This window comes from Hydractinia symbiolongicarpus, chromosome 4, assembly GCF_029227915.1.
Source record: "Hydractinia symbiolongicarpus strain clone_291-10 chromosome 4, HSymV2.1, whole genome shotgun sequence".
NCBI lineage: Eukaryota > Metazoa > Cnidaria > Hydrozoa > Anthoathecata > Hydractiniidae > Hydractinia > Hydractinia symbiolongicarpus.
The window spans coordinates 16,167,036-16,239,124 of NC_079878.1; positions in this window are offsets into that span (position 1 = coordinate 16,167,036).

The window sequence follows — 72,089 nt, forward strand, 5'->3', positions numbered from 1 at the left end:
GCTGCAAAAGGCCGTATTCCAGCCTTTAGAAGACTGTGCACGTAGTTGACGGTGTTCTGTTGCCATGGCGGAAAGGAAAACGTCTTGAGGCGTTGTAATCTATTCACAGTGAAAGGACTAGACCGTTCTCAATCGGTCTAGGCTCGTAGAAGCACGTGATTTACGTGTAAGGCCTTTATTAGGCTGTAAAAGGCCGTATTACAATCTTTAGAAGACTGTGCACTTAGTTGACGGTGCTCTATGGCCATGGTGGAAAGTAAAATGACTTGAGACGTCGTAGTCCATTGTGAGTGGAAAAGCTAGACCGATTTCCAGCTGTGTAACCTCGTCGAAGCACGTGATTTACGTGTAAGGCCCTTATTAGGCTGCAAAAGGCCGTATTCCAACCTTTAGGAAACTGTGCACGGAGTTGACGCTGTTTTATTGCCATGGCGGAAAGGAAAACGACTTGAGGCGTTACAATCTATTGATAGTGAACGAACTAGACCGATCAGCACTTGTCTAAGCTGGTAGAAGCACGTAGTTCACGTGTAAGGCCTTTATTAGACCGCAAAAAGCCGTACTACAAGCTTCAAAAGACTGTGCACGTAGTTGAAAGTGTTCTATTGCCATTCCGGTAAGGAAAACGACTGGAGACGTCGTAGTCCATTGAGAGTGGAAGGACTAAACGGACCACCACCTGTCTAGGCTCGTGCAAACACGTGATTTACATTTAAGGCCTTTATTAGGCCGTAAAAGGCCCTATTACAATCTTTAAAAGTATATGCACCTAGTTGACGGTGTTCTAATGACATGGCGGATTTGAAAACGATTTAAGGCGTTGTAGTCCATTGAGAATAGAAGGACTAGACCGTTCCCAATCGGTCTAGGCTCGTGAAAGCACGTGATTTACATGTAAGGCCCTTATTAGGCTGTAAAAGGCCGTAATACAATCCTTAGAAGACTGTGCACGCAGTTGACGGTGTTCTATGGCCATGGTGGAAAGTAATGTGACTTGAGACGTCGTAGTTTATTGAGAGTGGAAAGGCTAGACCGATTCCCACCTGTCTAACCTCGTCAAAGCACGTGATTTACATGTAAGGCCGTAATACAATCCTTAGAAGACTGTGCACGCAGTTGACGGTGTTCTATGGCCATGGTGGAAAGTAAAGTGACTTGAGACGTCGTAGTCTATTGAGAGTGGAAAGGCCAGACCGATTCCCACCTATTTAGGGTCGCAGAAGCACGTGATTTTCGTGTAAGGCTCTTATTAGGCTCTGAGGGAACGTATTACAACCTTTAGAAGAATCTGCACGTACTTGACAGTGTTCTATGGCTAATGCGGAATGCTAAACAACTTGAGATGTTGTAGTCCATGTAATGTGGAATGACTAGACCGTTCACCACCTATCTAGGCTAGTGGGAACACGTAATTCACGTGTAAGGCCCTTACTAGGTTGCAAAAGAACGTATTAAAACCTTTAAAAGCCTGTGCACGTAGTTGACGGTGTTTTATTGCCACGGCGGAAAGGAAAACGCTTTTAGGCGTTATAATCTATTGAGAGTGAAAGGACTAGACCGATCAACATCTATCTAGGCTCGTGGAAACACGTGATTTTTGTGTAAGGTCCTTATTAGGCCTGCAAAGGGCGTATTACAATCTTTAAAAGACTGTGCAAGTAGTTGACGCTGTTCTATTGCCACGGCGAAAAGGAAAAGGACTTGAGACGTCGTAGTTCATTAAGAGTGGGAGGACTAGACCGTTCCCCACCTATTTAGGGTCGCAGAAGCACGTGATTTTCGTGTAAGGCTCTTATTAGGCTCTGAAGGAACGTATTACAACCTTTAGGAGAATCTGCACGTACTTGATAGTGTTCTATGGCTAATGCAGAATGCAAAACAACTTGAGATGTCGTAGTCCATGTAATGTGGAATGACTAGACCGTTCACCACCTATCTAGGCTCGTGGGAACATGTGATTCACGTGTAAGGCCCTTACTAGGTTGCAAAAGAACGTATTACAACCTTTAAAAGCCTGTGCACGTAGTTGACGGTGTTGTGTGGCCATTCCGGATTTAAAAACGACTTGAGGCGCCGTAGTCTGTTGAGAGTGGAAGGACTAGACCGTTCTCAATCGGTCTAGCCTCGTAGAAGCCCGTGATTTACGTGTAAGGCCCTTATTAGGCTGCAAAAAGCCGTGCTACAATTTTTGGAAGACTGTGCACGTAGTTAACGGTGTTCTATTGCCATGGCGGAAAGGAAGTCAACTTGAGGCGTTGTAATCTATTCACAGTGAAAGGACTAGACCGTTCTCAATCGGTCTAGGCTTGTGCAAGCACGTGATTTACATGTAAGGCCCTTATTAGGCTGTAAAAGGCCGTATTCCAACCTTTAGAAGACTGTGCACGTAGTTGACGGTGTTCTGTTGCCATGGCGGAAAGGAAAACGTCTTGAGGCGTTGTAATCTATTCACAGTGAAAGGACTAGACCGTTCTCAATCGGTCTAGGCTCGTAGAAGCACGTGATTTACGTGTAAGGCCTTTATTAGGCTGTAAAAGGCCGTATTACAATCTTTAGAAGACTGTGCACTTAGTTGACGGTGCTGTATGGCCATGGTGGAAAGTAAAATGACTGGAGACGTCGTAGTCCATTGAGAGTGGAAGGACTAAACGGACCACCACCTGTCTAGGCTCGTGCAAACACGTGATTTACATTTAAGGCCTTTATTAGGCCGTAAAAGGCCCTATTACAATCTTTAAAAGTATATGCACCTAGTTGACGGTGTTCTAATGACATGGCGGATTTGAAAACGATTTAAGGCGTTGTAGTCCATTGAGAATAGAAGGACTAGACCGTTCTCAATCGGTCTAGGCTCGTGGAAGCACGTGACTTACATGTAAGGCCGTAATACAATCTTTAGAAGACTGTGCACGCAGTTGACGGTGTTCTATGGCCATGGTGGAAAGTAGTGACTTGAGACGTCGTAGTCTATTGAGAGTGGAAAGGCTAGACCGATTCCCACCTATTTAGGGTCGCAGAAGTACGTGATTTTCGTGTAAGGCTCTGAAGGAACGTATTACAACCTTTAGAAGAATCTGCACGTACTTGACAGTGTTCTATGGCTAATGCGGAATGCTAAACAACTTGAGATGTCGTAGTCCATGTAATGTGGAATGACTAGACCGTTCACCACCTATCTAGGCTCGTGGGAACACGTGATTCACGTGTAAGGCCCTTACTAGGTTGCAAAAGAACGTATTACAACCTTTAAAAGCCTGTGCACGTAGTTGACGGTGTTTTATTGCCATGGCGGAAAGGAAAACGCTTTGAGGCGTTATAATCTATTGACAGTGAAAGGACTAGACCGATCAACATCTATCTAGGCTCGTGGAAACACGTGATTTTTGTGTAAGGTCCTTATTAGGCTGCACAATGTCGTATTAGAATCTTTAGTAGTTGAACTTGTTGTATTGCTATGGCGGAAAGTAAAATGACTTGACACGTCGTAGTCCATTGTGAGTGGAAAAGCTAGACCGATTTCCAGCTGTGTAACCTCGTCGAAGCACGTGATTTACGTGTAAGGCCCTTACTAGGCTCCTAAAGGCCGTATTCCAACCTTTAGAAGACTGTGCACGTAGTTGACGGTGTTCTGTTGCCATGGCGGAAAGGAAAACGTCTTGAGGCGTTGTAATCTATTCACAGTGAAAGGATTAGACCGTTCTCAATAGGTCTAGGCTAATAGAAGCACGTAGTTCACGTGTAAAACCTTTATCAGGCTGCAAAAAGCCGTACTACAAGCTTTAAAAGACTGTGCACGTAGTTGACGGTGTTCTATTGCCATGGCGGAAAGGAAAACGACTTGAGGCGTTACAATCTATTGAGAGTGAACGAACTAGACCGATCAGCACTTGTCTAAGCTGGTAGAAGCACGTAGTTCACGTGTAAGATCTTTATTAGGCCGCAAAAAGCCGTACTACAAGCTTTAAAAGACTGTGCACGTAGTTGAAAGTGTTCTATTGCCATGCCGGAAAGGAAAACAACTGAAGACGTCGTAGTCCATTAAGAGTGGAAGGACTAAACGGACCACCACCTGTCTAGGCTCGTGCAAACACGTGATTTACATTTAAGGCCTTTATTAGGCCGTAAAAGGCCCTATTACAATCTTTAAAAGTATATGCACCTAGTTGACGATGTTCTAATGACATGGCGGATTTGAAAACGATTTAAGGCGTTGTAGTCCATTGAGAATAGAAGGACTAGACCGTTCTCAATCGGTCTAGGCTCGTGGAAGCACGTGATTTACATGTAAGGCCCTTATTAGGCTGTAAAAGGCCGTAATACAATCCTTAGAAGACTGTGCACGTAGTTGACGGTGTTCTATGGCCATGGTGGAAAGGAAAACGCTTTGAGGCGTTATAATCTATTGAGAGTGAAAGGACTAGACCGATCAACATCTATCTAGGCTCGTGGAAACACGTGATTTTTGTGTAAGGTCCTTATTAGGCCTGCAAAGGGCGTATTACAACATCTAAAAAACTGTGCACGTAGTTGACGGTGTTCTATGGCTATTGCGGAATGGAAAACGACTTGAGGCGCCGTAGTCCATGTAATGTGGAATGACTAGACCGTTCACCACCTATCTAGGCTCGTGGGAACACGTAATTCACGTGTAAGGCCCTTACTAGGTTGCAAAAGAACGTATTAAAACCTTTAAAAGCCTGTGCACGTAGTTGACGGTGTTTTATTGCCACGGCGGAAAGGAAAACGCTTTTAGGCGTTATAATCTATTGAGAGTGAAAGGACTAGACCGATCAACATCTATCTAGGCTCGTGGAAACACGTGATTTTTGTGTAAGGTCCTTATTAGGCCTGCAAAGGGCGTATTACAATCTTTAAAAGACTGTGCAAGTAGTTGACGCTGTTCTATTGCCACGGCGAAAAGGAAAAGGACTTGAGACGTCGTAGTTCATTAAGAGTGGGAGGACTAGACCGTTCCCCACCTATTTAGGGTCGCAGAAGCACGTGATTTTCGTGTAAGGCTCTTATTAGGCTCTGAAGGAACGTATTACAACCTTTAGGAGAATCTGCACGTACTTGATAGTGTTCTATGGCTAATGCAGAATGCAAAACAACTTGAGATGTCGTAGTCCATGTAATGTTCAATGACTAGACCGTTCACCACCTATCTAGGCTCGTGGGAACATGTGATTCACGTGTAAGGCCCTTACTAGGTTGCAAAAGAACGTATTACAACCTTTAAAAGCCTGTGCACGTAGTTGACGGTGTTGTGTGGCCATTCCGGATTTAAAAACGACTTGAGGCGCCGTAGTCTGTTGAGAGTGGAAGGACTAGACCGTTCTCAATCGGTCTAGCCTCGTAGAAGCCCGTGATTTACGTGTAAGGCCCTTATTAGGCTGCAAAAAGCCGTGCTACAATTTTTGGAAGACTGTGCACGTAGTTAACGGTGTTCTATTGCCATGGCGGAAAGGAAGTCAACTTGAGGCGTTGTAATCTATTCACAGTGAAAGGACTAGACCGTTCTCAATCGGTCTAGGCTCGTGCAAGCACGTGATTTACATGTAAGGCCCTTATTAGGCTGTAAAAGGCCGTATTCCAACGTTTAGAAGACTGTGCACGTAGTTGACGGTGTTCTGTTGCCATGGCGGAAAGGAAAACGTCTTGAGGCGTTGTAATCTATTCACAGTGAAAGGACTAGACCGTTCTCAATCGGTCTAGGCTCGTAGAAGCACGTGATTTACGTGTAAGGCCTTTATTAGGCTGTAAAAGGCCGTATTACAATCTTTAGAAGACTGTGCACTTAGTTGACGGTGCTCTATGGCCATGGTGGAAAGTAAAATGACTGGAGACGTCGTAGTCCATTGAGAGTGGAAGGACTAAACGGACCACCACCTGTCTAGGCTCGTGCAAACACGTGATTTACATTTAAGGCCTTTATTAGGCCGTAAAAGGCCCTATTACAATCTTTAAAAGTATATGCACCTAGTTGACGGTGTTCTAATGACATGGCGGATTTGAAAACGATTTAAGGCGTTGTAGTCCATTGAGAATAGAAGGACTAGACCGTTCTCAATCGGTCTAGGCTCGTGGAAGCACGTGACTTACATGTAAGGCCGTAATACAATCTTTAGAAGACTGTGCACGCAGTTGACGGTGTTCTATGGCCATGGTGGAAAGTAGTGACTTGAGACGTCGTAGTCTATTGAGAGTGGAAAGGCTAGACCGATTCCCACCTATTTAGGGTCGCAGAAGTACGTGATTTTCGTGTAAGGCTCTGAAGGAACGTATTACAACCTTTAGAAGAATCTGCACGTACTTGACAGTGTTCTATGGCTAATGCGGAATGCTAAACAACTTGAGATGTCGTAGTCCATGTAATGTGGAATGACTAGACCGTTCACCACCTATCTAGGCTCGTGGGAACACGTGATTCACGTGTAAGGCCCTTACTAGGTTGCAAAAGAACGTATTACAACCTTTAAAAGCCTGTGCACGTAGTTGACGGTGTTTTATTGCCATGGCGGAAAGGAAAACGCTTTGAGGCGTTATAATCTATTGACAGTGAAAGGACTAGACCGATCAACATCTATCTAGGCTCGTGGAAACACGTGATTTTTGTGTAAGGTCCTTATTAGGCTGCACAATGTCGTATTAGAATCTTTAGAAGACTGTGCCTGTAGTTGAACTTGTTGTATTGCTATGGCGGAAAGTAAAATGACTTGACACGTCGTAGTCCATTGTGAGTGGAAAAGCTAGACCGATTTCCAGCTGTGTAACCTCGTCGAAGCACGTGATTTACGTGTAAGGCCCTTACTAGGCTCCTAAAGGCCGTATTCCAACCTTTAGAAGACTGTGCACGTAGTTGACGGTGTTCTGTTGCCATGGCGGAAAGGAAAACGTCTTGAGGCGTTGTAATCTATTCACAGTGAAAGGATTAGACCGTTCTCAATCGGTCTAGGCTAATAGAAGCACGTAGTTCACGTGTAAAACCTTTATCAGGCTGCAAAAAGCCGTACTACAAGCTTTAAAAGACTGTGCACGTAGTTGACGGTGTTCTATTGCCATGGCGGAAAGGAAAACGACTTGAGGCGTTACAATCTATTGAGAGTGAACGAACTAGACCGATCAGCACTTGTCTAAGCTGGTAGAAGCACGTAGTTCACGTGTAAGATCTTTATTAGGCCGCAAAAAGCCGTACTACAAGCTTTAAAAGACTGTGCACGTAGTTGAAAGTGTTCTATTGCCATGCCGGAAAGAAAACAACTGAAGACGTCGTAGTCCATTGAGAGTGGAAGGACTAAACGGACCACCACCTGTCTAGGCTCGTGCAAACACGTGATTTACATTTAAGGCCTTTATTAGGCCGTAAAAGGCCCTATTACAATCTTTAAAAGTATATGCACCTAGTTGACGATGTTCTAATGACATGGCGGATTTGAAAACGATTTAAGGCGTTGTAGTCCATTGAGAATAGAAGGACTAGACCGTTCTCAATCGGTCTAGGCTCGTGGAAGCACGTGATTTACATGTAAGGCCCTTATTAGGCTGTAAAAGGCCGTAATACAATCCTCAGAAGACTGTGCACGTAGTTGACGGTGTTCTATTGCCATGGCGGAAAGGAAAACGACTTGAGGCGTTACAATCTATTGAGAGTGAACGAACTAGACCGATCAGCACTTGTCTAAGCTGGTAGAAGCACGTAGTTCACGTGTAAGATCTTTATTAGGCCGCAAAAAGCCGTACTACAAGCTTTAAAAGACTGTGCACGTAGTTGAAAGTGTTCTATTGCCATGCCGGAAAGGAAAACAACTGAAGACGTCGTAGTCCATTGAGAGTGGAAGGACTAAACGGACCACCACCTGTCTAGGCTCGTGCAAACACGTGATTTACATTTAAGGCCTTTATTAGGCCGTAAAAGGCCCTATTACAATCTTTAAAAGTATATGCACCTAGTTGACGATGTTCTAATGACATGGCGGATTTGAAAACGATTTAAGGCGTTGTAGTCCATTGAGAATAGAAGGACTAGACCGTTCACCACCTATCTAGGCTCGTGGGAACATGTGATTCACGTGTAAGGCCCTTACTAGGTTGCAAAAGAACGTATTACAACCTTTAAAAGCCTGTGCACGTAGTTGACGGTGTTGTGTGGCCATTCCGGATTTAAAAACGACTTGAGGCGCCGTAGTCCGTTGAGAGTGGAAGGACGAGACCGTTCTCAATCGGTCTAGCCTCGTAGAAGCACGTGATTTACGTGTAAGGTCCTTATTAGGCTGCAAAAAGCCGTGCTACAATTTTTGGAAGACTGTGCACGTAGTTGACGGTGTTCTATTGCCATGGCGGAAAGGAAGTCAACTTGAGGCGTTGCAATCCATTGAGAATGAAAGGACTAGACCGTTCTCAATCGGTCTAGGCTCGTGGAAGCACGTGATTTACATGTAAGGCCCTTATTAGGCTGTAAAAGGCCGTAATACAATCCTTAGAAGACTGTGCACGCAGTTGACGGTGTTCTATGGCCATGGTGGAAAGTAAAGTGACTTGAGACGTCGTAGTGTATTGAGAGTGGAAAGGCTAGACCGATTCCCACCTGTCTAACCTCGTCAAAGCACGTGATTTACGTGTAAGGCCCTTATTGGGCTGCAAAAGGCCGTATTACAATCTTTAAAAGACTGTGCACGTAGTTGACGCTGTTCTATTGCCACGGCGGAAAGGAAAAGGACTTGAGACGTCGTAGTTCATTAAGAGTGGGAGGACTAGACCGTTCCCCACCTATTTAGGGTCGCAGAAGCATGTGATTTTCGTGTAAAGCTCTTATTAGGCTCTGAAGGAACGTATTACAACCTTTAGAAGAATCTGCACGTACTTGATAGTGTTCTATGGCTAATGCGGAATGCAAAACAACTTGAGATGTCGTAGTCCATGTAATGTGGAATGACTTTACCGTTCACCACCTATCTAGGCTCGTGGGAACATGTGATTCACGTGTAAGGCCCTTACTAGGTTGCAAAAAAACGTATTACAACCTTTAAAAGCCTGTGCACGTAGTTGACGGTGTTGTGTGGCCATTACGGATTTAAAAACGACTTGAGGCGCCGTAGTCCGTTGAGAGTGGAAGGACTAGACCGTTCTCAATCGGTCTAGCCTCGTAGAAGCACGTGATTTACATATAAGGCCCTTATTAGGCTGTAAAAGGCCGTAATACAATCCTTAGAAGACTGTGCACGTAGTTGACGGTGTTTTATTGCCATGGCGGAGAGGAAAACGCTTTGAGGCGTCGTAGTCCATTGAGAGTGGAAGGACTAGACCGATCAACATCTATCTAGGCTCGTGGAAACACGTGATTTTTGTGTAAGGTCCTTATTAGGCCTGCAAAGGGCGTATTACAACCTCTAAAAAACTGTGCACGAAGTTGACGGTGTTCTATTGCCATGGCGGAAAGGAAGTCAACTTGAAGCGTTGCAAGCCATTAAGAATGGAAGGACTAGACCGTTCTCAATCGGTCTAGGCTCGTGCAAGCACGTGATTTACATGCAAGGCCCTTATTAGGCTGTAAAAGGCCGTAATACAATCCTTAGAAGACTGTGGACGCAGTTGACGGTGCTCTATGGCCATGGTGGAAAGTAAAACGACTTGAGACGTCGTAGTCCATTGAGAGTGGAAAAGCTAGACCGATTCCCACCTGTCTAACCTCGTCGAAGCACGTGATTTACGTGTAAGGCCCTTATTAGGCTGCAAAAGGCCGTATTTCAACTTTTAGAAGACTGTGCACGTAGTTGACGGTGTTCTGTTGCCATGACGGAAAGGAAAACGTCTTGAGGCGTTGTAATCTATTCACAGTGAAAGGACTAGACCGATCACTACCTATCTAGGCTCGTAGAAGCACGTGATTTTCGTGTAAGGCACTTATTAGGCTCTGAAGGAAGGTATTACAACCTTTAGAAGAATCTGCACGTACTTGACAGTGTTCTATGGCTATTGCGGAATGCTAAACGACTTCAGATGTCGTAGTCCATGTAATGTGGACTGACTAGACCGTTCCCCACCTATCTAGGCTCGTGGAAACACGTGATTTTCGTGCAAGGCCCTTATTAGGCCGCAAAAGGCAGTATTACAATCTTTAAAAGACTGTGCACGTAGTTGACGGTGTTCTATTCCCATGACAAAAGAAGAACGACTTGAGGTGTTGTAATCTATTGAGAGTGAAAGGACTAGAGCGATCGTCAGCTGTCTAGGCTCGTGGAAGGACGTACTTTACGTTATTAGGCTGCACAATGTCGTATTACAATCTTTAGAATCCTGTGCAAGTAGTTGACGGTGTTCTATTGCCTTGCCGGAAAGGAAAGTGAATTGAAATGTCGAAGTCCATTACGAGTGGAAGGACTAGACCGTTCCCAACTTATCTAGGCTCGCGGAAGCACGTGATTTTCGTGTAAGGTTTTTATTAGGCTGTAAAAGGCCGTAATACAATCCTTAGAAGCCTGTGCACGCAGTTGACGGTGTTCTATGGCCATGGTGGAAAGTAAAGTGACTTGAGACGTCGTAGTCCATTGAGAGTGGAAAAGCTAGACCGATTCCCACCTGTCTAACCTCGTCGAAGCACGTGAACTACGTGTAAGGTCCTTTTTGGGCTGCAAAAGACCGTATTACAATCTTTAAAAGCCTGTGCACGTAGTTGAAAGTGTTCTATTGCCATGCCGGAAAGGAAAACGACTGGAGACTTCGTAGTCCATTGAAAGTGGAAGGACTAAACGGACCACCACCTGTCTAGGCTCGTGCAAACACGTGATTTACATATAAGGCCCTTATTAGGCTGTAAAAGGCCGTATTACAATCTTTAAAAGCCTGTGCACGTATTTGATGGTGTTTTATTGCCACGGCGGAAAGGAAAACGACTTGAAGTGTTGTAATCTATTGAGAGTGAACGGACTAGACAGATCCCGCCTCTCTAGGCTCGTAGAAGCACGTAGTTTACGTGTAAGGCCCTTATTAGGCTGCACAATGTCGTATTAGAATCTTTAGAAGACTGTGCCTGTAGTTGAAGTTGTTCTATTGCTATGGCGGAAAGTAAAATGACTTGACACGTCGTATTCCATTGTGAGTGGAAAAGCTAGACTGATTTCCAGCTGTGTAACCTCGTCGAAGCACGTGATTTACGTGTATGGCCCTTATTAGGCTGCAAAAGGCCGTATTCCAACCTTTAGAAGACTGTGCACGTAGTTGACGGTGTTCTGTTGCCATAGCGGAAAGGAAAACGTCTTGAGGCGTTGTAATCTATTCACAGTGAAAGGACTAGACCGTTCTCAATCTCTCTAGGTCGTAGAAGCACGTGATTTACGTGTAAAGCCCTTATTAGGCTGCAAAAGGCCGTATTCCAACCTTTAGAAGACTGTGCACGTAGTTGACGGTGTTCTGTTGCCATGGCGGAAAGGAAAACGTCTTGAGGCGTTGTAATCTATTCACATTGAAAGGACTAGACCGTTCTCAATCGGTCTAGGCTCGTAGAAGCACGTGATTTACGTGTAAGGCCTTTATTAGGCTGTAAAAGGCCGTATTACAATCTTTAGAAGACTGTGCACTTAGTTGACGGTGCTCTATGGCCATGGTGGAAAGGAAGTCAACTTGAGGCGTTGCAATCCATTGAGAATGAAAGGACTAGACCGTTCTCAATCGGTCTAGGCTCGTGGAAGCACGTGATTTACATAAAACGCCCTTATTAGGCTGTAAAAGGCCGAAATACAATCCTTAGAAGACTGTGCACGCAGTTGACGGTGTTCTATGGCCATGGTGGAAAGTAAAGTGACTTGAGACGTCGTAGTCTATTAAGAGTGGAAAGGCTAGACCGATTCCCACCTGTCTAACCTCGTCAAAGCACGTGATTTACGTGTAAGGCCCTTATTGGGCTGCAAAAGGCCGTATTACAATCTTTAAAAGACTGTGCACGTAGTTGACGCTGTTCTATTGCCACGGCGGAAAGGAAAAGGACTTGAGACGTCGTAGTTCATTAAGAATGGGAGGACTAGACTGTTCCCCACCTATTTAGGGTCGCAGAAGCACGTGATTTTCGTGTAAGGCTCTTATTAGGCTCTGAAGGAACGTATTACAACTTTTAGAAGAATCTGCACGTACTTGATAGTGTTCTATGGCTAATGCGGAATGCAAAACAACTTGGGATGTCGTAGTCCATGTAATGTGGAATGACTAGACCGTTCACCACCTATCTAGGCTCGTGGGAACATGTGATTCACGTGTAAGGCCCTTACTAGGTTGCAAAAAAACGTATTACAACCTTTAAAAGCCTGTGCACGTAGTTGACGGTGTTGTGTGGCCATTACGGATTTAAAAACGACTTGAGGCGCCGTAGTCCGTTGAGAGTGGAAGGACTAGACCGTTCTCAATCGGTCTAGCCTCGTAGAAGCACGTGATTTACGTGTAAGGCCCTTATTAGGCTGCAAAAAGCCGTGCTACAATTTTTGGAAGACTGTGCACGTAGTTGATGGTGTTCTATTGCCATGGCGGAAAGGAAGTCAACTTGAGGCGTTGCAATCCATTGAGAATGAAAGGACTAGATCGTTCTCAATCGGTCTAGGCTCGTGGAAGCACGTGATTTACATATAAGGCCCTTATTAGGCTGTAAAAGGCCGTAATACAATCCTTAGAAGACTGTGCACGCAGTTGACGGTGTTCTATGGCCATGGTGGAAAGCAAAGTGACTTGAGACGTCGTAGTCTATTAAGAGTGGAAAGGCTAGACCGATTCCCACCTGTCTAACCTCGTCAAAGCACGTGATTTACGTGTAAGGCCCTTATTGGGCTGCAAAAGGCCGTATTACAATCTTTAAAAGACTGTGCACGTAGTTGACGCTGTTCTATTGCCACGGCGGAAGGGAAAAGGACTTGAGACGTCGTAGTTCATTAAGAATGGGAGGACTAGACCGTTCCCCACCTATTTAGGGTCGCAGAAGCACGTGATTTTCGTGTAAGGTCCTTATTAGGCCTGCAAAGGGCGTATTACAATCTTTAAAAGACTGTGCACGTAGTTGACGGTGTTTTATTGCCATGGCGGAGAGGAAAACGCTTTGAGGCGTCGTAGTCCATTGAGAGTGGAAGGACTAGACCGATCAACATCTATCTAGGCTCGTGGAAACACGTGATTTTTGTGTAAGGTCCTTATTAGGCCTGCAAAGGGCGTATTACAACCTCTAAAAAACTGTGCACGAAGTTGACGGTGTTCTATTGCCATGGCGGAAAGGAAGTCAACTTGAGGCGTTGCAATCCATTGAGAATGGAAGGACTAGACCGTTCTCAATCGGTCTAGGCTCGTGCAAGCACGTGATTTACATGCAAGGCCCTTATTAGGCTGTAAAAGGCCGTAATACAATCCTTAGAAGACTGTGGACGCAGTTGACGGTGCTCTATGGCCATGGTGGAAAGTAAAACGACTTGAGACGTCGTAGTCCATTGAGAGTGGAAAAGCTAGACCGATTCCCACCTGTCTAACCTCGTCGAAGCACGTGATTTACGTGTAAGGCCCTTATTAGGCTGCAAAAGGCCGTATTTCGACTTTTAGAAGACTGTGCACGTAGTTGAAAGTGTTCTATTGCCATGCCGGAAAGGAAAACGACTGGAGACTTCGTAGTCCATTGAAAGTGGAAGGACTAAACGGACCACCACCTGTCTAGGCTCGTGCAAACACGTGATTTACATATAAGGCCCTTATTGGGCTGTAAAAGGCCGTATTACAATCTTTAGGAAACTGTGCACGGAGTTGACGCTGTTTTATTGCCATGGCGGAAAGGAAAACGACTTGAGGCGTTACAATCTATTGAGAGTGAACGAACTAGACCGATCAGCACTTGTCTAAGCTGGTACTAGCACGTAGTTCACGTGTAAAGCCTTTATTATGCCGCAAAAAGCCGTACTACAAGCTTCAAAAGACTGTGCACGTAGTTGAAAGTGTTCTATTGCCATGCCGGAAAGGAAAACGACTGGAGACGTCGTAGTCCATTGAGAGTGGAAGGACTAAACGGACCACCACCTGTCTAGGCTCGTCCAAACACGTGATTTACATTTAAGGCCTTTATTAGGCCGTAAAAGGCCCTATTACAATCTTTAAAAGCCTGTGCACGTATTTGATGGTGTTTTATTGCCACGGCGGAAAGGAAAACGACTTGAAGTGTTGTAATCTATTGAGAGTGAACGGACTAGACAGATCCCGCCTCTCTAGGCTCGTAGAAGCACGTAGTTTACGTGTAAGGCCCTTATTCGGCTGCACAATGTCGTATTAGAATCTTTAGAAGACTGTGCCTGTAGTTGAAGTTGTTCTATTGCTATGGCGGAAAGTAAAATGACTTGACACGTCGTATTCCATTGTGAGTGGAAAAGCTAGACCGATTTCCAGCTGTGTAACCTCGTCGAAGCACGTGATTTACGTGTATGGCCCTTATTAGGCTGCAAAAGGCCGTATTCCAACCTTTAGAAGACTGTGCACGTAGTTGACGGTGTTCTGTTGCCATGGGGGAAAGGAAAACGTCTTGAGGCGTTGTAATCTATTCACAGTGAAAGGACTAGACCGTTCTCAATCGGTCTAGGTCGTAGAAGCACGTGATTTACGTGTAAGGCCCTTATTAGGCTGCAACAGGCCGTATTCCAACCTTTAGAAGACTGTGCACGTAGTTGACGGTGTTCTGTTGCCATGGCGGAAAGGAAAACGTCTTGAGGCGTTGTAATCTATTCACATTGAAAGGACTAGACCGTTCTCAATCGGTTTAGGCTCGTAGAAGCACGTGATTTACGTGTAGGCCTTTATTAGGCTGTAAAAGGCCATATTACAATCTTTAGAAGACTGTGCACTTAGTTGACGGTGCTCTATGGCCATGGTGGAAAGGAAGTCAACTTGAGGCGTTGCAATCCATTGAGAATGAAAGGACTAGACCGTTCTCAATCGGTCTAGGCTCGTGGAAGCACGTGATTTACATAAAAGGCCCTTATTAGGCTGTAAAAGGCCGTAATACAATCCTTAGAAGACTGTGCACGCAGTTGACGGTGTTCTATGGCCATGGTGGAAAGTAAAGTGACTTGAGACGTCGTAGTCTATTAAGAGTGGAAAGGCTAGATCGATTCCCACCTGTCTAACCTCGTCAAAGCACGTGATTTACGTGTAAGGCCCTTATTGGGCTGCAAAAGGCCGTATTACAATCTTTAAAAGACTGTGCACGTAGTTGACGCTGTTCTATTGCCACGGCGGAAAGGAAAAGGACTTGAGACGTCGTAGTTCATTAAGAGTGGGAGGACTAGACCGTTCCCCACCTATTTAGGGTCGCAGAAGCACGTGATTTTCGTGTAAGGCTCTTATTAGGCTCTGAAGGAACGTATTACAACCTTTAGAAGAATCTGCACGTAGTTGATAGTGTTCTATGGCTAATGCGGAATGCAAAACAACTTGAGATGTCGTAGTCCATGTAATGTGGAATGACTAGATCGTTCACCACCTATCTAGGCTCGTGGGAACATGTGATTCACGTGTAAGGCCCTTACTAGGTTGCAAAAGAACGTATTACAACCTTTAAAAGCCTGTGCACGTAGTTGACGGTGTTGTGTGGCCATTCCGGATATAAAAACGACTTGAGGCGCCGTAGTCCGTTGAGAGTTGAAGGACGAGACCGTTCTCAATCGGTCTAGCCTCGTAGAAGCACGTGATTTACGTGTAAGGTCCTTATTAGGCTTCAAAAAGCCGTGCTACAATTTTTGGAAGACTGTGCACGTAGTTGACGGTGTTCTATTGCCATGGCGGAAAGGAAGTCAACTTGAGGCGTTGCAATCCATTGAGAATGAAAGGACTAGACCGTTCTCAATCGGTCTAGGCTCGTGGAAGCCCGTGATTTACATGTAAGGCCCTTATTAGGCTGTAAAAGGCCGTAATACAATCCTTAGAAGACTGTGCACGCAGTTGACGGTGTTCTATGGCCATGGTGGAAAGTAAAGTGACTTGAGACGTCGTAGTGTATTGAGAGTGGAAAGGCTAGACCGATTCCCACCTGTCTAACCTCGTCAAAGCACGTGATTTACGTGTAAGGCCCTTATTGGGCTGCAAAAGGCCGTATTACAATCTTTAAAAGACTGTGCACGTATTTGACGCTGTTCTATTGCCACGGCGGAAAGGAAAAGGACTTGAGACGTCGTAGTTCATTAAGAGTGGAAGGACTAGACCGTTCCCCACCTATTTAGGGTCGCAGAAGCATGTGATTTTCGTGTAAGGCTCTTATAAGGCTCTGAAGGAACGTATTACAACCTTTTGAAGAATCTGCACGTACTTGATAGTGTTCTATGGCTAATGCGGAATGCAAAACAACTTGAGATGTCGTAGTCCATGTAATGTGGAATGACTAGACCGTTCACCACCTATCTAGGCTCGTAGGAACATGTGATTCACGTGTAAGGCCCTTACTAGGCTGCAAAAAAACGTATTACAACCTTTAAAAGCCTGTGCACATAGTTGACGGTGTTGTGTGGCCATTACGGATTTAAAAACGACTTGAGGCGCCGTAGTCCGTTGAGAGTGGAAGGACTAGACCGTTCTCAATCGGTCTAGCCTCGTAGAAGCACGTGATTTACGTGTAAGGCCCTTATTAGGCTGCAAAAAGCCGTGCTACAATTTTTGGAAGACTGTGCACGTAGTTGACGGTGTTCTATTGCCATGGCGGAAAGGAAGTCAACTTGAGGCGTTGCAATCCATTGAGAATGAAAGGACTAGACCGTTCTCAATCGGTCTAGGCTCGTGGAAGCACGTGATTTACATATAAGGCCCTTATTAGGCTGTAAAAGGCCGTAATACAATCCTTAGAAGACTGTGCACGCATTTGACGGTGTTCTATGGCCATGGTGGAAAGTAAAGTGACTTGAGACGTCGTAGTCTATTAAGAGTGGAAAGGCTAGACCGATTCCCACCTGTCTAACCTCGTCAAAGCACGTGATTTACGTGTAAGGCCCTTATTGGGCTGCAAAAGGCCGTATTACTATCTTTAAAAGACTGTGCACGTAGTTGACGCTGTTCTATTGCCACGGCGGAAAGGAAAAGGACTTGAGACGTCGTAGTTCATTAAGAATGGGAGGACTAGACCGTTCCCCACCTATTTAGGGTCGCAGAAGCACGTGATTTACGTGTAAGGTCCTTATTAGGCCTGCAAAGGGCGTATTACAATCTTTAAAAGACTGTGCACGTAGTTGACGGTGTTTTATTGCCATGGCGGAGAGGAAAACGCTTTGAGGCGTCGTAGTCCATTGAGAGTGGAAGGACTAGACCGATCAACATCTATCTAGGCTCGTGGAAACACGTGATTTTTGTGTAAGGTCCTTATTAGGCCTGCAAAGGGCGCATTACAACCTCTAAAAAACTGTGCACGAAGTTGACGGTGTTCTATTGCCATGGCGGAAAGGAAGTCAACTTGAGGCGTTGCAATCCATTGAGAATGGAAGGACTAGACCGTTCTCAATCGGTCTAGGCTCGTGCAAGCACGTGATTTACATGCAAGGCCCTTATTAGGCTGTAAAAGGCCGTAATACAATCCTTAGAAGACTGTGCACGCAGTTGACGGTGTTCTATTGCCATGGTGGAAAGTAAAGTGACTTGAGACGTCGTAGTCTATTGAGAGTGGAAAGGCTAGACCGATTCCCACCTATTTAGGGTCGCAGAAGCACGTGATTTTCGTGTAAGGCTCTTATTAGGCTCTGAAGGAACGTATTACAGCCTTTAGAAGAATCTGCACGTACTTGACAGTGTTCTATGGCTAATGCGGAATGCTAAACAACTTGAGATGTCGTAGTCCATGTAATGTGGTATGGCTAGACCGTTCACCACCTATCTAGGCTCGTGGGAACACGTGATTCACGTGTAAGGCCCTTACTAGGTTGCAAAAGAACGTATTACAACCTTTAAAAGCCTGTGCACGTAGTTGACGGTGTTTTATTGCCATGGCGGAAAGGAAAACGCTTTGAGGCGTCGTAGTCCATTGAGAGTGGAAGGACTAGACCGATCAACATCTATCTAGGCTCGTGGAAACACGTGATTTTTGTGTAAGGTCCTTATTAGGCCTGCAAAGGGCGTATTACAATCTCTAAAAAACTGTGCACGAAGTTGACGGTGTTCTATTGCCATGGCGGAAAGGAAGTCAACTTGAGGCGTTGCAATCCATTGAGAATGGAAGGACTAGACCGTTCTCAATCGGTCTAGGCTCGTGCAAGCACGTGATTTACATGCAAGGCCCTTATTAGGCTGTAAAAGGCCGTAATACAATCCTTAGAAGACTGTGCACGCAGTTGACGGTGTTCTATGGCCATGGTGGAAAGTAAAGTGACTTGAGACGTCGTAGTCCATTGAGAGTGGAAAAGCTAGACCGATTCCTACCTGTCTAACCTCGTCGAAGCACGTGAACTACGTGTAAGGTCCTTTTTAGGCTGCAAAAGACCGTATTACAATCTTTAAAAGCCTGTGCACGTATTTGATGGTGTTTTATTGCCATGGCGGAAAGGAAAACGACTTGAAGTGTTGTAATCTATTGAGAGTGAACGGACTAGACAGATCCCGCCTCTCTAGGCTCGTAGAAGCACGTAGTTTACGTGTAAGGCCCTTATTAGGCTGCACAATGTCGTATTAAAATCTTTAGAAGACTGTGCCTGTAGTTGAAGTTGTTCTATTGCTATGGCGGAAAGTAAAATGACTTGACACGTCGTATTCCATTGTGAGTGGAAAAGCTAGACCGATTTCCAGCTGTGTAACCTCGACGAAGCACGTGATTTACGTGTATGGCACTTATTAGGCTGCAAAAGGCCGTATTCCAACCTTTAGAAGACTGTGCACGTAGTTGACGGTGTTCTGTTGCCATGGCGGAAAGGAAAACGTCTTGATGCGTTGTAATCTATTCACAGTGAAAGGACTAGACCGTTCTCAATCGGTCTAGGCTCGTAGAAGCACGTGATTTACGTGTAAGGCCTTTATTAGGCTGTAAAAGGCCGTATTACAATCTTTAGAAGACTGTGCACTTAGTTGACGGTGCTCTATGGCCATGGTGGAAAGTAAAATGACTTGAGACGTCGTAGTCCATTGAGAGTGGAAAGGCTAGACCGATCATTACCTATCTAGGCTCGTGCAAGCACGTGATTAACATGTAAGGGTTTTATTAGGCTGTAAAAGGCCGTATTACAATCTTTAGGAAACTGTGCACGGAGTTGACGCTGTTTTATTGCCATGGCGGAAAGGAAAACGACTTGAGGCGTTACAATCTATTGAGAGTGAACGAACTAGACCGATCAGCACTTCTCTAGGCTGGTAGAAGCACGTAGTTCACGTGTAAAACCTTTATTAGGCCGCAAAAAGCCGTACTACAAGCTTTAAAAGACTGTGCACATAGTTGACGGTGTTCTATTGCCATGGCGGAAAGGAAAACGACTTGAGGCGTTACAATCTATTGAGAGTGAACGAACTAGACCGATCAGCACTTCTCTAGGCTGGTAGAAGCACGTAGTTCACGTGTAAAACCTTTATTAGGCCGCAAAAAGCCGTACTACAAGCTTCAAAAGACTGTGCACGTAGTTGAAAGTGTTCTATTGCCATGCCCGAAAGGAAAACGACTGGAGACGTCGTAGTCCATTGAGAGTGGAAGGACTAAACGGACCACCACCTGTCTAGGCTCGTGCAAACACGTGATTTACATTTAAGGCCTTTATTAGGCCGTAAAAGGCCCTATTACAATCTTTAAAAGTATATGCACCTAGTTGACGGTGTTCTAATGACATGGCCGATTTCAAAACGATTTAAGGCGTTGTAGTCCATTGAGAATAGAAGGACTAGACCGTTCTCAATCGGTCTAGGCTCGTGGAAGCACGTGATTTACATGTAAGGCCCTTATTAGGCTGTAAAAGGCCGTAATACAATCCTTAGAAGACTGTGCACGCAGTTGACGGTGTTCTATGGCCATGGTGGAAAGGAAAACGCTTTGAGGCGTTATAATCTATTGAGAGTGAAAGGACTAGACCGATCAACATCTATCTAGGGTCGTGGAAACACGTGATTTTTGTGTAAGGTCCTTATTAGGCCTGCAAAGGGCGTATTACAACATCTAAAAAACTGTGCACGTAGTTGACGGTGTTCTATGGCTATTGCGGAATGGAAAACGACTTGAGGCGTCGTAGTCAATTGAGAGTGGAAGGACTGACCGTTCTCAATTGGTCTAGGCTTACGTGTAAGACCCGTTTTAGGCCCCAAGAGGCTGTATTCCAAATTTTAAAAGACTGTGCACGTAGTTGACGGTGTTCTATTGCCATGGTGGAAAGGAAGTCAACTTGAGGCGTTGCAGTCCATTGAGAATGGAAGGACTAGACCGTTCTCAATCGGTCTAGGCTCGTGCAAGCACGTGATTTACATGTAAGGCCCTTATTAGGCTGTAAAAGGTCGTAATACAATCCTTAGAAGACTGTGCACGCAGTTGACGGTGTTCTATGGCCATGGTGGTAAGTAAAGTGACTTGAGACGTCGTAGTCCATTGAGAGTGGAAAAGCTAGACCGATTCCCACCTGTCTAACCTCGTCGAAGCACGTGAACTACGTGTAAGGTCCTTTTTAGGCTGCAAAAGACCGTATTACTATCTTTAAAAGCCTGTGCACGTAGTTGACGGTGTTCTATTGCCATGGCGGAAAGGAAAACGACTTGAAGTGTTGTAATCTATTGAGAGTGAACGGACTAGACAGATCCCGCCTCTCTAGGCTCGTAGAAGCACGTAGTTTACGGGTAAGGCCATTATTAGGCTGCACAATGTCGTATTAGAATCTTTAGAAGACTGTGCCTGTAGTTGAAGTTGTTCTATTGCTATGGCGGAAAGTAAAATGACTTGACACGTCGTAGTCCATTGTGAGTGGAAAAGCTAGACCGATTTCCACCTGTCTAACCTTGTCAAAGCACGTGATTTACGTGTAAGGCCCTTATTGGGCTGCAAAAGGCCGTATTACAATCTTTAAAAGACTGTGCACGTAGTTGACGCTGTTCTATTGCCACGGCGGAAAGGAAAAGGACTTGAGACGTCGTAGTTCATTAAGAGTGGGAGGACTAGACCGTTCCCCACCTATTTAGGGTCGCAGAAGCACGTGATTTTCGTGTAAGGCTCTTATTAGGCTCTGAAGGAACGTATTACAACCTTTAGAAGAATCTGCACGTACTTGATAGTGTTCTATGGCTAATGCGGAATGCAAAACAACTTGAGATGTCGTAGTCCATGTAATGTGGAATGACTAGACCATTCACCACCTATCTAGGCTCGTGGGAACATGTGATTCACGTGTAAGGCCCTTACTAGGTTGCAAAAGAACGTATTACAACCTTTAAAAGCCTGTGCACGTAGTTGACGGTGTTGTGTGGCCATTCCGGATTTAAAAACGACTTGAGGCGCCGTAGTCTATTGAGAGTGGAAAGGCTAGACCGATTCCCAATCGGTCTAGCCTCGTAGAAGCACGTGATTTACGTGTAAGGCCCTTATTGGGCTGCAAAAGGCCGTATTACAATCTTTAAAAGACTGTGCACGTAGTTGACGCTGTTCTATTGCCACGGCGGAAAGGAAAAGGACTTGAGACGTCGTAGTTCATTAAGAGTGGGAGGACTAGACCGTTCCCCACCTATTTAGGGTCGCAGAAGCACGTGATTTTCGTGTAAGGCTCTTATTAGGCTCTGAAGGAACGTATTACAACCTTTAGAAGAATCTGCACGTACTTGATAGTGTTCTATGGCTAATGCGGAATGCAAAACAACTTGAGATGTCGTAGTCCATGTAATGTGGAATGACTAGATCGTTCACCACCTATCTAGGCTCGTGGGAACATGTGATTCACGTGTAAGGCCCTTACTAGGTTGCAAAAGAACGTATTACAACCTTTAAAAGCCTGTGCACGTAGTTGACGGTGTTGTGTGGCCATTCCGGATTTAAAAACGACTTGAGGCGCCGTAGTCCGTTGAGAGTGGAAGGACGAGACCGTTCTCAATCGGTCTAGCCTCGTAGAAGCACGTGATTTACGTGTAAGGTCCTTATTAGGCTGCAAAAAGCCGTGCTACAATTTTTGGAAGACTGTGCACGTAGTTGACGGTGTTCTATTGCCATGGCGGAAAGGAAGTCAACTTGAGGCGTTGCAATCCATTGAGAATGAAAGGACTAGACCGTTCTCAATCGGTCTAGGCTCGTGGAAGCACGTGATTTACATATAAGGCCCTTATTAGGCTGTAAAAGGCCGTAATACAATCCTTAGAAGACTGTGCACGCAGTTGACGGTGTTCTATGGCCATGGTGGAAAGTAAAGTGACTTGAGACGTCGTAGTGTATTGAGAGTGGAAAGGCTAGACCGATTCCCACCTGTCTAACCTCGTCAAAGCACGTGATTTACGTGTAAGGCCCTTATTGGGCTGCAAAAGGCCGTATTACAATCTTTAAAAGACTGTGCACGTAGTTGACGCTGTTCTATTGCCACGGCGGAAAGGAAAAGGACTTGAGACGTCGTAGTTCATTAAGAGTGGGAGGACTAGACCGTTCCCCACCTATTTAGGGTCGCAGAAGCATGTGATTTTCGTGTAAGGCTCTTATTAGGCTCTGAAGGAACGTATTACAACCTTTAGAAGAATCTGCACGTACTTGATAGTGTTCTATGGCTAATGCGGAATGCAAAACAACTTGAGATGTCGTAGTCCATGTAATGTGGAATGACTAGACCGTTCACCACCTATCTAGGCTCGTAGGAACATGTGATTCACGTGTAAGGCCCTTACTAGGCTGCAAAAAAACGTAATACAACCTTTAAAAGCCTGTGCACATAGTTGACGGTGTTGTGTGGCCATTACGGATTTAAAAACGACTTGAGGCGCCGTAGTCCGTTGAGAGTGGAAGGACTAGACCGTTCTCAATCGGTCTAGCCTCGTAGAAGCACGTGATTTACGTGTAAGGCCCTTATTAGGCTGCAAAAAGCCGTGCTACAATTTTTGGAAGACTGTGCACGTAGTTGACGGTGTTCTATGGCCATGGTGGAAAGTAAAGTGACTTGAGACGTCGTAGTCTATTAAGAGTGGAAAGGCTAGACCGATTCCCACCTGTCTAACCTCGTCAAAGCACGTGATTTGCGTGTAAGGCCCTTATTGGGCTGCAAAAGGCCGTATTACAATCTTTAAAAGACTGTGCACGTAGTTGACGGTGTTTTATTGCCATGGCGGAGAGGAAAACGCTTTGAGGCGTCGTAGTCCATTGAGAGTGGAAGGACTAGACCGTTCTCAATCGGTCTAGGCTCGTGGAAGCACGTGATTTACATGTAAGGCCGTAATACAATCCTTAGAAGACTGTGCACGCAGTTGACGGTGTTCTATGGCCATGGTGGAAAGTAAAGTGACTTGAGACGTCGTAGTCTATTGAGAGTGGAAAGGCTAGACCGATTCCCACCTATTTAGGGTCGCAGAAGCACGTGATTTTCGTGTAAGGCTCTTATTAGGCTCTGAAGGAACGTATTACAGCCTTTAGAAAAATCTGCACGTACTTGACAGTGTTCTATGGCTAATGCGGAATGCTAAACAACTTGAGATGTCGTAGTCCATGTAATGTGGAATGGCTAGACCGTTCACCACCTATCTAGGCTCGTGGGAACACGTGATTCACGTGTAAGGCCCTTACTAGGTTGCAAAAGAACGTATTACAACCTTTAAAAGCCTGTGCACGTAGTTGACGGTGTTTTATTGCCATGGCGGAAAGGAAAACGCTTTGAGGCGTCGTAGTCCATTGAGAGTGGAAGGACTAGACCGATCAACATCTATCTAGGCTCGTGGAAACACGTGATTTTTGTGTAAGGTCCTTATTAGGCCTGCAAAGGGCGTATTACAATCTCTAAAAAACTGTGCACGAAGTTGACGGTGTTCTATTGCCATGGCGGAAAGGAAGTCAACTTGAGGCGTTGCAATCCATTGAGAATGGAAGGACTAGACGGTTCTCAATCGGTCTAGGCTCGTGCAAGCACGTGATTTACATGCAAGGCCCTTATTAGGCTGTAAAAGGCCGTAATACAATCCTTAGAAGACTGTGCACGCAGTTGACGGTGTTCTATGGCCATGGTGGAAAGTAAAGTGACTTGAGACGTCGTAGTCCATTGAGAGTGGAAAAGCTAGACCGATTCCTACCTGTCTAACCTCGTCGAAGAACGTGAACTACATGTAAGGTCCTTTTCAGGCTGCAAAAGACCGTATTACAATCTTTAGAAGACTGTGCACGTAGTTGACGGTGTTCTGTTGCCATGGCGGAAAGGAAAACGTCTTGAGGCGTTGTAATCTATTCACAGTGAAAGGACTAGACCGTTCTCAATTGGTCTAGGTCGTAGAAGCACGTGATTTACGTGTAAGACCGTAATACAATCATTAGAAGACTGTGCACGCAGTTGACGGTGTTCTATGGCCATGGTGGAAAGTAAAGTGACTTGAGACGTCGTAGTCTATTGAGAGTGGAAAGGCTAGACCGATTCCCCCCTATTTAGGGTCGCAGAAGCACGTGATTTTCGTGTAAGGCTCTTATTAGGCTGCAAAAGACCGTATTACAATCTTTAAAAGCCTGTGCACGTATTTGATGGTGTTCTATTGCCATGGCGGAAAGGAAAACGACTTGAAGTGTTGTAATCTATTGAGAGTGAACGGACTAGACAGATCCCGCCTCTCTAGGCTCGTAGAAGCACCTAGTTTACGTGTAAGGCCCTTATTAGGCTGCACAATGTCGTATTAGAATCTTTAGAAGACTGTGCCTGTATTTGAAGTTGTTCTATTGCTATGGCGGAAAGTAAAATGACTTGACACGTCGTAGTCCATTGTGAGTGGAAAAGCTAGACCGATTTCCAGCTGTGTAACCTCGTCGAAGCACGTGATTTACGTGTATGGCCCTTATTAGGCTGCAAAAGGCCGTATTCCAACCTTTAGAAGACTGTGCACGTAGTTGACGGTGTTCTGTTGCCATGGCGGAAAGGAAAACGTCTTGAGGCGTTGTAATCTATTCACAGTGAAAGGACTAGACCGTTCTCAATCGGTCTAGGTCGTAGAAGCGCGTGATTTACGTGTAAGGCCCTTATTAGGCTGCAAAAGGCCGTATTCCAACCTTTAGAAGACTGTGCACGTAGTTGACGGTGTTCTGTTGCCATGGCGGAAAGGAAAACGTCTTCAGGCGTTGTAATCTATTCACAGTGAAAGGACTAGACCGTTCTCAATCGGTGTAGGCTCGTAGAAGCACGTGATTTACGTGTAAGGCCTTTATTAGGCTGTAAAAGGCCGTATTACAATCTTTAGAAGACTGTGCACTTAGTTGACGGTGCTCTATGGCCATGGTGGAAAGGAAAACGACTTGAGGCGTTACAATCTATTGAGAGTGAACGAACTAGACCGATCAGCACTTCTCTAGGCTGGTAGAAGCACGTAGTTCACGTGTAAAACGTTTATTAGGCCGCAAAAAGCCGTACTACACGCTTTAAAAGACTGTGCACGTAGTTGACGGTGTTCTATTGCCATGGCGGAAAGGAAAACGACTTGAGGCGTTACAATCTATTGAGAGTGAACGAACTAGACCGATCAGCACTTGTCTAAGCTGGTAAAAGCACGTAGTTCACGTGTAAGGCCTTTATTAGGCCGCAAAAAGCCGTACTACAAGCTTCAAAAGACTGTGCACGTAGTTGAAAGTGTTCTATTGCCATGCCGGAAAGGAAAACGACTGGAGACGTCGTAGTCCATTGAGAGTGGAAGGACTAAACGGACCACCACCTGTCTAGGCTCGTGCAAACACGTGATTTACATTTAAGGCCTTTATTAGGCCGTAAAAGGCCCTATTACAATCTTTAAAAGTATATGCACCTAGTTGACGGTGTTCTAATGACATGGCGGATTTGAAAACGATTTAAAGCGTTGTAGTCCATTGAGAATAGAAGGACTAGACCGTTCTCAATCGGTCTAGGCTCGTGGAAGCACGTGATTTACATGTAAGGCCCTTATTAGGCTGTAAAAGGCCGTAATACAATCCTTAGAAGACTGTGCACGCAGTTGACGGTGTTCTATGGCCATGGTGGAAAGGAAAACGCTTTGAGGCGTTATAATCTTTTGAGAGTGAAAGGACTAGACCGATCAACATCTATCTAGGCTCGTGGAAACACGTGATTTTTGTGTAAGGTCCTTATTAGGCCTGCAAAGGGCGTATTACAACATCTAAAAAACTGTGCACGTAGTTGACGGTGTTCTATGGCTATTGCGGAATGGAAAACGACTTGAGGAGTCGTAGTCAATTGAGAGTGGAAGGACTAGACCGTTCTCAATTGGTCTAGGCTTACGTGTAAGACCCGTTTTAGGCCCCAAGAGGCTGTATTCCAAATTTTAAAAGACTGTGCACGTAGTTGACGGTGTTCTATTGCCATGGCGGAAAGGAAGTCAACTTGAGGCGTTGCAATCCATTGAGAATGGAAGGACTAGACCGTTCTCAATCGGTCTAGGCTCGTGCAAGCACGTGATTTACATGTAAGGCCCTTATTAGGCTGTAAAAGGCCGTAATACAATCCTTAGAAAACTGTGCACGCAGTTGACGGTGTTCTATGGCCATGGTGGAAAGTAAAGTGACTTGAGACGTCGTAGTCCATTGAGAGTGGAAAAGCTAGACCGATTCCCACCTGTCTAACCTCGTCGAAGCACGTGAACTACGTGTAAGGTCCTTTTTAGGCTGCAAAAGACCGTATTACAATCTTTAAAAGCCTGTGCACGTAGTTGACGGTGTTCTATTGCCATGGCGGAAAGGAAAACGACTTGAAGTGTTGTAATCTATTGAGAGTGAACGGACCAGACAGATCCCGCCTCTCTAGGCTCGTAGAAGCACGTAGTTTACGTGTAAGGCCCTTATTAGGCTGCACAATGTCGTATTAGAATCTTTAGAAGACTGTGGCTGTAGTTGAAGTTGTTCTATTGCCATGCCGGAAAGGAAAACGACTGGAGACGTCGTAGTCCATTGAGAGTGGAAGGACTAAACGGACCACCACCTGTCTAGGCTTGTGCAAACACGTGATTTACATTTAAGGCCTTTATTAGGCCGTAAAAGGCCCTATTACAATCTTTAGAAGTATATGCACCTAGTTGACGGTGTTCTAATGACATGGCGGATTTGAAAACGATTTAAGGCGTTGTAGTCTATTGAGAATAGAAGGACTAGACCGTTCTCAATCGGTCCAGGCTCGCAGAAGCACGTGATTTACGTGTAAGGCCTTTACTAGTCTTCAAAAGTCTGTATTACAATCTGAAAAAGCCTGTGCACGTATTTGACGGTGTTGTGTGGCCATTCCGGATTTAAAAACGATTTGAGGCGCCGTAGTCCGTTGAGAGTGGAAGGACTAGACCGTTCTCAATCGGTCTAGCCTCGTAGAAGCACGTGAATTACGTGTAAAGCCCTTATTAGGCTGCAAAAAGCCGTGCTACAGTTTTTAGAAGACTGTGCACGCACTTGATGGTGTTTAATGGCTACTGCGGAATGGAAAACGTCTTGAGGTGACATAGTCCATTGGGAGTGGAAGGACTAGACCGATCTCCGCCACTTTAGACTCGCAGAAGCTCGTAGTTTACGTGTAAGGTCCTTATTAGGCCGCAAAAGGCCGTATTACAACCTTGAGAAGAACGTGCCCATATTTGACCGTTTTCTATGGCAATCGCGGATTCGAAAAGGGTTTGAGGCGTCGTAGTCCATTGAGAGTGGAAGGACTAGACCGATCCCAACCTGTCTAGGCTCGTTGAAGCACGTGAATTACTAGTAAGGCCCTTACTACTCTCCAAAAGGCCGTATTGCAACCTTAAGAAGAATGTGCCCATGTTTCACTGTGTTCTATGGCCATTGCGGATTCGAAAACGGTTTGAGGAGTCGTAGTCCATTGAGAGTGGAAGGACTAGACCGTTCAACACCTATCTAGGCTCGTGGAAACACGTGATTTTCGTGTAAGGCCCTTATTAGGCCGCAAAAGGCCGTATTATAATCTTTCAAAGTCTGTGCACGGAGTTGACGGTGTTTTATTGCCATGGCGAAAAGGAAAACACTTTGAGGCGTTATAATCTATTGAGAGTGGAAGGACTAGACCGATCCCTACCTTTCTAGGCTCGTAGTAGCATATAGTTTACGTGTAAGACACTTATTAGGCTGCATAATGTCGTATTACGATCTTTAGAAGCCTGTGCACGCACTTGACGGTGTTCTATTGCCATGGCGGAAAGGAAAACGACTTGAGGCGTTACAATCTATTGATAGTGAACGAACTAGACCGATCAGCACTTGTCTAAGCTGGTAGCGCCACGTAGTTCACGTGTAAGGCCTTTATTAGGCCGCAAAAAGCCGTACTACAAGCTTCAAAAGACTGTGCACGTAGTTGAATATGTTCTATTGCCATGCCGGAAAGGAAAACGACTGGAGACGTCGTAGTCCATTGAGAGTGGAAGGACTAGACCGATCCCTACCTGTCTAGCCTCGTAGAAGCACGTGATTTACGTGTAAGGTCCTTATTAGGCTGCAAAAAGCCGTGCTACAATTTTTGGAAGACTGTGCACGTAGTTGACGGTGTTCTATTGCCATGGCGGAAAGGAAGTCAACTTGAGGCGTTGCAATCCATTGAGAATGAAAGGACTAGACCGTTCTCAATCGGTCTAGGCTCGTGGAAGCACGTGATTTACGTGTAAGGCCCTTATTGGGCTGCAAAAGGCCGTATTACAATCTTTAAAAGACTGTGCACGTAGTTGACGCTGTTCTATTGCCACGGCGGAAAGGAAAAGGACTTGAGACGTCGTAGTTCATTAAGAGTGGGAGGACTAGACCGTTCCCCACCTATTTAGGGTCGCAGAAGCATGTGATTTTCGTGTAAGGCTCTTATTAGGCTCTGAAGGAACGTATTACAACCTTTAGAAGAATCTGCACGTACTTGATAGTGTTCTATGGCTAATGCGGAATGCAAAACAACTTGAGATGTCGTAATCCATGTAATGTGGAATGACTAGACCGTTCACCACCTATCTAGGCTCGTAGGAACATGTGATTCACGTGTAAGGCCCTTACTAGGCTGCAAAAAAACGTATTACAACCTTTAAAAGCCTGTGCACATAGTTGACGGTGTTGTGTGGCCATTACGGATTTAAAAACGACTTGAGGCGCCGTAGTCCGTTGAGAGTGGAAGGACTAGACCGTTCTCAATCGGTCTAGCCTCGTAGAAGCACGTGATTTACGTGTAAGGCCCTTATTAGGCTGCAAAAAGCCGTGCTACAATTTTTGGAAGACTGTGCACGTAGTTGACGGTGTTCTATGGCCATGGTGGAAAGTAAAGTGACTTGAGACGTCGTAGTCTATTAAGAGTGGAAAGGCTAGACCGATTCCCACCTGTCTAACCTCGTCAAAGCACGTGATTTACGTGTAAGGCCCTTATTGGGCTGCAAAAGGCCGTATTACAATCTTTAAAAGACTGTGCACGTAGTTGACGCTGTTCTATTGCCACGGCGGAAAGGAAAAGGACTTTAGACGTCGTAGTTCATTAAGAATGGGAGGACTAGACCGTTCCCCACCTATTTAGGGTCGCAGAAGCACGTGATTTTCGTGTAAGGTCCTTATTAGGCCTGCAAAGGGCGTATTACAATCTTTAAAAGACTGTGCACGTAGTTGACGGTGTTTTATTGCCATGGCGGAGAGGAAAACGCTTTGAGGCGTCGTAGTCCATTGAGAGTGGAAGGACTAGACCGATCAACATCTATCTAGGCTCCTGGAAACACGTGATTTTTGTGTAAGGTCCTTATTAGGCCTGCAAAGGGCGTATTACAACCTCTAAAAAACTGTGGACGAAGTTGACGGTGTTCTATTGCCATGGCGGAAAGGAAGTCAACTTGAGGCGTTGCAATCCATTGAGAATGGAAGGACTAGACCGTTCTCAATCGGTCTAGGCTCGTGCAAGCACGTGATTTACATGCAAGGCCCTTATTAGGCTGTAAAAGGCCGTAATACAATCCTTAGAAGACTGTGGACGCAGTTGACGGTGCTCTATGGCCATGGTGGAAAGTAAAACGACTTGAGACGTCGAATTCCATTGAGAGTGGAAAAGCTAGACCGATTCCCACCTGTCTAACCTCGTCGAAGCACGTGATTTACGTGTAAGGCCCTTATTAGGCTGCAAAAGGCCGTATTTCAACTTTTAGAAGACTGTGCACGTAGTTGACGGTGTTCTGTTGCCATGACGGAAAGGAAAACGTCTTGAGGCGTTGTAATCTATTCACAGTTAAAGGACTAGACCAATCACTACCTATCTAGGCTCGTAGAAGCACGTGATTTTCGTGTAAGGCACTTATTAGGCTCTGAAAGAACGTATTACAACCTTTAGAAGAATCTGCACGTACTTGACAGTGTTCTATGGCTAATGCGGAATGCTAAACGACTTCAGATGTCGTAGTCCATGTAATGTGGACTGACTAGACCGTTCCCCACCTATCTAGGCTCGTGGAAACACGTGATTTTCGTGCAAGGCCCTTATTAGGCCACAAAAGGCAGTATTACAATCTTTAAAAGACTGTGCACGTAGTTGACGGTGTTCTATTCCCATGACAAAAGAAGAACGAATTGAGGTGTTGTAATCTATTGAGAGTGAAAGGACTAGAGCGATCGTCAGCTGTCTAGGCTCGTGGAAGGACGTACTTTACGTTATTAGGCTGCACAATGTCGTATTACAATCTTTAGAATCCTGTGCAAGTAGTTGACGGTGTTCTATTGCCTTGCCGGAAAGGAAAGCGAATTGAAATGTCGAAGTCCATTACGAGTGGAAGGACTAGACCGTTCCCAACTTATCTAGGCTCGCGGAAGCACGTGATTTTCGTGTAAGGTTTTTATTAGGCTGTAAAAGGCCGTAATACAATCCTTAGAAGCCTGTGCACGCAGTTGACGGTGTTCTATGGCCATGGTGGAAAGTAAAGTGACTTGAGACGTCGTAGTCCATTGAGAGTGGAAAAGCTAGACCGATTCCCACCTGTCTAACCTCGTCGAAGCACGTGAACTACGTGTAAGGTCCTCTTTAGGCTGCAAAAGACCGTATTACAATCTTTAAAAGCCTGTGCACGTAGTTGAAAGTGTTCTATTGCCATGCCGGAAAGGAAAACGACTGGAGACTTCGTAGTCCATTGAAAGTGGAAGGACTAAACGGACCACCACCTGTCTAGGCTCGTGCAAACACGTGATTTACATATAAGGCCCTTTTTAGGCTGTAAAAAGCCGTATTACAATCTTTAGGAAACTGTGCACGGAGTTGACGCTGTTTTATTGCCATGGCGGAAAGGAAAACGACTTGAGGCGTTACAATCTATTGAGAGTGAACGAACTAGACCGATCAGCACTTGTCTAAGCAGGTACTAGCACGTAGTTCACGTGTAAAGCCTTTATTATGCCGCAAAAAGCCGTACTACAAGCTTCAAAAGACTGTGCACGTAGTTGAAAGTGTTCTATTGCCATGCCGGAAAGGAAAACGACTGGAGACGTCGTAGTCCATTGAGAGTGGAAGGACTAAACGGACCACCACCTGTCTAGGCTCGTGCAAACACGTGATTTACATTTAAGGCCTTTTTTTAGGCCGTAAAAGGCCCTATTACAATCTTTAGAAGTATATGCACCTAGTTGACGGTGTTCTAATGACATGGCGGATTTGAAAACGATTTAAGGCGTTGTAGTCTATTGAGAATAGAAGGACTAGACCGTTCTCAATCGGTCCAGGCTCGCAGAAGCACGTGATTTACGTGTAAGGCCTTTACTAGTCTTCAAAAGTCTGTATTACAATCTGAAAAAGCCTGTGCACGTATTTGACGGTGTTGTGTGGCCATTCCGGATTTAAAAACGACTTGAGGCGCCGTAGTCCGTTGTGAGTGGAAGGACTAGACCGTTCTCAATCGGTCTAGCCTCGTAGAAGCACGTGAATTACGTGTAAGGCCCTTATTAGGCTGCAAAAAGCCGTGCTACAGTTTTTAGAAGACTGTGCACGCACTTGATGGTGTTTAATGGCTACTGCGGAATGGAAAACGTCTTGAGGTGACATAGTCCATTGGGAGTGGAAGGACTAGACCGATCTCCGCCACTTTAGACTCGCAGAAGCTCGTAGTTTACGTGTAAGGTCCTTATTAGGCCGCAAAAGGCCGTATTACAACCTTGAGAAGAACGTGCCCATATTTGACCGTTTTCTATGGCAATCGCGGATTCGAAAAGGGTTTGAGGCGTCGTAGTCCATTGAGAGTGGAAGGACTAGACCGATCCCAACCTGTCTAGGCTCGTTGAAGCACGTGAATTACTAGTAAGGCCCTTACTACTCTCCAAAAGGCCGTATTGCAACCTTAAGAAGAATGTGCCCATGTTTCACTGTGTTCTATGGCCATTGCGGATTCGAAAACGGTTTGAGGAGTCGTAGTCCATTGAGAGTGGAAGGACTAGACCGTTCAACACCTATCTAGGCTCGTGGAAACACGTGATTTTCGTGTAAGGCCCTTATTAGGCCGCAAAAGGCCGTATTATAATCTTTCAAAGTCTGTGCACGGAGTTGACGGTGTTTTATTGCCATGGCGAAAAGGAAAACACTTTGAGGCGTTATAATCTATTGAGAGTGGAAGGACTAGGCTTGTGGAATCACGTGATTTACGTGTAAGACCCGTTTTAGGCCCCAAGAGGCTGAAATTCCAAATTTTAAAAGACTGTGCACGTAGTTGACGGTGTTCTATTGCCATGGCGGAAAGGAAGTCAACTTGAGGCGTTGCAATCCATTGAGAATGGAAGGACTAGACTCTTCTCAATCGGTCTAGGCTCGTGCAAGCACGTGATTTACATGCAAGGGCTTTATTAGGCTGTAAAAGGCCGTATTACAATCTTTAGGAAACTGCGCACGGAGTTGACGCTGTTTTATTGCCATGGCGGAAAGGAAAACGACTTGAGGCGTTACAATCTATTGAGAGTGAACGAACTAGACCGATCAGCACTTGTCTAAGCTGGTAGAAGCACGTAGTTCACGTGTAAGGCCTTTATTAGGCCGCAAAAAGCTGTACTACAAGCTTTAAAAGACTGTGCACGAAGTTGAAAGTGTTCTATTGCCATGCCGGAAAGGAAAACGACTGGAGACATCGTAGTCCATTGAGAGTGGAAGAAATAAACGGACCACCACCTGTCTAGGCTCGTGTAAACACGTGATTTACATTTAAGGCCTTTATTAGGCCGTAAAAGGCCCTATTACAATCTTTAGAAGTATATGCACCTAGTTGACGGTGTTCTAATGACATGGCGGATTTAAAAACGACTTGAGGCGCCGTAGTCCGTTGAGAGTGGAAGGACTAGACCGTTCTCAATCGGTCCAGCCTCGTAGAAGCACGTGATTTACGTGTAAGGCCTTTACTAGTCTTCAAAAGTTTGTATTACAATCTGTAAAAGCCTGTGCACGTATTTGACGGTGTTGTGTGGCCATTCCGGATTTATAAACGACTTGAGGCGCCGTAGTCCGTTGAGAGTGGAAGGACTAGACCGATCCCTACCTTTCTAGGCTCGTAGTAGCATATAGTTTACGTGTAAGACACTTATTAGGCTGCATAATGTCGTATTACGATCTTTAGAAGCCTGTGCACGCACTTGACGGTGTTCTATTGCCATGGCGGAAAGGAAAACGACTTGAGGCGTTACAATCTATTGATAGTGAAGGGCCTTTTACGGCCTAATAATTGCCATGGCGGAAAGGAAAACGACTTGAAGTGTTGTAATCTATTGAGAGTGAACGGACTAGACAGATCCCGCCTCTCTAGGCTCGTAGAAGCACGTAGTTTACGTGTAAGGCCCTTATTAGGCTGCACAATGTCGTATTAGAATCTTTAGAAGACTGTGGCTGTAGTTGAAGTTGTTCTATTGCCATGCCGGAAAGGAAAACGACTGGAGACGTCGTAGTCCATTGAGAGTGGAAGGACTAAACGGACCACCACCTGTCTAGGCTCGTGCAAACACGTGATTTACATTTAAGGCCTTTTTTTAGGCCGTAAAAGGCCCTATTACAATCTTTAGAAGTATATGCACCTAGTTGACGGTGTTCTAATGACATGGCGGATTTGAAAACGATTTAAGGCGTTGTAGTCTATTGAGAATAGAAGGACTAGACCGTTCTCAATCGGTCCAGGCTCGCAGAAGCACGTGATTTACGTGTAAGGCCTTTACTAGTCTTCAAAAGTCTGTATTACAATCTGAAAAAGCCTGTGCACGTATTTGACGGTGTTGTGTGGCCATTCCGGATTTAAAAACGACTTGAGGCGCCGTAGTCCGTTGAGAGTGGAAGGACTAGACCGTTCTCAATCGGTCTAGCCTCGTAGAAGCACGTGAATTACGTGTAAGGCCCTTATTAGGCTGCAAAAAGCCGTGCTACAGTTTTTAGAAGACTGTGCACGCACTTGATGGTGTTTAATGGCTACTGCGGAATGGAAAACGTCTTGAGGTGACATAGTCCATTGGGAGTGGAAGGACTAGACCGATCTCCGCCACTTTAGACTCGCAGAAGCTCGTAGTTTACGTGTAAGGTCCTTATTAGGCCGCAAAAGGCCGTATTACAACCTTGAGAAGAACGTGCCCATATTTGACCGTTTTCTATGGCAATCGCGGATTCGAAAAGGGTTTGAGGCGTCGTAGTCCATTGAGAGTGGAAGGACTAGACCGATCCCAACCTGTCTAGGCTCGTTGAAGCACGTGAATTACTAGTAAGGCCCTTACTACTCTCCAAAAGGCCGTATTGCAACCTTAAGAAGAATGTGCCCATGTTTCACTGTGTTCTATGGCCATTGCGGATTCGAAAACGGTTTGAGGAGTCGTAGTCCATTGAGAGTGGAAGGACTAGACCGTTCAACACCTATCTAGGCTCGTGGAAACACGTGATTTTCGTGTAAGGCCCTTATTAGGCCGCAAAAGGCCGTATTATAATCTTTCAAAGTCTGTGCACGGAGTTGACGGTGTTTTATTGCCATGGCGAAAAGGAAAACACTTTGAGGCGTTATAATCTATTGAGAGTGGAAGGACTAGGCTTGTGGAATCACGTGATTTACGTGTAAGACCCGTTTTAGGCCCCAAGAGGCTGAAATTCCAAATTTTAAAAGACTGTGCACGTAGTTGACGGTGTTCTATTGCCATGGCGGAAAGGAAGTCAACTTGAGGCGTTGCAATCCATTGAGAATGGAAGGACTAGACTCTTCTCAATCGGTCTAGGCTCGTGCAAGCACGTGATTTACATGCAAGGGCTTTATTAGGCTGTAAAAGGCCGTATTACAATCTTTAGGAAACTGCGCACGGAGTTGACGCTGTTTTATTGCCATGGCGGAAAGGAAAACGACTTGAGGCGTTACAATCTATTGAGAGTGAACGAACTAGACCGATCAGCACTTGTCTAAGCTGGTAGAAGCACGTAGTTCACGTGTAAGGCCTTTATTAGGCCGCAAAAAGCTGTACTACAAGCTTTAAAAGACTGTGCACGAAGTTGAAAGTGTTCTATTGCCATGCCGGAAAGGAAACCGACTGGAGACATCGTAGTCCATTGAGAGTGGAAGAAATAAACGGACCACCACCTGTCTAGGCTCGTGTAAACACGTGATTTACATTTAAGGCCTTTATTAGGCCGTAAAAGGCCCTATTACAATCTTTAGAAGTATATGCACCTAGTTGACGGTGTTCTAATGACATGGCGGATTTAAAAACGACTTGAGGCGCCGTAGTCCGTTGAGAGTGGAAGGACTAGACCGTTCTCAATCGGTCCAGCCTCGTAGAAGCACGTGATTTACGTGTAAGGCCTTTACTAGTCTTCAAAAGTTTGTATTACAATCTGTAAAAGCCTGTGCACGTATTTGACGGTGTTGTGTGGCCATTCCGGATTTATAAACGACTTGAGGCGCCGTAGTCCGTTGAGAGTGGAAGGACTAGACCGATCCCTACCTGTCTAGGCTCGTAGTAGCATATAGTTTACGTGTAAGACACTTATTAGGCTGCATAATGTCGTATTACGATCTTTAGAAGCCTGTGCACGCACTTGACGGTGTTCTATTGCCATGGCGGAAAGGAAAACGACTTGAGGCGTTACAATCTATTGATAGTGAACGAACTAGACCGATCAGCACTTGTCTAAGCTGGTAGCGCCACGTAGTTCACGTGTAAGGCCTTTATTAGGCCGCAAAAAGCCGTACTACAAGCTTCAAAAGACTGTGCACGTAGTTGAAAGTGTTCTATTGCCATGCCGGAAAGGAAAACGACTGGAGACGTCGTAGTCCATTGAGAGTGGAAGGAATAAACGGACCACCACCTGTCTAGGCTCGTGCAAACACGTGATTTACATTTAAGGCCTTTATTAGGCCGTAAAAGGCCCTATTACAATCTTTAGAAGTATATGCACCTGGTTGACGGTGTTCTAATGACATGGCGGATTTAAAAACGACTTAAGGCACCGTAGTCCGTTGAGAGTGGAAGGACTAGACCGTTCTCAATCGGTCCAGCCTCGTAGAAGCACGTGATTTACGTGTAAGGCCTTTACTAGTCTTCAAAAGTTTGTATTACAATCTGTAAAAGCCTGTGCACGTATTTGACGGTGTTGTGTGGCCATTCCGGATTTATAAACGACTTGAGGCGCCGTAGTCCGTTGAGAGTGGAAGGACTAGACCGATCCCTACCTGTCTAGGCTCGTAGTAGCATATAGTTTACGTGTAAGACACTTATTAGGCTGCATAATGTCGTATTACGATTTTTAGAAGCCTGTGCACGCACTTGACGGTGTTCTATTGCCATGGCGGAAAGGAAAACGACTTGAGGCGTTACAATCTATTGATAGTGAACGAACTAGACCGATCAGCACTTGTCTAAGCTGGTAGAGCCACGTAGTTCACGTGTAAGGCCTTTATTAGGCCGCAAAAAGCCGTACTACAAGCTTCAAAAGACTGTGCACGTAGTTGAAAGTGTTCTATTGCCATGGCGGAAAGGAAGTCAACTTGAGGCGTTGCAATCCATTGAGAATGGAAGGACTAGACTCTTCTCAATCGGTCTAGGCTCGTGCAAGCACGTGATTTACATGCAAGGGCTTTATTAGGCTGTAAAAGGCCGTATTACAATCTTTAGGAAACTGCGCACGGAGTTGACGCTGTTTTATTGCCATGGCGGAAAGGAAAACGACTTGAGGCGTTACAATCTATTGAGAGTGAACGAACTAGACCGATCAGCACTTGTCTAAGCTGGTAGAAGCACGTAGTTCACGTGTAAGGCCTTTATTAGGCCGCAAAAAGCTGTACTACAAGCTTTAAAAGACTGTGCACGAAGTTGAAAGTGTTCTATTGCCATGCCGGAAAGGAAAACGACTGGAGACATCGTAGTCCATTGAGAGTGGAAGAAATAAACGGACCACCACCTGTCTAGGCTCGTGTAAACACGTGATTTACATTTAAGGCCTTTATTAGGCCGTAAAAGGCCCTATTACAATCTTTAGAAGTATATGCACCTAGTTGACGGTGTTCTAATGACATGGCGGATTTAAAAACGACTTGAGGCGTTGTAGTCCATTGAGAATAGAAGGACTAGACCGTTCTCAATCGGTCTAGGCTCGTGGAAGCACGTGATTTACATGTAAGGCCCTTATTAGGCTGTAAAAGGCCGTAATACAATCCTTAGAAGACTGTGCACGCAGTTGACGGTGTTCTATGGCCATGGTGAAAAGAAAAGTGACTTGAGACGTCGTAGTCTATTGAGAGTGGAAAGGCTAGACCGATTCCCACCTGTCTAACCTCGTCAAAGCACGTGATTTACGTGTAAGGCCCTTATTGGGCTGCAAAAGGCCGTATTACAATCTTTAAAAGAGTGTGCACGTAGTTGACGCTGTTCTATTGCCACGGCGGAAAGGAAAAGGACTTGAGACGTCGTAGTTCATTAAGAGTGGGAGGACTAGACCGTTCCCCACCTATTTAGGTTCGCAGAAGCACGTGATTTTCGTGTAAGGCTCTTATTAGGCTCTGAAGAAACGTATTACAACCTTTAGGAGAATCTGCACGTACTTGACAGTTTTCTATGGCTAATGCGGAATGCTAAACAACTTGAGATGTCGTAGTCCATGTAATGTGGAATGACTAGACCGTTCACCACCTATCTAGGCTCGTGGGAACATGTGATTCACGTTTAAGGCCCTTACTAGGTTGCAAAAGAACGTATTACAACCTTAAAAAGCTTGTGCACGTAGTACGGTGTTGTGTGGCCATTCCGGATTTAAAAACGACTTGAGGTGTCGTAGTCCGTTGAGAGTGGAAGGACTAGACCGTTCTCAATCGGTCTAGCCTCGTAGAAGCACGTGATTTACGTGTAAGGCCCTTATTAGGCTGCAAAAAGCCGTGCTACAATTTTTGGAAGACTGTGCACGTAGTTGACGGTGTTCTATTGCCATGGCGGAAAGGAAGTCAACTTGAGGCGTTGCAATCCATTGAGAATGGAAGGACTAGACCGTTCTCAATCGGTCTAGGCTCGTGCAAGCACGTGATTTACATGTAAGGCCCTTATTAGGCTGTAAAAGGCCGTAATACAATCCTTAGACGACTGTGGACGCAGTTGACGGTGCTCTATGGCCATGGTGGAAAATAAAAGGACTTGAGACGTGGTAGTCTATTGAGAGTGGAAAAGCTAGACCGATTCCCACCTGTCTAACCTCGTCAAAGCACGTGAACTACGTGTAAGGTCCTTTCTAGGCTGCAAAAAACCGTATTACAATCTTTAAAAGCCTGTGCACGTAGTTGACGGTGTTCTATTGCCATGGCGGGAAGGAAAACGACTTGAAGTGTTGTAATCTATTGAGAGTGAACGGACTAGACATATCCCGTCTCTCTAGGCTCGTAGAAGCACGTAGTTTACGTGTAAGGCCCTTATTAGGCTGCACAATGTCGTATTAGAATCTTTAGAAGACTGTGCCTGTAGTTGAAGTTGTTCTATTGCTATGGCGGAAAGTAAAATAACTTGACATGTCGTAGTCCATTGTGAGTGGAAAAACTAGACCGATTTCCAGCTGTGTAACCTCGTCGAAGCACGTGATTTACGTTTAAGGCCTTTATTAGGCTGTAAAAAGCCGTATTACAATCTTTAGAAGACTGTGCACTTAATTGACGGTGCTCTATGGCCATGGTGGAAAGTAAAATGACTTGAGACGTCGTAGTCCATTGGGAGTGGAAAGGCTAGACCGATCATTACCTATCTAGGCTCGTGCAAGCACGTGATTTACATGTAAGGCTTTATTAGGCTGTAAAAGGCCGTATTACAATCTTTAGGAAACTGTGCACGAGATGACGCTGTTTTATTGCCATGGCGGAAAGGAAAACGACTTGAGGCGTTACAATCTATTGAGAGTGCACCTAGTTGAATGCACCTAGTTGACGGTGTTCTAATGACATGGCGGATTTGAAAACGATTTAAGGCGTTGTAGTCCATTGAGAATAGAAGGACTAGACCGTTTTCAATCGGTCCAGGCTCGCAGAAGCACGTGATTTACGTGTAAGGCCTTTACTAGTCTTCAAAAGTCTGTATTACAATCTGAAAAAGACTGTGCACGTATTTGACGGTGTTGTGTGGCCATTCCGGATTTAAAAACGACTTGAGGCGCCGTAGTCCGTTGAGAGTGGAAGGACTAGACCGTTCTCAATCGGTCTAGCCTCGTAGAAGCACGTGAATTACGTGTAAGGCCCTTATTAGGCTGCAAAAAGCCGTGCTACAATTTTTAGAAGACTGTGCACGCACTTGATGGTGTTTAATGGCTACTGCGGAATGGAAAACGTCTTGAGGTGACATAGTCCATTGGGAGTGGAAGGACTAGACCGATCTCCGCCACTTTAGACTCGCAGAAGCTCGTAGTTTACGTGCAAGGTCCTTATTAGGCCGCAAAAGGCCGTATTACAACCTTGAGAAGAACGTGCCCATATTTGACCGTTTTCTATGGCAATCGCGGATTCGAAAAGGGTTTGAGGCGTCGTAGTCCATTGAGAGTGGAAGGACTAGACCGATCCCAACCTGTCTAGGCTCGTTGAAGCACGTGAATTACTAGTAAGGCCCTTACTACTCTCCAAAAGGCCGTATTGCAACCTTAAGAAGAATGTGCCCATGTTTCACTGTGTTCTATGGCCACTGCGGATTCGAAAACGGTTTGAGGAGTCGTAGTCCATTGAGAGTGGAAGGACTAGACCGTTCAACACCTATCTAGGCTCGTGGAAACACGTAATTTTCGTGTAAGGCCCTTATTAGGCCGCAAAAGGCCGTATTATAATCTTTCAAAGTCTGTGCACGGAGTTGACGGTGTTTTATTGCCATGGCGGAAAGGAAAACGCTTTGAGGCGTTATAATCTATTGAGAGTGGAAGGACTAGGCTTGTGGAATCACGTGATTTACGTGTAAGACCCGTTTTAGGCCCCAAGAGGCTGAAATTCCAAATTTTAAAAGACTGTGCACGTAGTTGACGGTGTTCTATTGCCATGGCGGAAAGGAAGTCAACTTGAGGCGTTGCAATCCATTGAGAATGGAAGGACTAGACTCTTCTCAATCGGTCTAGGCTCGTGCAAGCACGTGATTTACATGCAAGGGCTTTATTAGGCTGTAAAAGGCCGTATTACAATCTTTAGGAAACTGCGCACGGAGTTGACGCTGTTTTATTGCCATGGCGGAAAGGAAAACGACTTGAGGCGTTACAATCTATTGAGAGTGAACGAACTAGACCGATCAGCACTTGTCTAAGCTGGTAGAAGCACGTAGTTCACGTGTAAGGCCTTTATTAGGCCGCAAAAAGCTGTACTACAAGCTTTAAAAGACTGTGCACGAAGTTGAAAGTGTTCTATTGCCATGCCGGAAAGGAAAACGACTGGAGACATCGTAGTCCATTGAGAGTGGAAGAAATAAACGGACCACCACCTGTCTAGGCTCGTGTAAACACGTGATTTACATTTAAGGCCTTTATTAGGCCGTAAAAGGCCCTATTACAATCTTTAGAAGTATATGCACCTAGTTGACGGTGTTCTAATGACATGGCGGATTTAAAAACGACTTGAGGCGCCGTAGTCCGTTGAGAGTGGAAGGACTAGACCGTTCTCAATCGGTCCAGCCTCGTAGAAGCACGTGATTTACGTGTAAGGCCTTTACTAGTCTTCAAAAGTTTGTATTACAATCTGTAAAAGCCTGTGCACGTATTTGACGGTGTTGTGTGGCCATTCCGGATTTATAAACGACTTGAGGCGCCGTAGTCCGTTGAGAGTGGAAGGACTAGACCGATCCCTACCTGTCTAGGCTCGTAGTAGCATATAGTTTACGTGTAAGACACTTATTAGGCTGCATAATGTCGTATTACGATCTTTAGAAGCCTGTGCACGCACTTGACGGTGTTCTATTGCCATGGCGGAAAGGAAAACGACTTGAGGCGTTACAATCTATTGATAGTGAACGAACTAGACCGATCAGCACTTGTCTAAGCTGGTAGCGCCACGTAGTTCACGTGTAAGGCCTTTATTAGGCCGCAAAAAGCCGTACTACAAGCTTCAAAAGACTGTGCACGTAGTTGAAAGTGTTCTATTGCCATGCCGGAAAGGAAAACGACTGGAGACGTCGTAGTCCATTGAGAGTGGAAGGACTAAACGGACCACCACCTGTCTAGGCTCGTGCAAACACGTGATTTACATTTAAGGCCTTTATTAGGCCGTAAAAGGCCCTATTACAATCTTTAGAAGTATATGCACCTAGTTGACGGTGTTCTAATGACATGGCGGATTTAAAAACGACTTGAGGCGCCGTAGTCCGTTGAGAGTGGAAGGACTAGACCGTTCTCAATCGGTCCAGCCTCGTAGAAGCACGTGATTTACGTGTAAGGCCTTTACTAGTCTTCAAAAGTTTGTATTACAATCTGTAAAAGCCTGTGCACGTATTTGACGGTGTTGTGTGGCCATTCCGGATTTATAAACGACTTGAGGCGCCGTAGTCCGTTGAGAGTGGAAGGACTAGACCGATCCCTACCAGTCTAGGCTCGTAGAAGCACGTGAATTACGTGTAAGGCCCTTATTAGGCTGCAAAAAGCCGTGCTACAATTTTTAGAAGACTGTGCACGCACTTGATGGTGTTTAATGGCTACTGCGGAATGGAAAACGTCTTGAGGTGACATAGTCCATTGGGAGTGGAAGGACTAGACCGATCTCCGCCACTTTAGACTCGCAGAAGCTCGTAGTTTACGTGTAAGGTCCTTATTAGGCCGCAAAAGGCCGTATTACAACCTTGAGAAGAACGTGCCCATATTTGACCGTTTTCTATGGCAATCGCGGATTCGAAAAGGGTTTGAGGCGTCGTAGTCCATTGAGAGTGGAAGGACTAGACCGATCCCAACCTGTCTAGGCTCGTTGAAGCACGTGAATTACTAGTAAGGCCCTTACTACTCTCCAAAAGGCCGTATTGCAACCTTAAGAAGAATGTGCCCATGTTTCACTGTGTTCTATGGCCATTGCGGATTCGAAAACGGTTTGAGGAGTCGTAGTCCATTGAGAGTGGAAGGACTAGACCGTTCAACACCTATCTAGGCTCGTGGAAACACGTGATTTTCGTGTAAGGCCCTTATTAGGCCGCAAAAGGCCGTATTATAATCTTTCAAAGTCTGTGCACGGAGTTGACGGTGTTTTATTGCCATGGCGGAAAGGAAAACGCTTTGAGGCGTTATAATCTATTGAGAGTGGAAGGACTAGGCTTGTGGAATCACGTGATTTACGTGTAAGACCCGTTTTAGGCCCCAAGAGGCTGAAATTCCAAATTTTAAAAGACTGTGCACGTAGTTGACGGTGTTCTATTGCCATGGCGGAAAGGAAGTCAACTTGAGGCGTTGCAATCCATTGAGAATGGAAGGACTAGACTCTTCTCAATCGGTCTAGGCTCGTGCAAGCACGTGATTTACATGCAAGGGCTTTATTAGGCTGTAAAAGGCCGTATTACAATCTTTAGGAAACTGCGCACGGAGTTGACGCTGTTTTATTGCCATGGCGGAAAGGAAAACGACTTGAGGCGTTACAATCTATTGAGAGTGAACGAACTAGACCGATCAGCACTTGTCTAAGCTGGTAGAAGCACGTAGTTCACGTGTAAGGCCTTTATTAGGCCGCAAAAATCTGTACTACAAGCTTTAAAAGACTGTGCACGAAGTTGAAAGTGTTCTATTGCCATGCCGGAAAGGAAAACGACTGGAGACATCGTAGTCCATTGAGAGTGGAAGAAATAAACGGACCACCACCTGTCTAGGCTCGTGTAAACACGTGATTTACATTTAAGGCCTTTATTAGGCCGTAAAAGGCCCTATTACAATCTTTAGAAGTATATGCACCTAGTTGACGGTGTTCTAATGACATGGCGGATTTAAAAACGACTTGAGGCGTTGTAGTCCATTGAGAATAGAAGGACTAGACCGTTCTCAATCGGTCTAGGCTCGTGGAAGCACGTGATTTACATGTAAGGCCCTTATTAGGCTGTAAAAGGCCGTAATACAATCCTTAGAAGACTGTGCACGCAGTTGACGGTGTTCTATGGCCATGGTGAAAAGAAAAGTGACTTGAGACGTCGTAGTCTATTGAGAGTGGAAAGGCTAGACCGATTCCCACCTGTCTAACCTCGTCAAAGCACGTGATTTACGTGTAAGGCCCTTATTGGGCTGCAAAAGGCCGTATTACAATCTTTAAAAGAGTGTGCACGTAGTTGACGCTGTTCTATTGCCACGGCGGAAAGGAAAAGGACTTGAGACGTCGTAGTTCATTAAGAGTGGGAGGACTAGACCGTTCCCCACCTATTTAGGTTCGCAGAAGCACGTGATTTTCGTGTAAGGCTCTTATTAGGCTCTGAAGAAACGTATTACAACCTTTAGGAGAATCTGCACGTACTTGACAGTTTTCTATGGCTAATGCGGAATGCTAAACAACTTGAGATGTCGTAGTCCATGTAATGTGGAATGACTAGACCGTTCACCACCTATCTAGGCTCGTGGGAACATGTGATTCACGTTTAAGGCCCTTACTAGGTTGCAAAAGAACGTATTACAACCTTAAAAAGCTTGTGCACGTAGTACGGTGTTGTGTGGCCATTCCGGATTTAAAAACGACTTGAGGTGTCGTAGTCCGTTGAGAGTGGAAGGACTAGACCGTTCTCAATCGGTCTAGCCTCGTAGAAGCACGTGATTTACGTGTAAGGCCCTTATTAGGCTGCAAAAAGCCGTGCTACAATTTTTGGAAGACTGTGCACGTAGTTGACGGTGTTCTATTGCCATGGCGGAAAGGAAGTCAACTTGAGGCGTTGCAATCCATTGAGAATGGAAGAAATAAACGGACCACCACCTGTCTAGGCTCGTGTAAACACGTGATTTACATTTAAGGCCTTTATTAGGCCGTAAAAGGCCCTATTACAATCTTTAGAAGTATATGCACCTAGTTGACGGTGTTCTAATGACATGGCGGATTTAAAAACGACTTGAGGCGCCGTAGTCCGTTGAGAGTGGAAGGACTAGACCGTTCTCAATCGGTCCAGCCTCGTAGAAGCACGTGATTTACGTGTAAGGCCTTTACTAGTCTTCAAAAGTTTGTATTACAATCTGTAAAAGCCTGTGCACGTATTTGACGGTGTTGTGTGGCCATTCCGGATTTATAAACGACTTGAGGCGCCGTAGTCCGTTGAGAGTGGAAGGACTAGACCGATCCCTACCTGTCTAGGCTCGTAGAAGCACGTGAATTACGTGTAAGGCCCTTATTAGGCTGCAAAAAGCCGTGCTACAATTTTTAGAAGACTGTGCACGCACTTGATGGTGTTTAATGGCTACTGCGGAATGGAAAACGTCTTGAGGTGACATAGTCCATTGGGAGTGGAAGGACTAGACCGATCTCCGCCACTTTAGACTCGCAGAAGCTCGTAGTTTACGTGTAAGGTCCTTATTAGGCCGCAAAAGGCCGTATTACAACCTTGAGAAGAACGTGCCCATATTTGACCGTTTTCTATGGCAATCGCGGATTCGAAAAGGGTTTGAGGCGTCGTAGTCCATTGAGAGTGGAAGGACTAGACCGATCCCAACCTGTCTAGGCTCGTTGAAGCACGTGAATTACTAGTAAGGCCCTTACTACTCTCCAAAAGGCCGTATTGCAACCTTAAGAAGAATGTGCCCATGTTTCACTGTGTTCTATGGCCATTGCGGATTCGAAAACGGTTTGAGGAGTCGTAGTCCATTGAGAGTGGAAGGACTAGACCGTTCAACACCTATCTAGGCTCGTGGAAACACGTGATTTTCGTGTAAGGCCCTTATTAGGCCGCAAAAGGCCGTATTATAATCTTTCAAAGTCTGTGCACGGAGTTGACGGTGTTTTATTGCCATGGCGGAAAGGAAAACGCTTTGAGGCGTTATAATCTATTGAGAGTGGAAGGACTAGGCTTGTGGAATCACGTGATTTACGTGTAAGACCCGTTTTAGGCCCCAAGAGGCTGAAATTCCAAATTTTAAAAGACTGTGCACGTAGTTGACGGTGTTCTATTGCCATGGCGGAAAGGAAGTCAACTTGAGGCGTTGCAATCCATTGAGAATGGAAGGACTAGACTCTTCTCAATCGGTCTAGGCTCGTGCAAGCACGTGATTTACATGCAAGGGCTTTATTAGGCTGTAAAAGGCCGTATTACAATCTTTAGGAAACTGCGCACGGAGTTGACGCTGTTTTATTGCCATGGCGGAAAGGAAAACGACTTGAGGCGTTACAATCTATTGAGAGTGAACGAACTAGACCGATCAGCACTTGTCTAAGCTGGTAGAAGCACGTAGTTCACGTGTAAGGCCTTTATTAGGCCGCAAAAAGCTGTACTACAAGCTTTAAAAGACTGTGCACGAAGTTGAAAGTGTTCTATTGCCATGCCGGAAAGGAAAACGACTGGAGACATCGTAGTCCATTGAGAGTGGAAGAAATAAACGGACCACCACCTGTCTAGGCTCGTGTAAACACGTGATTTACATTTAAGGCCTTTATTAGGCCGTAAAAGGCCCTATTACAATCTTTAGAAGTATATGCACCTAGTTGACGGTGTTCTAATGACATGGCGGATTTAAAAACGACTTGAGGCGTTGTAGTCCATTGAGAATAGAAGGACTAGACCGTTCTCAATCGGTCTAGGCTCGTGGAAGCACGTGATTTACATGTAAGGCCCTTATTAGGCTGTAAAAGGCCGTAATACAATCCTTAGAAGACTGTGCACGCAGTTGACGGTGTTCTATGGCCATGGTGAAAAGAAAAGTGACTTGAGACGTCGTAGTCTATTGAGAGTGGAAAGGCTAGACCGATTCCCACCTGTCTAACCTCGTCAAAGCACGTGATTTACGTGTAAGGCCCTTATTGGGCTGCAAAAGGCCGTATTACAATCTTTAAAAGAGTGTGCACGTAGTTGACGCTGTTCTATTGCCACGGCGGAAAGGAAAAGGACTTGAGACGTCGTAGTTCATTAAGAGTGGGAGGACTAGACCGTTCCCCACCTATTTAGGTTCGCAGAAGCACGTGATTTTCGTGTAAGGCTCTTATTAGGCTCTGAAGAAACGTATTACAACCTTTAGGAGAATCTGCACGTACTTGACAGTTTTCTATGGCTAATGCGGAATGCTAAACAACTTGAGATGTCGTAGTCCATGTAATGTGGAATGACTAGACCGTTCACCACCTATCTAGGCTCGTGGGAACATGTGATTCACGTTTAAGGCCCTTACTAGGTTGCAAAAGAACGTATTACAACCTTAAAAAGCTTGTGCACGTAGTACGGTGTTGTGTGGCCATTCCGGATTTAAAAACGACTTGAGGTGTCGTAGTCCGTTGAGAGTGGAAGGACTAGACCATTCTCAATCGGTCTAGCCTCGTAGAAGCACGTGATTTACGTGTAAGGCCCTTATTAGGCTGCAAAAAGCCGTGCTACAATTTTTGGAAGACTGTGCACGTAGTTGACGGTGTTCTATTGCCATGGCGGAAAGGAAGTCAACTTGAGGCGTTGCAATCCATTGAGAATGGAAGGACTAGACCGTTCTCAATCGGTCTAGGCTCGTGCAAGCACGTGATTTACATGTAAGGCCCTTATTAGGCTGTAAAAGGCCGTAATACAATCCTTAGACGACTGTGGACGCAGTTGACGGTGCTCTATGGCCATGGTGGAAAATAAAAGGACTTGAGACGTCGTAGTCTATTGAGAGTGGAAAAGCTAGACCGATTCCCACCTGTCTAACCTCGTCAAAGCACGTGAACTTCGTGTAAGGTCCTTTCTAGGCTGCAAAAAACCGTATTACAATCTTTAAAAGCCTGTGCACGTAGTTGACGGTGTTCTATTGCCATGGCGGGAAGGAAAACGACTTGAAGTGTTGTAATCTATTGAGAGTGAACGGACTAGACATATCCCGTCTCTCTAGGCTCGTAGAAGCACGTAGTTTACGTGTAAGGCCCTTATTAGGCTGCACAATGTCGTATTAGAATCTTTAGAAGACTGTGCCTGTAGTTGAAGTTGTTCTATTGCTATGGCGGAAAGTAAAATGACTTGACACGTCGTAGTCCATTGTGAGTGGAAAAGCTAGACCGATTTCCAGCTGTGTAACCTCGTCGAAGCACGTGATTTACGTTTAAGGCCTTTATTAGGCTGTAAAAAGCCGTATTACAATCTTTAGAAGACTGTGCACTTAATTGACGGTGCTCTATGGCCATGGTGGAAAGTAAAATGACTTGAGACGTCGTAGTCCATTGGGAGTGGAAAGGCTAGACCGATCATTACCTATCTAGGCTCGTGCAAGCACGTGATTTACATGTAAGGCTTTATTAGGCTGTAAAAGGCCGTATTACAATCTTTAGGAAACTGTGCACGGAGATGACGCTGTTTTATTGCCATGGCGGAAAGGAAAACGACTTGAGGCGTTACAATCTATTGAGAGTGAACGAACTAGACCGATCAGCACTTCTCTAGGCTGGTAGAAGCACGTAGTTCACGTGTAAAACCTTTATTAGGCCGCAAAAAGCCGTACTACAAACTTTAAAAGACTGTGCACGTAGTTGAAAGTGTTCTATTGCCATGCCGGAAAGGAAAACGACTGGAGACGTCGTAGTCCATTGAAATTGGAAGGACTAAACGGACCACCACCTGTCTAGGCTCGTGCAAACACGTGATTTACATTTAAGGCCTTTATTAGGCCGTAAAAGGCCCTATTACAATCTTTAGAAGTATATGCACCTAGTTGACGGTGTTCTAATGACATGGCGGATTTGAAAACGATTTAAGGCGTTGTAGTCCATTGAGAATAGAAGGACTAGACCGTTCTCAATCGGTCCAGGCTCGCAGAAGCACGTGATTTACGTGTAAGGCCTTTACTAGTCTTCAAAAGTCTGTATTACAATCTGAAAAAGCCTGTGCACGTAATTGACGGTGTTGTGTGGCCATTCCGGATTTAAAAACGACTTGAGGCGCCGTAGTCCGTTGAGAGTGGAAGGACTAGACCGTTCTCAATCGGTCTAGCCTCGTAGAAGCACGTGAATTACGTGTAAGGCCCTTATTAGGCTGCAAAAAGCCGTGCTACAATTTTTAGAAGACTGTGCACGCACTTGATGGTGTTTAATGGCTACTGCGGATTGGAAAACGTCTTGTGGTGACATAGTCCATTAGGAGTGGAAGGACTAAACCGACCACCACCTGTCTAGACTCTTCAAAGCCCGTGATTTACGTGTAAGGTTTTTTTTTAGGCTGCAAAAGCCGTATTACAGACTTTAAAGGACTGTGCACGTAGTTGACGGTGTTCTGTTGCCATGGCGGAAAGGAAAACGTCTTGAGGCGTTGTAATCTATTCACAGTGAAAGAACTAGACCGATCTCCGCCACTTTAGACTCGTAGAACCTCGTAGTTTACGTGTAAGGTCCTTATTAGGCCGCAAAAGGCCGTATTACAACCTTGAGAAGAACGTGCCCATATTTGACCGTTTTCTATGGCAATCGCGGATTCGAAAAGGGTTTGAGGTTTCGTAGTCCATTGAGAGTGGAAGGACTAGACCGATCCCAACCTGTCTAGGCTCGTTGAAGCACGTGAATTACTAGTAAGGCCCTTACTACTCTCCAAAAGGCCTTATTGCAACCTTAAGAAGAATGTGCCCATGTTTGACTGTGTTCTATGGCCATTGCAGATTCAAAAACGGTTTGAGGAGTCGTAGTACATTGAAAGTGGAAGGACTAAACCGACCACCACCTATCTAGACTCTTCAAAGCCCGTGATTTACGTGTAAGGTTTTTTTTAGGCTGCAAAAGCCGTATTACAGACTTTAAAGAACTGTGCACGTAGTTGACGGTGTTCTGTTGCCATGGCGGAAAGGAAAACGCTTTGAGGCGTTATAATCTATAGAGAGTGAAAGGACTAGACCGATCAACATCTATCTAGGCTCGTGGAAACACGTGATTTTTGTGTAAGGTCCTTATTAGGCCTGCAAAGGGCGTATTACAACCTCTAAAAAACGGTGCACGTAGTTAACGGTGTTCTATGGCTATTGCGGAATGGAAAACGACTTAAGGCGTCGTAGTCCATTGAGAGTGGCAGGACTAGGCTTGTGGAATCACGTGATTTACGTGTAAGACCCGTTTTAGGACCCAACACGTAGTTGACGGTGTTCTATTGCCATGGCGGAAAGGAAGTCAACTTGAGGCGTAGCAATCCATTGAGAATGGAAGGACTAGACTCTTCTCAATCGGTCTAGGCTCGTGCAAGCACGTGATTTACATGTAACGCTTTATTAGGTTTTAAAAGGCCGTATTACAATCTTTAGGAAACTGTGCACGGAGTTGACGCTGTTTTATTGCCATGGCGGAAAGGAAAACGACTTGAGGCGTTACAATCTATTTAGAGTGAACGAACTAGACCGATCAGCACTTCTCTAGGCTGGTAGAAGCACGTAGGTCACGGGTAAAACCTTTATTAGGCCGCAAAAAGACGTACTACAAGCTTTAAAAGACTGTGCACGTAGTTGAAAGTGTTCTATTGCCATGCCCGAAAGGAAAACGACTGGAGGCGTCGTAGTCCATTGAAATTGGAAGGACTAAACGGACCACCACCTGTCTAGGCTCGTGCAAACACGTGATTTACATTTAAGGCCTTTATTAGGCCGTAAAAGGCCCTATTACAATCTTTAGAAGTATATGCACCTAGTTGACGGTGTTCTAATGACATGGCGGATTTGAAAACGATTTAAGGCGTTGTAGTCCATTGCGAATAGAAGGACTAGACCGTTCTCAATCGGTCCAGGCTCGCAGAAGCACGTGATTTACGTGTAAGGCCTTTACTAGTCTTCAAAAGTCTGTATTACAATCTGAAAAAGCCTGTGCACGTATTTGACGGTGTTGTGTGGCCATTCCGGATTTATAAACGACTTGAGGCGCCGTAGACCGTTGAGAGTGGAAGGTCTAGACCGATCCCTGCCTGTCTAGGCTCGTAGAAGCATATAGTTTACGTGTAAGACACTTATTAGGCTGCATAATGTCGTATTACGATCTTTGGAAGCCTGTGCACGTACTTGACGGTGTTCTATTGCCATGGCGGAAAAGAAAACGTCTTGAGGAGTTGTAATCTATTGAGAATGAAAGGACTAGAGCGATTGTCAACTGTCTAGGCTCGTGGAAGCACGTCAATTGCGTGTAATGCCCTTGTTAGGCCGCAAAAGGCCGTACAACCTTCAGAAGACTGTGCACGTACTTGCGGGTGTTCCATGGCTATTGCAGGATGGTAAACGACTTGAGATGTCGTAGTCCATGCAATGTGTAATGACTAGACCGTTCCCCACCTATCTAGGCTCGTGGGAGCACGTGATTCACGTGAAAGGCCCTTACTAGGTTGCAAAAGAACGTATTACAAGCCTGTGCACGTAGTTGACGGTGTTCTAATGCCATGGCGAAAAGGAAATCAACTTGAGGCGTTGTAATCCATTAACAATGGGAGGACTAGACCGTTCTCAATCGGTCTAGGCTCGTAGAAGCACGTGATTTACGTGTAAGACCCGTTTTAGGCCCCAAGAGGCTGTATTCCAAATCTTAAAAGACTGTGCACGTAGTTGACGTTGTTCTATTGCCATGGCGGAAAGGAAGTCAACTTGAGGCGTTGCAATCTATTGAGAATGGAAGGACTAGACCATTCTTAATCGGTCTAGGCTCGTGCAAGCACGTGATTTACATGTAAGGCCCTTATTAGGCTGTAAAAGGCCGTAATACAATCCTTAGAAGACTGTGGACGCAGTTGACGGTGTTCTATGGCCATGGTGGAAAGTAAAGTGACTTGAGACGTCGTAGTCCATTGAGAGTGGGAAAGCTAGACCGATTCCCACCTGTCTAACCTCGTCGAAGCACGTGATTTACGTGTAAGGCCCTTATTAGGCTGCAAAAGGCCGTATTCCAACCTTTAGAAGACTGTGCACGTAGTTGACGGTGTTCTATTGCCATGGCGGAAAGGAAAACGACTTGAGGCGTTACAATCTATTGAGAGTGAACGAACTAGACCGATCAGCACTTCTCTGGGCTGGTAGAAGCACGTAGTTCACGTGTAAAACCTTTATTAGGCCGCAAAAAGCCGTACTACAAGCTTTAAAAGACTGCGCACGTAGTTGAAAGTGTTCTATTGCCATACCGGAAAGGAAAACGACTGGAGACGTCGTAGTCCATTGAAATTGGAAGGACTAAACAGACCACCACCTGTCTAGGATCGTGCAAACACGTGATTTACATTTAAGGCCTTTATTAGGCCGTAAAAGGCCCTATTACAATCTTTAGAAGTATATGCACCTAGTTGACGGTGTTCTAATGACATGGCGGATTTGAAAACGATTTAAGGCGTTGTAGTCCATTGAGAATAGAAGGACTAGACCGTTCTCAATCAGTCCAGGCCCGTAGAAGCACGTGATTTACGTGTAAGGCCTTTACTAGTCTTCAAAAGTCTGTATTACAATCTGAAAAAGCCTGTGCACGTATTTGACGGTGTTGTGTGGCCATTCCGGATTTAAAAACGACTTGAGGCGCCGTAGTTCGTTGAGAGTGGAAGGACTAGACCGTTCTCAATAGGTCTAGCCTCGTAGAAGCACGTGAATTACGTGTAAGGCCCTTATTAGGCTGCAAAAAGCCGTGCTACAATTTTTAGAAGACTGTGCACGCACTTGATGGTGTTTAATGGCTACTGCGGAATGGAAAACGTCTTGAGGTGACATAGTCCATTGGGAGTGGAAGGACTAAACCGACCACCACCTATCTAGACTCTTCAAAGCCCGTGATTTACGTGTAAGGTTTTTTTTAGGCTGCAAAAGCCGTATTACAGACTTTAAAGGACTGTGCACGTAGTTGACGGTGTTCTGTTGCCATGGCGGAAAGGAAAACGTCTTGAGGCGTAGTAATCTATTCACAGTGAAAGGACTAGACCGATCTCCGCCACTTTAGACTCGTAGAAGCTCGTAGTTTACGTGTAAGGTCCTTATAAGGCCGCAAAAGGCCGTATTGCAACCTTAAGAAGAATGTGCCCATGTTTGACTGTGTTCTATGGCCATTGCGGATTCGAAAACGGTTTGAGGAGTCGTAGTCCATTGAGAGTGGAAGGACTAGGCTTGTGGAATCACGTGATTTACGTGTAAGACCCGTTTTAGGCCCCAAGAGGCTGTATTCCAAATCTTAAAGGACTGTGCACGTAGTTGACGGTGTTCTATTGCCATGGCGGAAAGGAAGTCAACTTGAGGCGTTGCAATCCATTGAGAATGGAAGGACTAGACCGTTCTCAATCGGTCTAGGCTCGTGCAAGCACGTGATTTACATGTAAAGGCTTTATTAGGCTGTAAAAGGCCGTATTACAATCTTTAGGAAACTTTGCACGGAGTTGACGCTGTTTTATTCCCATGGCGGAAAGGAAAACGACTTGAGGCATTACAATCTATTGAGAGTGAACGAACTAGACCGATCAGCACTTGTCTAAGCTGGTAGAAGCACGTAGTTCACGTGTAAGGCCTTTATTAGGCCGCAAAAAGCCGTACTACAAGCTTTAAAAGACTGTGCACGTAGTTGACGGTGTTCTATTGCCATGGCGGGAAGGAAAACCACTTGAAGTGTTGTAATCTATTGAGAGTGAACGGACTAGACATATCCCGTCTCTCTAGGCTCGTAGAAGCACGTAGTTTACGTGTAAGGCCCTTATTAGGCTGCACAATGTCGTATTAGAATCTTTAGAAGACTGTGCCTGTAGTTGAAGTTGTTCTATTGCTATGGCGGAAAGTAAAATGACTTGACACGTCGTAGTCCATTGTGAGTGGAAAAGCTAGACCGATTTCCAGCTGTGTAACCTCGTCGAAGCACGTGATTTACGTTTAAGGCCTTTATTAGGCTGTAAAAAGCCGTATTACAATCTTTAGAAGACTGTGCACTTAATTGACGGTGCTCTATGGCCATGGTGGAAAGTAAAATGACTTGAGATGTCGTAGTCCATTGGGAGTGGAAAGGCTAGACCGATCATTACCTATCTAGGCTCGTGCAAGCACGTGATTTACATGTAAGGCTTTATTAGGCTGTAAAAGGCCGTATTACAATCTTTAGGAAACTGTGCACGGAGATGACGCTGTTTTATTGCCATGGCGGAAAGGAAAACGACTTGAGGCGTTACAATCTATTGAGAGTGAACGAACTAGACCGATCAGCACTTCTCTAGGCTGGTAGAAGCACGTAGTTCACGTGTAAAACCTTTATTAGGCCGCAAAAAGCCGTACTACAAGCTTTAAAAGACTGTGCACGTAGTTGAAAGTGTTCTATTGCCATGCCGGAAAGGAAAACGACTGGAGACGTCGTAGTCCATTGAAATTGGAAGGACTAAACGGACCACCACCTGTCTAGGCTCGTGCAAACACGTGATTTACATTTAAGGCCTTTATTAGGCCGTAAAAGGCCCTATTACAATCTTTAGAAGTATATGCACCTAGTTGACGGTGTTCTAATGACATGGCGGATTTGAAAACGATTTAAGGCGTTGTAGTCCATTGAGAATAGAAGGACTAGACCGTTCTCAATCGGTCCAGGCTCGCAGAAGCACGTGATTTACGTGTAAGGCCTTTACTAGTCTTCAAAAGTCTGTATTACAATCTGAAAAAGCCTGTGCACGTAATTGACGGTGTTGTGTGGCCATTCCGGATTTAAAAACGACTTGAGGCGCCGTAGTCCGTTGGGAGTGGAAGGACTAGACCGTTCTCAATCGGTCTAGCCTCGTAGAAGCACGTGAATTACGTGTAAGGCCCTTATTAGGCTGCAAAAAGCCGTGCTACAATTTTTAGAAGACTGTGCACGCACTTGATGGTGTTTAATGGCTACTGCGGATTGGAAAACGTCTTGAGGTGACATAGTCCATTGGGAGTGGAAGGACTAAACCGACCACCACCTGTCTAGACTCTTCAAAGCCCGTGATTTACGTGTAAGGTTTTTTTTTAGGCTGCAAAAGCCGTATTACAGACTTTAAAGGACTGTGCACGTAGTTGACGGTGTTCTGTTGCCATGGCGGAAAGGAAAACGTCTTGAGGCGTTGTAATCTATTCACAGTGAAAGAACTAGACCGATCTCCGCCACTTTAGACTCGTAGAACCTCGTAGTTTACGTGTAAGGTCCTTATTAGGCCGCAAAAGGCCGTATTACAACCTTGAGAAGAACGTGCCCATATTTGACCGTTTTCTATGGCAATCGCGGATTCGAAAAGGGTTTGAGGCGTCGTAGTCCATTGAGAGTGGAAGGACTAGACCGATCCCAACCTGTCTAGGCTCGTTGAAGCACGTGAATTACTAGTAAGGCCCTTACTACTCTCCAAAAGGCCTTATTGCAACCTTAAGAAGAATGTGCCCATGTTTGACTGTGTTCTATGGCCATTGCAGATTCAAAAACGGTTTGAGGAGTCGTAGTCCATTGAAAGTGGAAGGACTAAACCGACCACCACCTATCTAGACTCTTCAAAGCCCGTGATTTACGTGTAAGGTTTTTTTTAGGCTGCAAAAGCCGTATTACAGACTTTAAAGAACTGTGCACGTAGTTGACGGTGTTCTGTTGCCATGGCGGAAAGGAAAACGCTTTGAGGCGTTATAATCTATAGAGAGTGAAAGGACTAGACCGATCAACATCTATCTAGGCTCGTGGAAACACGTGATTTTTGTGTAAGGTCCTTATTAGGCCTGCAAAGGGCGTATTACAACCTCTAAAAAACGGTGCACGTAGTTAACGGTGTTCTATGGCTATTGCGGAATGGAAAACGACTTAAGGCGTCATAGTCCATTGAGAGTGGCAGGACTAGGCTTGTGGAATCACGTGATTTACGTGTAAGACCCGTTTTAGGACCCAACACGTAGTTGACGGTGTTCTATTGCCATGGCGGAAAGGAAGTCAACTTGAGGCGTAGCAATCCATTGAGAATGGAAGGACTAGACTCTTCTCAATCGGTCTAGGCTCGTGCAAGCACGTGATTTACATGTAACGCTTTATTAGGTTTTAAAAGGCCGTATTACAATCTTTAGGAAACTGTGCACGGAGTTGACGCTGTTTTATTGCCATGGCGGAAAGGAAAACGACTTGAGGCGTTACAATCTATTTAGAGTGAACGAACTAGACCGATCAGCACTTCTCTAGGCTGGTAGAAGCACGTAGGTCACGGGTAAAACCTTTATTAGGCCGCAAAAAGACGTACTACAAGCTTTAAAAGACTGTGCACGTAGTTGAAAGTGTTCTATTGCCATGCCCGAAAGGAAAACGACTGGAGGCGTCGTAGTCCATTGAAATTGGAAGGACTAAACGGACCACCACCTGTCTAGGCTCGTGCAAACACGTGATTTACATTTAAGGCCTTTATTAGGCCGTAAAAGGCCCTATTACAATCTTTAGAAGTATATGCACCTAGTTGACGGTGTTCTAATGACATGGCGGATTTGAAAACGATTTAAGGCGTTGTAGTCCATTGCGAATAGAAGGACTAGACCGTTCTCAATCGGTCCAGGCTCGCAGAAGCACGTGATTTACGTGTAAGGCCTTTACTAGTCTTCAAAAGTCTGTATTACAATCTGAAAAAGCCTGTGCACGTATTTGACGGTGTTGTGTGGCCATTCCGGATTTATAAACGACTTGAGGCGCCGTAGACCGTTGAGAGTGGAAGGTCTAGACCGATCCCTGCCTGTCTAGGCTCGTAGAAGCATATAGTTTACGTGTAAGACACTTATTAGGCTGCATAATGTCGTATTACGATCTTTGGAAGCCTGTGCACGTACTTGACGGTGTTCTATTGCCATGGCGGAAAAGAAAACGTCTTGAGGAGTTGTAATCTATTGAGAATGAAAGGACTAGAGCGATTGTCAACTGTCTAGGCTCGTGGAAGCACGTCAATTGCGTGTAATGCCCTTGTTAGGCCGCAAAAGGCCGTACAACCTTCAGAAGACTGTGCACGTACTTGCGGGTGTTCCATGGCTATTGCAGGATGGTAAACGACTTGAGATGTCGTAGTCCATGCAATGTGTAATGACTAGACCGTTCCCCACCTATCTAGGCTCGTGGGAGCACGTGATTCACGTGAAAGGCCCTTACTAGGTTGCAAAAGAACGTATTACAAGCCTGAGCACGTAGTTGACGGTGTTCTAATGCCATGGCGAAAAGGAAATCAACTTGAGGCGTTGTAATCCATTAAGAATGGGAGGACTAGACCGTTCTCAATCGGTCTAGGCTCGTAGAAGCACGTGATTTACGTGTAAGACCCGTTTTAGGCCCCAAGAGGCTGTATTCCAAATCTTAAAAGACTGTGCACGTAGTTGACGTTGTTCTATTGCCATGGCGGAAAGGAAGTCAACTTGAGGCGTTGCAATCTATTGAGAATGGAAGGACTAGACCATTCTTAATCGGTCTAGGCTCGTGCAAGCACGTGATTTACATGTAAGGCCCTTATTAGGCTGTAAAAGGCCGTAATACAATCCTTAGAAGACTGTGGACGCAGTTGACGGTGTTCTATGGCCATGGTGGAAAGTAAAGTGACTTGAGACGTCGTAGTCCATTGAAAGTGGGAAAGCTAGACCGATTCCCACCTGTCTAACCTCGTCGAAGCACGTGATTTACGTGTAAGGCCCTTATTAGGCTGCAAAAGGCCGTATTCCAACCTTTAGAAGACTGTGCACGTAGTTGACGGTGTTCTATTGCCATGGCGGAAAGGAAAACGACTTGAGGCGTTACAATCTATTGAGAGTGAACGAACTAGACCGATCAGCACTTCTCTGGGCTGGTAGAAGCACGTAGTTCACGTGTAAAACCTTTATTAGGCCGCAAAAAGCCGTACTACAAGCTTTAAAAGACTGCGCACGTAGTTGAAAGTGTTCTATTGCCATACCGGAAAGGAAAACGACTGGAGACGTCGTAGTCCATTGAAATTGGAAGGACTAAACAGACCACCACCTGTCTAGGATCGTGCAAACACGTGATTTACATTTAAGGCCTTTATTAGGCCGTAAAAGGCCCTATTACAATCTTTAGAAGTATATGCACCTAGTTGACGGTGTTCTAATGACATGGCGGATTTGAAAACGATTTAAGGCGTTGTAGTCCATTGAGAATAGAAGGACTAGACCGTTCTCAATCAGTCCAGGCCCGTAGAAGCACGTGATTTACGTGTAAGGCCTTTACTAGTCTTCAAAAGTCTGTATTACAATCTGAAAAAGCCTGTGCACGTATTTGACGGTGTTGTGTGGCCATTCCGGATTTAAAAACGACTTGAGGCGCCGTAGTTCGTTGAGAGTGGAAGGACTAGACCGTTCTCAATAGGTCTAGCCTCGTAGAAGCACGTGAATTACGTGTAAGGCCCTTATTAGGCTGCAAAAAGCCGTGCTACAATTTTTAGAAGACTGTGCACGCACTTGATGGTGTTTAATGGCTACTGCGGAATGGAAAACGTCTTGAGGTGACATAGTCCATTGGGAGTGGAAGGACTAAACCGACCACCACCTATCTAGACTCTTCAAAGCCCGTGATTTACGTGTAAGGTTTTTTTTAGGCTGCAAAAGCCGTATTACAGACTTTAAAGGACTGTGCACGTAGTTGACGGTGTTCTGTTGCCATGGCGGAAAGGAAAACGTCTTGAGGCGTAGTAATCTATTCACAGTGAAAGGACTAGACCGATCTCCGCCACTTTAGACTCGTAGAAGCTCGTAGTTTACGTGTAAGGTCCTTATAAGGCCGCAAAAGGCCGTATTGCAACCTTAAGAAGAATGTGCCCATGTTTGACTGTGTTCTATGGCCATTGCGGATTCGAAAACGGTTTGAGGAGTCGTAGTCCATTGAGAGTGGAAGGACTAGGCTTGTGGAATCACGTGATTTACGTGTAAGACCCGTTTTAGGCCCCAAGAGGCTGTATTCCAAATCTTAAAGGACTGTGCACGTAGTTGACGGTGTTCTATTGCCATGGCGGAAAGGAAGTCAACTTGAGGCGTTGCAATCCATTGAGAATGGAAGGACTAGACCGTTCTCAATCGGTCTAGGCTCGTGCAAGCACGTGATTTACATGTAAAGGCTTTATTAGGCTGTAAAAGGCCGTATTACAATCTTTAGGAAACTTTGCACGGAGTTGACGCTGTTTTATTCCCATGGCGGAAAGGAAAACGACTTGAGGCATTACAATCTATTGAGAGTGAACGAACTAGACCGATCAGCACTTGTCTAAGCTGGTAGAAGCACGTAGTTCACGTGTAAGGCCTTTATTAGGCCGCAAAAAGCCGTACTACAAGCTTTAAAAGACTGTGCACGTAGTTGACGGTGTTCTATTGCCATGGCGGGAAGGAAAACCACTTGAAGTGTTGTAATCTATTGAGAGTGAACGGACTAGACATATCCCGTCTCTCTAGGCTCGTAGAAGCACGTAGTTTACGTGTAAGGCCCTTATTAGGCTGCACAATGTCGTATTAGAATCTTTAGAAGACTGTGCCTGTAGTTGAAGTTGTTCTATTGCTATGGCGGAAAGTAAAATGACTTGACACGTCGTAGTCCATTGTGAGTGGAAAAGCTAGACCGATTTCCAGCTGTGTAACCTCGTCGAAGCACGTGATTTACGTTTAAGGCCTTTATTAGGCTGTAAAAAGCCGTATTACAATCTTTAGAAGACTGTGCACTTAATTGACGGTGCTCTATGGCCATGGTGGAAAGTAAAATGACTTGAGATGTCGTAGTCCATTGGGAGTGGAAAGGCTAGACCGATCATTACCTATCTAGGCTCGTGCAAGCACGTGATTTACATGTAAGGCTTTATTAGGCTGTAAAAGGCCGTATTACAATCTTTAGGAAACTGTGCACGGAGATGACGCTGTTTTATTGCCATGGCGGAAAGGAAAACGACTTGAGGCGTTACAATCTATTGAGAGTGAACGAACTAGACCGATCAGCACTTCTCTAGGCTGGTAGAAGCACGTAGTTCACGTGTAAAACCTTTATTAGGCCGCAAAAAGCCGTACTACAAGCTTTAAAAGACTGTGCACGTAGTTGAAAGTGTTCTATTGCCATGCCGGAAAGGAAAACGACTGGAGACGTCGTAGTCCATTGAAATTGGAAGGACTAAACGGACCACCACCTGTCTAGGCTCGTGCAAACACGTGATTTACATTTAAGGCCTTTATTAGGCCGTAAAAGGCCCTATTACAATCTTTAGAAGTATATGCACCTAGTTGACGGTGTTCTAATGACATGGCGGATTTGAAAACGATTTAAGGCGTTGTAGTCCATTGAGAATAGAAGGACTAGACCGTTCTCAATCGGTCCAGGCTCGCAGAAGCACGTGATTTACGTGTAAGGCCTTTACTAGTCTTCAAAAGTCTGTATTACAATCTGAAAAAGCCTGTGCACGTAATTGACGGTGTTGTGTGGCCATTCCGGATTTAAAAACGACTTGAGGCGCCGTAGTCCGTTGGGAGTGGAAGGACTAGACCGTTCTCAATCGGTCTAGCCTCGTAGAAGCACGTGAATTACGTGTAAGGCCCTTATTAGGCTGCAAAAAGCCGTGCTACAATTTTTAGAAGACTGTGCACGCACTTGATGGTGTTTAATGGCTACTGCGGATTGGAAAACGTCTTGAGGTGACATAGTCCATTGGGAGTGGAAGGACTAAACCGACCACCACCTGTCTAGACTCTTCAAAGCCCGTGATTTACGTGTAAGGTTTTTTTTTAGGCTGCAAAAGCCGTATTACAGACTTTAAAGGACTGTGCACGTAGTTGACGGTGTTCTGTTGCCATGGCGGAAAGGAAAACGTCTTGAGGCGTTGTAATCTATTCACAGTGAAAGAACTAGACCGATCTCCGCCACTTTAGACTCGTAGAACCTCGTAGTTTACGTGTAAGGTCCTTATTAGGCCGCAAAAGGCCGTATTACAACCTTGAGAAGAACGTGCCCATATTTGACCGTTTTCTATGGCAATCGCGGATTCGAAAAGGGTTTGAGGCGTCGTAGTCCATTGAGAGTGGAAGGACTAGACCGATCCCAACCTGTCTAGGCTCGTTGAAGCACGTGAATTACTAGTAAGGCCCTTACTACTCTCCAAAAGGCCTTATTGCAACCTTAAGAAGAATGTGCCCATGTTTGACTGTGTTCTATGGCCATTGCAGATTCAAAAACGGTTTGAGGAGTCGTAGTCCATTGAAAGTGGAAGGACTAAACCGACCACCACCTATCTAGACTCTTCAAAGCCCGTGATTTACGTGTAAGGTTTTTTTTAGGCTGCAAAAGCCGTATTACAGACTTTAAAGAACTGTGCACGTAGTTGACGGTGTTCTGTTGCCATGGCGGAAAGGAAAACGCTTTGAGGCGTTATAATCTATAGAGAGTGAAAGGACTAGACCGATCAACATCTATCTAGGCTCGTGGAAACACGTGATTTTTGTGTAAGGTCCTTATTAGGCCTGCAAAGGGCGTATTACAACCTCTAAAAAACGGTGCACGTAGTTAACGGTGTTCTATGGCTATTGCGGAATGGAAAACGACTTAAGGCGTCATAGTCCATTGAGAGTGGCAGGACTAGGCTTGTGGAATCACGTGATTTACGTGTAAGACCCGTTTTAGGACCCAACACGTAGTTGACGGTGTTCTATTGCCATGGCGGAAAGGAAGTCAACTTGAGGCGTAGCAATCCATTGAGAATGGAAGGACTAGACTCTTCTCAATCGGTCTAGGCTCGTGCAAGCACGTGATTTACATGTAACGCTTTATTAGGTTTTAAAAGGCCGTATTACAATCTTTAGGAAACTGTGCACGGAGTTGACGCTGTTTTATTGCCATGGCGGAAAGGAAAACGACTTGAGGCGTTACAATCTATTTAGAGTGAACGAACTAGACCGATCAGCACTTCTCTAGGCTGGTAGAAGCACGTAGGTCACGGGTAAAACCTTTATTAGGCCGCAAAAAGACGTACTACAAGCTTTAAAAGACTGTGCACGTAGTTGAAAGTGTTCTATTGCCATGCCCGAAAGGAAAACGACTGGAGGCGTCGTAGTCCATTGAAATTGGAAGGACTAAACGGACCACCACCTGTCTAGGCTCGTGCAAACACGTGATTTACATTTAAGGCCTTTATTAGGCCGTAAAAGGCCCTATTACAATCTTTAGAAGTATATGCACCTAGTTGACGGTGTTCTAATGACATGGCGGATTTGAAAACGATTTAAGGCGTTGTAGTCCATTGCGAATAGAAGGACTAGACCGTTCTCAATCGGTCCAGGCTCGCAGAAGCACGTGATTTACGTGTAAGGCCTTTACTAGTCTTCAAAAGTCTGTATTACAATCTGAAAAAGCCTGTGCACGTATTTGACGGTGTTGTGTGGCCATTCCGGATTTATAAACGACTTGAGGCGCCGTAGACCGTTGAGAGTGGAAGGTCTAGACCGATCCCTGCCTGTCTAGGCTCGTAGAAGCATATAGTTTACGTGTAAGACACTTATTAGGCTGCATAATGTCGTATTACGATCTTTGGAAGCCTGTGCACGTACTTGACGGTGTTCTATTGCCATGGCGGAAAAGAAAACGTCTTGAGGAGTTGTAATCTATTGAGAATGAAAGGACTAGAGCGATTGTCAACTGTCTAGGCTCGTGGAAGCACGTCAATTGCGTGTAATGCCCTTGTTAGGCCGCAAAAGGCCGTACAACCTTCAGAAGACTGTGCACGTACTTGCGGGTGTTCCATGGCTATTGCAGGATGGTAAACGACTTGAGATGTCGTAGTCCATGCAATGTGTAATGACTAGACCGTTCCCCACCTATCTAGGCTCGTGGGAGCACGTGATTCACGTGAAAGGCCCTTACTAGGTTGCAAAAGAACGTATTACAAGCCTGAGCACGTAGTTGACGGTGTTCTAATGCCATGGCGAAAAGGAAATCAACTTGAGGCGTTGTAATCCATTAAGAATGGGAGGACTAGACCGTTCTCAATCGGTCTAGGCTCGTAGAAGCACGTGATTTACGTGTAAGACCCGTTTTAGGCCCCAAGAGGCTGTATTCCAAATCTTAAAAGACTGTGCACGTAGTTGACGTTGTTCTATTGCCATGGCGGAAAGGAAGTCAACTTGAGGCGTTGCAATCTATTGAGAATGGAAGGACTAGACCATTCTTAATCGGTCTAGGCTCGTGCAAGCACGTGATTTACATGTAAGGCCCTTATTAGGCTGTAAAAGGCCGTAATACAATCCTTAGAAGACTGTGGACGCAGTTGACGGTGTTCTATGGCCATGGTGGAAAGTAAAGTGACTTGAGACGTCGTAGTCCATTGAAAGTGGGAAAGCTAGACCGATTCCCACCTGTCTAACCTCGTCGAAGCACGTGATTTACGTGTAAGGCCCTTATTAGGCTGCAAAAGGCCGTATTCCAACCTTTAGAAGACTGTGCACGTAGTTGACGGTGTTCTATTGCCATGGCGGAAAGGAAAACGACTTGAGGCGTTACAATCTATTGAGAGTGAACGAACTAGACCGATCAGCACTTCTCTGGGCTGGTAGAAGCACGTAGTTCACGTGTAAAACCTTTATTAGGCCGCAAAAAGCCGTACTACAAGCTTTAAAAGACTGCGCACGTAGTTGAAAGTGTTCTATTGCCATACCGGAAAGGAAAACGACTGGAGACGTCGTAGTCCATTGAAATTGGAAGGACTAAACAGACCACCACCTGTCTAGGATCGTGCAAACACATGATTTACATTTAAGGCCTTTATTAGGCCGTAAAAGGCCCTATTACAATCTTTAGAAGTATATGCACCTAGTTGACGGTGTTCTAATGACATGGCGGATTTGAAAACGATTTAAGGCGTTGTAGTCCATTGAGAATAGAAGGACTAGACCGTTCTCAATCAGTCCAGGCCCGTAGAAGCACGTGATTTACGTGTAAGGCCTTTACTAGTCTTCAAAAGTCTGTATTACAATCTGAAAAAGCCTGTGCACGTATTTGACGGTGTTGTGTGGCCATTCCGGATTTAAAAACGACTTGAGGCGCCGTAGTTCGTTGAGAGTGGAAGGACTAGACCGTTCTCAATAGGTCTAGCCTCGTAGAAGCACGTGAATTACGTGTAAGGCCCTTATTAGGCTGCAAAAAGCCGTGCTACAATTTTTAGAAGACTGTGCACGCACTTGATGGTGTTTAATGGCTACTGCGGAATGGAAAACGTCTTGAGGTGACATAGTCCATTGGGAGTGGAAGGACTAAACCGACCACCACCTATCTAGACTCTTCAAAGCCCGTGATTTACGTGTAAGGTTTTTTTTAGGCTGCAAAAGCCGTATTACAGACTTTAAAGGACTGTGCACGTAGTTGACGGTGTTCTGTTGCCATGGCGGAAAGGAAAACGTCTTGAGGCGTAGTAATCTATTCACAGTGAAAGGACTAGACCGATCTCCGCCACTTTAGACTCGTAGAAGCTCGTAGTTTACGTGTAAGGTCCTTATAAGGCCGCAAAAGGCCGTATTGCAACCTTAAGAAGAATGTGCCCATGTTTGACTGTGTTCTATGGCCATTGCGGATTCGAAAACGGTTTGAGGAGTCGTAGTCCATTGAGAGTGGAAGGACTAGGCTTGTGGAATCACGTGATTTACGTGTAAGACCCGTTTTAGGCCCCAAGAGGCTGTATTCCAAATCTTAAAGGACTGTGCACGTAGTTGACGGTGTTCTATTGCCATGGCGGAAAGGAAGTCAACTTGAGGCGTTGCAATCCATTGAGAATGGAAGGACTAGACCGTTCTCAATCGGTCTAGGCTCGTGCAAGCACGTGATTTACATGTAAAGGCTTTATTAGGCTGTAAAAGGCCGTATTACAATCTTTAGGAAACTTTGCACGGAGTTGACGCTGTTTTATTCCCATGGCGGAAAGGAAAACGACTTGAGGCATTACAATCTATTGAGAGTGAACGAACTAGACCGATCAGCACTTGTCTAAGCTGGTAGAAGCACGTAGTTCACGTGTAAGGCCTTTATTAGGCCGCAAAAAGCCGTACTACAAGCTTTAAAAGACTGTGCACGTAGTTGAAAGTGTTCTATTGCCATGCCGGAAAGGAAAACGACTGGAGACATCGTAGTCCATTGAGAGTGGAAGAAATAAACGGACCACCACCTGTCTAGGTTCGTGTAAACACGTGATTTACATTTAAGGCCTTTATTAGGCCGTAAAAGGCCCTATTACAATCTTTAGAAGTATACGCACCTAGTTGATGGTGTTCCAATGACATGGCGGATTTGAAAACGATTTAAGGCGTTGTAGTCCATTGAGAATAGAAGGACTAGACCGTTCTCAATCAGTCCAGGCCCGTAGAAGCACGTGATTTACGTGTAAGGCCTTTACTAGTCTTCAAAAGTCTGTATTACAATCTGAAAAAGCCTGTGCACGTATTTGACGGTGTTGTGTGGCCATTCCGGATTTAAAAACGACTTGAGGCGCCGTAGTTCGTTGAGAGTGGAAGGACTAGACCGTTCTCAATAGGTCTAGCCTCGTAGAAGCACGTGAATTACGTGTAAGGCCCTTATTAGGCTGCAAAAAGCCGTGCTACAATTTTTAGAAGACTGTGCACGCACTTGATGGTGTTTAATGGCTACTGCGGAATGGAAAACGTCTTGAGGTGACATAGTCCATTGGGAGTGGAAGGACTAAACCGACCACCACCTATCTAGACTCTTCAAAGCCCGTGATTTACGTGTAAGGTTTTTTTTAGGCTGCAAAAGCCGTATTACAGATTTTAAAGGACTGTGCACGTAGTTGACGGTGTTCTGTTGCCATGGCGGAAAGGAAAACGTCTTGAGGCGTAGTAATCTATTCACAGTGAAAGGACTAGACCGATCTCCGCCACTTTAGACTCGTAGAAGCTCGTAGTTTACGTGTAAGGTCCTTATAAGGCCGCAAAAGGCCGTATTGCAACCTTAAGAAGAATGTGCCCATGTTTGACTGTGTTCTATGGCCATTGCGGATTCGAAAACGGTTTGAGGAGTCGTAGTCCATTGAGAGTGGAAGGACTAGGCTTGTGGAATCACGTGATTTACGTGTAAGACCCGTTTTAGGCCCCAAGAGGCTGTATTCCAAATCTTAAAGGACTGTGCACGTAGTTGACGGTGTTCTATTGCCATGGCGGAAAGGAAGTCAACTTGAGGCGTTGCAATCCATTGAGAATGGAAGGACTAGACCGTTCTCAATCGGTCTAGGCTCGTGCAAGCACGTGATTTACATGTAAAGGCTTTATTAGGCTGTAAAAGGCCGTATTACAATCTTTAGGAAACTTTGCACGGAGTTGACGCTGTTTTATTCCCATGGCGGAAAGGAAAACGACTTGAGGCATTACAATCTATTGAGAGTGAACGAACTAGACCGATCAGCACTTGTCTAAGCTGGTAGAAGCACGTAGTTCACGTGTAAGGCCTTTATTAGGCCGCAAAAAGCCGTACTACAAGCTTTAAAAGACTGTGCACGTAGTTGAAAGTGTTCTATTGCCATGCCGGAAAGGAAAACGACTGGAGACATCGTAGTCCATTGAGAGTGGAAGAAATAAACGGACCACCACCTGTCTAGGTTCGTGTAAACACGTGATTTACATTTAAGGCCTTTATTAGGCCGTAAAAGGCCCTATTACAATCTTTAGAAGTATACGCACCTAGTTGATGGTGTTCCAATGACATGGCGGATTTAAAAACGATTTAAGGCGTTGTAGTCCATTGAGAATAGAAGGACTAGACCGTTCTCAATCGGTCTAGGCTCGTAGAAGCACGTGATTTACGTGTAAGGCCTTTACTAGTCTTCAAAAGTCTGTATTACAATCTGTAAAAGCCTGTGCACGTATTTGACGGTGTTGTGTGGCCATTCCGGATTTATAAACGACTTGAGGCGCCGTAGTCCGTTGAGAGTGGAAGGAATAGACCGATCTCTGCCTGTCTAGGCTCGTGGAAGGACGTAAACTACGTGTAAGGTCCTTTTTAGGCTGCAAAAGGCCGTATTACAATCTTTAAAAGACTGTGCACGTAGTTGACGCTGTTCTATTGCCACGGCGGAAAGGAAAAGGACTTGAGACGTCGTAGTTCATTAAGAGTGGGAGGACTAGACAGTTCCCCACCTATTTAAGGTCGCAGAAGCACGTGATTTTCGTGTAAGGCTCTTATTACGCTCTGAAGGAACGTATTACAACCCTGAGAAGAATCTGCACGTACTTGACAGTGTTCTATGGCTAATGCGGAATGCTAAACAACTTGAGATGTCGTAGTCCATGTAATGTGGAATGACTAGACCGTTCACCACCTATCTAGGCTCGTGGCAACATGTGATTCACGTGTAAGGCCCTTACTAGGTTGCAAAAGAACGTATTACAACCTTTAAAAGCCTGTGCACGTAGTTGACGGTGTTCTAATGCCATTGCGAAAAGGAAATCAAGTTGAGGCGTTGTAATCCATTAAGAATGGAAGGACTAGATCGTTCTCAATCGGTCTCGGCTCGTAGAAGCACGTGTTTTACATGTAAGGCCTTTATTAGGCTGTAAACGGCCGTATTACAATCTTTAGAAGACTGTGCACATAGTTGACGGTGCTCTATGGCCATGGTGGAAAGTAAAATGACTTGAGACGTCGTAGTCCATTGAGAGTGGAAAAGCTAGACCTATTCCCACCTGCCTAACCTCGTTGAAGCATGTGAACTACGTGTAAGGTCTTTTATAGGCTGCAAAAGATCGTATTACAATCTTTAAAAGCCTGTGCATGTAGTTGAAGGTGTTCTATTGCCATGGCGGATAGGAAATCAAATTGAGGCGTTGTAATCAATTGAGAATGAAAGGACTAGACCGTTCTCAATCGGTCTAGCCCCGTAGAAGCACGTGATTTACGTGTAAGGCCCTTATTAGGCTGCAAAAAGCCGTGCTACTATTTTTAGAAGACTGTGCACGCACTTGATGGTGTTTAATGGCTACTGCAGAATGGGAAACGTCTTGAGGTGACATAGTCCATTGGGAGTGGAAGGACTAAACCGACCACCACCTGTCTAGACTCTTGAAAGCCTGTGATTTACGTGTAAGGTTTTTTTGAGGCTGCAAAAGGCTGTATTACAATCTTTAAAAGCCTGTGCACGTAGTTGACGGTGTTCTATTGCCATGGCGGAAAGGAAAACGACTTGAAGTGTTGTAATCTATTGAGAGTGAACGGACTAGACAGATCCCGCCTCTCTAGGCTCATAGAAGCACGTAGTTTACGTGGTAGGTCCTTATTAGACCGCCAAAAGGGCGTAACACAACCTTTAAAAGGCTGTGCACGTAGTTGACGGTGTTCTATTGCCATGGCTGAAAAGAAAACGTCTTGAGGCGTTGTAATCTATTGAGAGTGAAAGGACTAGACCGATCATTACCTATCTATATCTATTTTTGTGTAAGGCCCTAATTAGGCTGCAAAAGGCCGTATTACAATCTTTAAAAGACTGTGCACGGAGTTGACGCTGTTTTATTGCCATGGCGGAAAGGAAAACGACTTGAAGTGTTGTTCTATTGAGACTGAACGGACTAGACAGATCCCGCCTCTCTAGGCTCGTAGAAGCACGTAGTTTACGTGTTAGGTCCTTATTAGACCGCTAAAGGGCGTAATACAACCTTTAAAAGGCTGTGCACGTAGTTGACGGTGTTCTATTGCCATGGCGGAAAGGAAATCAACTTGAGGCGTTGTAATCTACTGAGAGTGAAAGGACTAGACCGATCATTACCTATCTAGGCTCGTGCAAGCACGTGATTTACATGTAAGGGCTTTATTAGGCTGTAAAAGGCTGTATTACAATCTTTAGGAAACTGTGCACGGAGTTGACGGTGCTCTATGGCCATGGTGGAAAGTAAAACGACTTGAGACGTCGTAGTCCATTGAGAGTAGAAAAGCTAGACCCACCTATTCCCACCTGTCTAACCTCGTCGAAGCACGTGAACTACGTGTAAGGTCCTTTTTAGGCTGCAAAAGACCGTATTACAATCTTTAAAAGCCTGTGCACGTAGTTGACGGTGTTCTATTGCCATGGCGGAAAGGATAACGACTTGAAGTGTTGTAATCTATTGAGAGTGAACGGACTAGACAGATCCCGCCTCTTTAGGCTCGTAGAAGCACGTAGTTTACGTGTAAGGCCCTTATTAGGCTGCACAATGTCGTAATAGAATCTTTAGAAGACTGTGCCTGTAGTTGAAGTTGTTCTATTGCTATGGCGGAAAGTAAAATGACTTGACACGTCGTAGTCCATTGTGAGTGGAAAAGCTAGACCGATTTCCAGCTGTGTAACCTCGTCGAAGCACTTGATTTACGTGTAAGGCCCTTATTAGGCTGCAAAAGGCCGTATTCCAACCTTTAGAAGACTGTGCACGTAGTTGACGGTGTTCTATTGCCATGGCGGAAAGGAAAACAACTTGAGGCGTTACAATCTATTGAGAGTGAACGAACTAGACCGATCAGCACTTCTCTGGGCTGGTAGAAGCACGTAGTTCACGTGTAAAACCTTTATTAGGCCGCAAAAAGCCGTACTACAAGCTTTAAAAGACTGCGCACGTAGTTGAAAGTGTTCTATTGCCATACCGGAAAGGAAAACGACTGGAGACGTCGTAGTCCATTGAAATTGGAAGGACTAAACAGACCACCACCTGTCTAGGATCGTGCAAACACGTGATTTACATTTAAGGCCTTTATTAGGCCGTAAAAGGCCCTATTACAATCTTTAGAAGTATATGCACCTAGTTGACGGTGTTCTAATGACATGGCGGATTTGAAAACGATTTAAGGCGTTGTAGTCCATTGAGAATAGAAGGACTAGACCGTTCTCAATCAGTCCAGGCCCGTAGAAGCACGTGATTTACGTGTAAGGCCTTTACTAGTCTTCAAAAGTCTGTATTACAATCTGAAAAAGCCTGTGCACGTATTTGACGGTGTTGTGTGGCCATTCCGGATTTAAAAACGACTTGAGGCGCCGTAGTTCGTTGAGAGTGGAAGGACTAGACCGTTCTCAATAGGTCTAGCCTCGTAGAAGCACGTGAATTACGTGTAAGGCCCTTATTAGGCTGCAAAAAGCCGTGCTACAATTTTTAGAAGACTGTGCACGCACTTGATGGTGTTTAATGGCTACTGCGGAATGGAAAACGTCTTGAGGTGACATAGTCCATTGGGAGTGGAAGGACTAAACCGACCACCACCTATCTAGACTCTTCAAAGCCCGTGATTTACGTGTAAGGTTTTTTTTAGGCTGCAAAAGCCGTATTACAGACTTTAAAGGACTGTGCACGTAGTTGACGGTGTTCTGTTGCCATGGCGGAAAGGAAAACGTCTTGAGGCGTAGTAATCTATTCACAGTGAAAGGACTAGACCGATCTCCGCCACTTTAGACTCGTAGAAGCTCGTAGTTTACGTGTAAGGTCCTTATAAGGCCGCAAAAGGCCGTATTGCAACCTTAAGAAGAATGTGCCCATGTTTGACTGTGTTCTATGGCCATTGCGGATTCGAAAACGGTTTGAGGAGTCGTAGTCCATTGAGAGTGGAAGGACTAGGCTTGTGGAATCACGTGATTTACGTGTAAGACCCGTTTTAGGCCCCAAGAGGCTGTATTCCAAATCTTAAAGGACTGTGCACGTAGTTGACGGTGTTCTATTGCCATGGCGGAAAGGAAGTCAACTTGAGGCGTTGCAATCCATTGAGAATGGAAGGACTAGACCGTTCTCAATCGGTCTAGGCTCGTGCAAGCACGTGATTTACATGTAAAGGCTTTATTAGGCTGTAAAAGGCCGTATTACAATCTTTAGGAAACTTTGCACGGAGTTGACGCTGTTTTATTCCCATGGCGGAAAGGAAAACGACTTGAGGCATTACAATCTATTGAGAGTGAACGAACTAGACCGATCAGCACTTGTCTAAGCTGGTAGAAGCACGTAGTTCACGTGTAAGGCCTTTATTAGGCCGCAAAAAGCCGTACTACAAGCTTTAAAAGACTGTGCACGTAGTTGAAAGTGTTCTATTGCCATGCCGGAAAGGAAAACGACTGGAGACATCGTAGTCCATTGAGAGTGGAAGAAATAAACGGACCACCACCTGTCTAGGTTCGTGTAAACACGTGATTTACATTTAAGGCCTTTATTAGGCCGTAAAAGGCCCTATTACAATCTTTAGAAGTATACGCACCTAGTTGATGGTGTTCCAATGACATGGCGGATTTAAAAACGATTTAAGGCGTTGTAGTCCATTGAGAATAGAAGGACTAGACCGTTCTCAATCGGTCTAGGCTCGTAGAAGCACGTGATTTACGTGTAAGGCCTTTACTAGTCTTCAAAAGTCTGTATTACAATCTGTAAAAGCCTGTGCACGTATTTGACGGTGTTGTGTGGCCATTCCGGATTTATAAACGACTTGAGGCGCCGTAGTCCGTTGAGAGTGGAAGGAATAGACCGATCTCTGCCTGTCTAGGCTCGTGGAAGGACGTAAACTACGTGTAAGGTCCTTTTTAGGCTGCAAAAGGCCGTATTACAATCTTTAAAAGACTGTGCACGTAGTTGACGCTGTTCTATTGCCACGGCGGAAAGGAAAAGGACTTGAGACGTCGTAGTTCATTAAGAGTGGGAGGACTAGACAGTTCCCCACCTATTTAAGGTCGCAGAAGCACGTGATTATCGTGTAAGGCTCTTATTACTCTCTGAAGGAACGTATTACAACCCTGAGAAGAATCTGCACGTACTTGACAGTGTTCTATGGCTAATGCGGAATGCTAAACAACTTGAGATGTCGTAGTCCATGTAATGTGGAATGACTAGACCGTTCACCACCTATCTAGGCTCGTGGCAACATGTGATTCACGTGTAAGGCCCTTACTAGGTTGCAAAAGAACGTATTACAACCTTTAAAAGCCTGTGCACGTAGTTGACGGTGTTCTAATGCCATTGCGAAAAGGAAATCAAGTTGAGGCGTTGTAATCCATTAAGAGTGGAAGGACTAGATCGTTCTCAATCGGTCTCGGCTCGTAGAAGCACGTGTTTTACATGTAAGGCCTTTATTAGGCTGTAAACGGCCGTATTACAATCTTTAGAAGACTGTGCACATAGTTGACGGTGCTCTATGGCCATGGTGGAAAGTAAAATGACTTGAGACGTCGTAGTCCATTGAGAGTGGAAAAGCTAGACCTATTCCCACCTGCCTAACCTCGTTGAAGCATGTGAACTACGTGTAAGGTCTTTTATAGGCTGCAAAAGATCGTATTACAATCTTTAAAAGCCTGTGCATGTAGTTGAAGGTGTTCTATTGCCATGGCGGATAGGAAATCAAATTGAGGCGTTGTAATCAATTGAGAATGAAAGGACTAGACCGTTCTCAATCGGTCTAGCCCCGTAGAAGCACGTGATTTACGTGTAAGGCCCTTATTAGGCTGCAAAAAGCCGTGCTACTATTTTTAGAAGACTGTGCACGCACTTGATGGTGTTTAATGGCTACTGCAGAATGGGAAACGTCTTGAGGTGACATAGTCCATTGGGAGTGGAAGGACTAAACCG